General features: G+C 47.7%; 1 protein-coding gene and 1 long non-coding RNA gene across 5 annotated transcripts; both read left to right on the forward strand.

Annotated features, from left to right (window-relative positions):
- The first annotated feature begins 838 nt into the window (after positions 1–838).
- On the forward strand, positions 839–24725 carry WIPI2 (WD repeat domain, phosphoinositide interacting 2). Of its 4 annotated transcripts, none has more exons than XM_028705660.2 (13): positions 839–1164; positions 9972–10054; positions 11131–11265; positions 13347–13516; positions 14865–14961; positions 15428–15525; positions 15636–15728; positions 16921–16991; positions 17329–17436; positions 18647–18811; positions 19547–19654; positions 20761–20858; positions 22400–24725. In XM_028705660.2, exons 1-13 carry the CDS (start codon positions 1091–1093, stop codon positions 22510–22512), a joined length of 1413 nt encoding a protein of 470 aa, XP_028561493.1. In that variant the 5' UTR covers positions 839–1090; the 3' UTR covers positions 22513–24725. The 4 variants fall into 4 exon arrangements, with proteins under 4 accessions (XP_028561493.1, XP_028561492.1, XP_028561496.1 ...); XM_028705659.2 differs by having other exon boundaries at positions 840–1164; positions 20761–20891; XM_028705663.2 differs by lacking the exon at positions 11131–11265 and having other exon boundaries at positions 841–1164.
- A 556-nt stretch (positions 24726–25281) lies between these two features.
- Positions 25282–30272, forward strand: LOC144325454 (uncharacterized). The gene is made up of 2 exons (XR_013390612.1): positions 25282–28982; positions 29348–30272. It is a non-coding gene; the product is annotated as an uncharacterized LOC144325454 (long non-coding RNA).
- Positions 30273–69293: the final 39021 nt, after the last annotated feature.

A 69293-nucleotide genomic window follows, 5' to 3' on the forward strand; every position in this document is an offset into this window, starting at 1 on the left:
GCTGGGGTCGGGGGAAGCTTGGGCTTCCCCCGCGCCTGCCCCGTGCCTGGGGAGGGGAAAATTTTTTTTTTCTTTATTCTCCCCCCAAAAAATTAGGTGCGTCTTATGGGTCGGTGCGTCCTATGGGGCGAAAAATACGGTAGTCAATATAGGCACAGAGTTAAATTTTTTAACATTTTCTAATGGTGGTGTGCCTCGAGATTTTTTTCATGAAACAAGTGTGCCTTTGCCCAAAAAAGGTTGGGAAACACTGCCTTAAGGAGCCCTTGCACTATTCCACAGTTAGCCCCCACGTGAGCAGAGAGTCGACCGTGTTTGTTTGCAAATTGTATATACCGTATTTTTCCGAGTGTAAGATGCCCCCATGTATAAGACGCTCCCTACTTTTGGGGACCACAAATTTAGAAAATGACCATATGCACTATCTGTGTATAAGACTTTATTTTCTGAACCGAGAAGGGTGGGGTATAAATAAAAAATTATTATTATTATTACTTTTGTCTCTTTATTTTTTTAAAAAAGCAGTGCTTTTTAAAGAAATACCGAGTAATAAATAGTTGCTGATTTGAAATGTCCTTATTTCATTATGTGGGGCTCCCTAAGCTGACTTCTTCCTCAAACTTCTGTCTTTTTTGCCTCGTTTCGTGTGTTTCTAAAAATTCCCCTCAGGCGCCTCGAGAGAGACCTTTTCGCGCCAAAACCCAACAGTCGCGGGGAGCTGCACTGCGCGCGCGCAGAAAAAACCTCGTGCACCATACGGCGCATGCGCAAGGCACGCGCGAGCCCTCGTCCCGTCCCGTCTCGCGCCTCTCTCCGGAAATCGCGCAGGCGCACGGGCGCTACGGTGGCCGGTCGGGAAGCGCCGCCAATGGCGGCCCGCTTTCTCCGCGGCGAGGAGGGAAGTAGGCGGGTTGGCGCAGGCGCGCTGAAGGCTCCGGCCACTACCGGAGCGTAAACAAGGCGCCGCTGAGAGGGATGAGGAGGCGGCCGGAGCCGAGCGGGGCCGGGAGCCGTCGAGGCTGACAGGCCTCTTTCCGCTGCCCTCCCGCCGGCCGGGGACGGGGGGGCGCCGCCGCCGCCAGGGAGAGCCATGAACTTGGCCAGTCAGAGCGGCGAGGCCGGCGCCGGCCAACTGCTCTTCGCCAACTTCAACCAGGACAACACGTAAGGCCAGAGGGGGGAGGGGGCGTGGCCGAGAGAGAACGCGGGGGGGGGGAGCGGAAGGAGGGGGGAGACGAAGGTTCGAAAACTCGGGGGCGGGGGAGGATCCCCCACCTGGAGCCCCGGTACTGCGCGTGCGCGTGCTTGAGTGGCTATACCTGAGATCTTGCACGCATTGCTGCTATTATTATTACTATTATTATTATTAATTATTGTTTGACTTTATATACCGCCCTATACTTATAGGTTTCTGCTCGGTTCACAAAAAAGATCGCAATACAGTATATAAAATCAAAATAAAATCAATAACCCAATAACACCCCCTCCTCCCAGAAAGAGCCACATTTTAAAAAGTATAGGATGTCCGTCAGGTCAACCAAATGCCCCCCAAAGAGCCACATTTTAAAAAGGTATAGGATGTCAGTCAGGTCAACCAAATGCCCCCCAAAGAGCCACATTTTAAAAAGGTATAGGATGTCAGTCAGGTCAACCAAAGGCCTGGTGAAAAAGGAACGTTTTTGCCCGGCGCCTAAAGGTGCATGATGAAGGCGCCAGGCAGACTTCCCTGGGGAGAGCATTCCACAGACGTGGGTTGGCAGTGACAGCAGATATGTCCTATGCTTATGGTAATATGTTATATCTTGTTAATTATGCTGTTTTACATGTGCAGTGTATATTCCTTTGAAAGAGGGAGAGTTTGGAGAAGAAATGTCCCTAAATGAGGCGGGGGGCGGGAGGAAGAGAAGGCACACACACCCAGGATTTATTCGTTTCTTAGTTTATTTTTATTGCTTTCTTCCTTTTTTAAAAAATCCAAGGAGATCAAGCCAGGTGTATTATGGTTCCCACTGCCTCTCCTTTTTATCCTCCCCTGGGAAGTAGAATTGTAGGGACGCTGAGGATCATCTAGTTTAACCCGCTGCAATGCAGGTATTCGCAGGGGCTTTGTGGAGATTGAACCTGTGACCTTGGTGTTATCAGCACCAGGCTGTAACCAACTGACAAAGACAAAGGGGGGGGGACGACAGTTGGCTGGCTTCCAAGGTCACTCCCAGTGAGCTTCATGGCTGAATGAGGATTCATACCCACTCTTTCCCAGGTCCTGGTCTGATCCTGTATTTATTATTATTATTATTTATTCATTTAATCTATATCCCACCTTTTTCTCCATGGAGCTCAAGGTGGCAACATTTGTAGTTCTCCCTCTCCCCATTTAATCCCCACAACAGCCCTGTGAGGCAGTTCAGGCTGAGAGGCAGTTGACCTGGCTTCCATGGTCACACCCAGCCAGCTTCATGACTGGGGATTCGAGCCCCGGTTTCTCCCATGTCCTGGACCAGTGCTCAACCATTGCACCAGTGTTCCCATGCAGTGTTCATATTTTGAGTGAAGTAAGAATTCACATGGTATATTGGATTTTGTAATCATTGCCTTCAAAGTCAGCTGCTGCTGGTGCCATATTTACCAGCTAGCTTCCCCTGCTTGATTCTCTCCAGATGTTTTGGACTGCAAGTCCCATCGGCCAACATCTGGAGGGCACCAGGTAAAGGGGAAGGCTGATCTAGCATAATGAAGAGTTCTGGATAACTCCTTTTCTTTTCTTTTAAAGGAGGTTGCTGTGTCTTGCCTGGGAGATTCAGATTATCTTTTTTAATGTGTGTTAAAATTTTAGCCTTACAGATAAATGTGGTGGTTTGCAATGGAGGTTAATAATTTCAATGTTCATATGGTATGTTGTTAGGTTTGTGTCTTTATCTGTCGCTTATTTTTTTATACATGTTGCTGTGTTACTTTCATACAAGTATATTGCTCCTTTTGTTAACTTTTGCTTAGTAACATTCTGATGGTTGGATGCAAATAAATCTGAATCTGGCCAATTCTATGAGTGACTGGGAGTTTGCCAAGTTATTCAGATGGCCACTGTTTTATTTAGGGATCTCAGGTGGGTGAGAGATAACCACTGCCAAGCTGTTCATGCTGTTGCCAAACCTGCCTTGTTAATTGGTCACTGTAGCTATGTTGTAATTGTCCCTGTATGTCCTCTTTTCATTTCATTTCCCTCTGAACACACTTAACTACCTTTCCCAACCATGTGTTGGGGTGTGTGTGTGTGCATACTTGCCAGTTCAGGGTTACAATCAATACATCTGATAAGATGAACAAAAGTAAATAATGGGTAAAGGACCCCTGACAGTTTATGGTATATATTGGTTAGCATTGTAAAATGCCTCAAATCTCGTTTTTGTTTTTTGCTACAACAGACTTAACACGCTACCTGCCTGGAAGGTGTATGTGCTGCAGGATGCTTGTATTTTTAAATCAGGTTCTTGGCAGGGAAATATTTAACCTGCAATTCTTTCTCCATTGTGGAGGTGCTTTGATGAAGGTTAGAACCTCGAATCATCACACACACCTTTCTTCCTGAGCTTAGAGCACCTTGAGGTTTGGGAAAAGTGGGACTTACTGCTGAGTAAGCATGCACCATATCTGCATTTCTAGGCACGCTTGCTTAGAAGCAAGTTGCTGGGGATCATAAGAGGGAGACTGCTAAATCTCCAGTGTGTCTCACTGAAGAAGGCTTCGGGAAGGCGCTGGTGGAGAAAAGATCATGACTGATGGCCTGGGCAGGTGGAGAACGAGGGATTGGTGGTGAGGAAGTGGAACTCTTTCTTGATGCCTGCAGTGAGAGCAAATCCCGTAGAACCCAGTGGGTTCTAGCACTTCAGAAAGAATGAAAGGACGGGTCTGTGCCTCAAGCTTACAATATAGAGGATAACACAAGGGCCACTGTGGTGTAGTGGTTAAAGTGTTGGGCTGGGAGGGACTGGGAAGAGCCAGGTTTAAAGCCCCACTTGGCTATAGAGCTTACCAGGTGGCTTATCAAGTCAGTCACTACCTCTCAGTCTTATCTCACAAGATTGTTGTAAGGATAAAAGTGTGCGCGGGGGGAGGGGGGCAAACTGTGTATGCTGCCTTGTACTCCTTGGAGAAAAGTTGGTTCGTAAACTAATAATTCCCAGAGGAAGGGTAGGCAGAATATACCATGTTGCACTTACGCATACCTAGGTTCAGTTTAATTGCAGTATGCAAACTTCACTGGGAAAGCTTTGAGGAGGGGTTTGAAGTCCTTGGCAAGCACTTCAGGCACAGTTCTGAGTAATCCCAATTTGGATTCAGCTGCAATCCCCAAAGCACCCTTCCTTGGGCATATGAAACTGCTTTTTATACTGAGTCAGAGGTTTGATCCATTTAGCCCTGACTTGTCTACTCTTGGCAGTCTTGTGTTAGGGCCTGGGGGTGGGGTCCCAGGCTTGTTGGACTTCCTCACAAGTCCCATGAGTGTGTGGCCTAGAATATGCCCTGCGCTCTCCTGCTGCTGCACCAGGTAAGGGATGTGGGGGTGGGTGTCGCAGGGGGCAAGCCTTTTCTGTTTCAGAGCAGCCTCTCTGATCCACTCACTGAGAAACTTACAGTAAACTTCCCAGGAACGTCAGGGTTTCCTGGAACATAGTATGAAGGCCTTTGGTATGAAGAGTGCAAGAGATGCTCTGTCCCTTTCAAGGCAACCTTTGCCAATCTGGGGCCCTCCAGATGTTTTTGGACTGCAGTAGAGTTATCACACCTCTCTTGTGTGGACAGTGCTCAAACATTAGGTGCATTGAAGTCAGTGAACACCCAGTAGTTTTTCCTGGAAGACACCCACTGCCCTGATGCAATTAGCCTTCAGGGGGAAGAGAGGGCCCTAATGTTTACTCAGAAGTAAGCCCTGCTTTGTTAATGAACCTTACCCTGTAATTCTAAGCAACTGACTTTGGAGTAAGTCAGGAATGGGACAACTGTGGCTTTCCAGGTGTTGCTGGTCCACAGCTCCCATTGGCCATGCTACCTAGGGCTGATGGGAGTCTGAATGCAGCAACATCTGGAGGGCCACATCCCTGCTGTAATCAAGCTCTTATTCTTTGTATATATAAATTTGGTATAACCACCCCCAAATCAAAGACTGTGTGTGTGTGTGTGTGTGTGTGTGTGTGTGTCCGTCCCCATGTCTCCCCTTACCCTCTCCTTGTCCCCAGATTTGTGGCTTTCTGGGCCTCATGGCCTGGTGTTGGTGTGGGGGTATGGGACTTCCTATAATGGGAGCAGAAGCAAGCTGAAACACTGCAGAGTTCTTGCCTCTTGAATTCAAAGTAGGGCTCACCCTGAAGTGCATGGGAAAGAAGTCGGAGTATGTAGTCAGAGTGCGAGGGTTTTGAAATGCTTAAGAGGCGATTGATGGGGCGGTGATAAATAGGCCATTTTGCAGGGAGGAGCATCACCCGTGGGAAGTGAATAAGAGGAAATGATCAGGAGAGCTGTGCCGTTGGGCTGTTTTTGGAATGACTGCTTCCTTTGTGTACAAGGGAAGCCACACAAAATTCCTTTCCTTGATGCTGGGTGACTCGCTGAGATCGAAGTGCCCAAAGGTCCAGGAGCCTGATCCTTTCCTCAAAAGCTTGGCTCTCTTGACTCCTTCCCACCACAGCCCTTCCACAAATAGGCTTGGATAGTCTGGCCAGTGTATGAAATTCTTTAGTCAGTGTGCGTAATAGAAAACCGCTCTCCCTGTGAAAGAAAGTGATCCGAGTTCATATCCCTAGACAGAAGTAAATTCTGCGGCCCAGTACAATGATATTAAATATAGTATGATCGCACCTTGCACGCAATTAACTTGTGTGATTTCAACCTTGCGTGACTGAAAGCCAGCTGGCTGAGATCTTGCAGATAGATTGCACACATGGGTTCTGGTATATGAGTTTTTGCATAGTTGCACCATCTTAACTCCTGCACAAAACAGACTAGTACTGTAGATAAGATTAAATTACAGAAAGTGTAAGTGACAAAACTTGGGAATTTTAGCACTATGGTGTGGACTTATTTAAATAAAAGCACTGAATTTATGATAAGGCAGAGCTCTACCGCCCCTTCATTGCAGGAATGTTAAACTAGACCTTTCTGTTGTGGTACAGAGGTTTGTGGATATCATTTGCTGTAGGTTCACACTGAAATAAAAGTGTGTGGAGTGAAAGAATTGATTTCTGTGATTATTGTTGATAAATTCCCCAGCAGTGAGTACATCTTGAGCAACAATAAAAAGAAGGGTTTTGATATGAAGAACAGTGTTCTGTTTCAGGTGGATATAGGGGTTATCTTGAAAGAAATGTTGTGGTCTCTTGTTCTTACATTGTACTCTGGTCTTGTATGCAGAATGCCACAGTCCCACTTATCACATTAATAATAATATATTTGAGGCTTAGTGGGACGCGGGTGGCGCTGTGGGTTAAACCACAGAGCCTAGGACTTGCTGATCAGAAGGTCGGCGGTTTGAATCCCCGCGACGGGGTGAGCTCCCGTTGCTCGGTCCCTGCTCCTGCCAACCTAGCATTTCTAAAGCAGCTCAAAGTGCAAATAAACAAATAGGTACTGCTCCGGCGGGAAGGTAAACGGCGTTTCCGTGCACTGCTCTGGTTCTCCAGAAGCGGCTTAGTCATGCTGGCCACATGACCCAGAAGCTGTACGCCAGCTCCCTCGGCCAATAAAGCGAGATGAGCGCTGCAACTCCAGAGTTGGTCACGACTGGACCTAATAGTCAGGGGTCCCTTTACATTTACCTTTATTTGAGGCTTGTCAGATATGCTTAGTGTATGTTTTTTAAAATGAGAACCTCAATATTTACCAACCAGAGCTAGGTGCAAAGGATGTTCAGTTAGAACAGGATACTTCTGAGCACTTTCTGAGCCCAGGAATTTGTATTTAGTACCAGAACTGAACTGGACCAAACTCAGTCCTTTCACCTATAAGTCTACTCATGGTTTGCTTTCTTCAGGTCAGCAGGTGGGGAAAGTTGTTGTCGTTTAAAACATTGGGAGTCTTGCCCACCTGTGACAAATTACCCAGAGCTCTGCCAGCAGATCCTGAACCTCCTCCTCATGCGCAGAGTACCTGCTGTTGAGAGACTTGTGGAAGATGCTCAAAGGAAGTGTTTTGCAACCACAGTGTGTGTTTTGTCTTCTGACAAGTGTAGTCTTAATTATTTACAACCACATATCACAGCATGTTAGTAATCGATCTTTGGTGCTGTTTGGAAGGATAATGGCACAGGAAGAGGCTGTTTATCTTTCAAGGCAGTTCTTCCAATCAGACCTCAAAATGGGGGCTGGGTGTTGCATGAACAATTCCCCCCTCCCCCTGTTTCATTTTCTCTTCGTAGCTGCTGTTCGCGCAGGCAGCACGATGGCATTGCTAGCTCAGAGATCCTAAGGAGGGGCCGGGAGAGATGGAAAGTGGGCAGAATTATACCATGAACACCAGAATCCCTAGTCCTTTAGGATAGGGATGTCCTACTGGTCGATCGCGATCTACTGGTCGATCGTGGGGTGTCCCTGGTCGACCGAAGCTCAACAACTCTGGTCAATCCAACGGGTAGATCACTGCCAGTTTTTTATAGTGGGAGTAGATTGCAGTCTCTTGGAAGTTGGACGTGCCCGCTTTAGGAGAAGGCCATAGCAAGATGTTTGCCTCGATCTCCCTAGGCACATACTTGTAGAGGGAAGTTCACATCCCTAACAGGACAGGGAACAGGGCGTGCCAATGTGAGCTACAGACTGGGTTGAATGTGCATCCTCTTGGTCAAATAGGGAAGGGTCACAGCTGAATGGCAGAGCACCTGCTTTGCATGTGGAAGGTCCCTCGCTCAGTCCCAGTGGCATCTCCTGCAGAGTCACTGCCAGTCAGTGGAGACAGTACTGAGCGAGGCGGACCCAAAGGTCTGACATAGTGTGAAGCAGCTTTCAGTGATAGGTTCAGCCTTCTGTTTGGGAACAGGGGCAAGGCCAGGGTTCTGTCCTCCCCACCCCCCAAAAAAGAATCCCCTCAACAGTTTGCCGTGTCAACACGAGGGCTATATATGGATTGAGGCAGTTGTGCTTTTGTCACATTGTGTACACAACACCTTCTGGATTCCACCTTCCAGTCCCCCTTTTTTTGCCGCAGAAAACACTTACATTGTTATGTCTATTTGAATTACCTGTCAAAACAACATGCATTTCCAATAAGTGTTGGAAATGTAAAGAAATTGAAGGTACTTTCTATCACCTTTGGTGGACGTGCCCGAAGATTAAGGCTTTCTGGGATATGATATATAATGAAATGAAAAAGGTACTTAAATGTACTTTCCCTAAAAAATCAGAGGCCTTTCTCTTGGGCATTGTCGGCCAATTGGTGTCAAAGAAAGATAGAATTTTCTTTATGTATGCTACGACAGCAGCAAGAATACTCATCGCAAAGTACTGGAAGACACAAGATCTACCCACTCTGGAAGAGTGGCAAATGAAAGTGATGGATTATATGACACTGGCTGAGATGACTGGCAGAATCCGCGATCAGGGGAAGGAGACAGCGGAAGAAGAATGGAAGAAATTTAAAATTTATCTTAAGGACTACTATAAGCTTGATGAATGTTAGAATGTTGAGGTTATGAGAAAGAAAGGGTGACAGTGATATAAGATTAGACTGAAGGAAAGATTAAAAGGACAGAGGTTTGACAGAAATATTTAGAAGTTGCTAAAAAACTTTGGACATTGGGATGCAGAAAGGGGAGGTATGGGGGAGTCTGTGAAACAAGGTTTAGGAAAAAAAAGGTTACGAAATTATACACGTTTGTATGTCTTTTTATATGTTTGTATTGTTTTAAAAATGTTGTAAAACCAATAAAAATTTTTATATAAAACAAAACAAAACAACATGCAGCTGTTTTGTGTGACCTCCAGTGCAAGAAAATGCACAGGCACGCCAAGTTGAAGTGAGTGATTTCCCCGGCAGGTAATAAAAATGACACAGTGCTTCTCTGCTTGCTATCCCCAGCTTCTAAATGACAGGATTATCGCTGATCCACTTGGCTCTCCAAAAATCAGGCCTTTTTGCTAGGTCATCAGCACAACAGCTTGTTGTGGGGTTTGGTCATTTGATTTAGCGTCTGATACAATTGACAATGGGCAGTGCAAGTTGCACAAACCTCAGAACAACAAATGCCTTAAAAATAAAGGCTTTCACTACATGGCGCACATTACAACTAAGCATTTCAGCTTCCCCAAAGAGTTGTGTCTCTTAAGGGGAAATGAATTGTCATGTGATTTGTGTTCATGTGTCAGTTATTTGGTCTGGTCAATATCTGACTCTCTTGAGGACGTGCCTTAGCAATAACTTTGGAAAAAGCAAGCACTTAAATTTCTCCCCCTCCCCAGGCCACTCAAAGAGAAACAGTTTGCCCCACTCCGGGAATGCAGTATGCAAAGAAAGCACTATCTCACGGGTGCAAACAAATCACACAGCCATTATCAATATGCACATAGTTTTATGTTCTGCTCTTACTGCTCCTTGCAGCATGCTCTTTTTGAACCTTGGTCTGCATTTATTTCTGCAGTACGGCAAATAAAGAAAAGAATGGGGCTGCTATTTTGGTTTTGCAAGCAGCCACGTACTTGGATGATGAAATTGGTGAGCACGTGATAATCCAGGACAAACTGTGAAGTTGAACGCGCTTGTGAGAGAGCTTGGGGTGCTCTGTTGCAATCTTTGCCAACCTGGTGCCCTCTGGATAATTTGGGCATGACTCTCACCGGCCCCAGTGAGCACAGCCACTTTCACTGGGGCTGATATAGTCCAATACTTCCGGGAGGGCATCAGGTTGGTGGAGGTTGCTGCTTGGTTTTCTGTGTGAAACGGCGAGTTTGTTCCGTTCCCATGCTTCATTGACCTCATGTCTTGCTTTGCAGGTCCTTAGCTGTTGGCAGCAAATCAGGTTACAAATTCTTCTCCCTTTCTTCTGTGGATAAACTGGAGCAGATCTATGAATGCAGTAAGTGTATATTTTAATTCCCCTTCTACCCCACCCCATGCCCCCTTCCATCTTTATGTTGTGGTCACATTTTGGACTGAGCAGATAGTTTCTGGGAAGACTCCATCTTCTCCTCCAATTGACTGCCCCCTGCTCTAGTAGCCTTACTTGCCTAATTGACTTGATCCCTGGGCTTGCCTTCCTAGCTGCAAGGACAGCAGCCAGCTCCTTGACCCCAAACATCCGAGCTTGTATGTTTGGTATTTTTCTGGAGCTTCTTTCTTAAAAGGTCTGTTTGCATCTCTTATTCCAGAAGCCTCCAAAGCAAAAGAGGGAGAGAGAGATGTTTGGGCAACTTAAAATGGTAGTCTCTAGCTCCAGCACATGCAAGATTTTCAGCAGTGCGTTGCTGACTGCAGGCAGAATTCCAGTTGGTGCTGGCTGCTGGGGGCAGCTGCTGTTGCACTGCTGGCAAGCAGCGAACCTGTCCTACAGGGTTGTGGTTCATGACTTCAGTGAGAGATAATAAACCACAAGTGGTATATTGGGGTCCCTGTGGCAGCTCTGCCACTTCAAAGAAGACGATGCATCTGTGATTAATGGGGGTCAATGGTGGCTTGCTTCTGCCCCACTCTGCACCTTCATTAAAAAAAAAAAATTCAACTTGGCCTCAACATGGGTTCAGCAGATTCTTCATTCTGCATTTCCATGATCTGCAATTGGTCCATTTACATGCTGCCCTAGCCCCATGTGAACAGCTCAACATCCCTGGGTCCTAACTCTCCCTTTCCTGGCACAAATGTGTTCCTAGCTTGTGTCCATGTGGCTCAACCACCAGACCCAGCCTTTCTCTAACTGGGAGGTCTCATTTAGATTTTCACAACTCACGTCATGCTTTGCATCAAACCAGAAGAAATGTGACTTTCTTGAATTATTTGTGATATGTGTCTTGAGTTCTTCCTGGCTTGGAAGCTTTGATTCTGAATAGAGGGTGGAGGGGAGTATCTGTTCCCCTCTGTCTCCTCTTTCCACCTTTTGGGTGTTTTATGCTGTTTGCTCCCCCAATGTGTTTTTGACATTACCCCACCCATTTTCAGCACAAAGAGGATATCTGGCTGTACGGTGTGGCCTTGGCTGGAGCATTGGTATCTTCTCACATTACCAAGCATTTTATGTAGTTGTGCAGGAATACGAGATGAATCACGCTCAGCTTTTTGAACATTGGTGCAAAGGTACCCAAGTTCAAGGATAGCTTTGTAGTTTACATGGGGAAACACGTTTGCCGTTTGTACACAAATGTTTTCCCAGAGCAAGCGCAAACCGTGACAACATGTGGGCATATACATGTACCTAAGAGACATGGTTGTACCACAGCCTGCAACGTGTGTGTTGTGCAGAAAACAAACTTGCCACACAAAAGTGTGGTGCTGTCCTAAAGGACAAAACCCCTGCGTGGTGCCGTTGTTTGTGTTTCACTCTGCTGAGTAAATTGGGTGTGTTTCGCCTCATTTGATGGGCAGGCATTGATTAGGAATTGATGAGCCGCCCCGCCCCCCAACTCACACCTCTGCTTAGTGTGGGGAAATCCACCCACTAAATCACACAAGTACAGTTTGTCTTCTTTTTTTCATTTTTGCTCAGCTTTTGGAGCAGATAGTCTGAAAGGAGTGAATTGCCCTTGGTAACGGAAATGGCACTTGCTTGATAGACCCAGTAGATGAACCAGAACCCCTTCAGGCTTTAACTTCTGGCAGTTTTCCTAGTTGGCAAATGTCAACCGTTGCACCGCTTGATACAGTTAAGATTTATACTAATGGTTCTGGCCAGGAAGCCTCCGTAGCTGCTTGAAATCTGTTCCATGGCACATGCTTTTAGCAGGCTCTTTATTTACAGCTTGCTCATCTTCAGCAAGCAGAAGGTTGGGCTCCCTCCCGTTCTGTAGTCTCCCCCCACTTAGCAGCTTTGCTCTTCCTGCTGTAATATTAAGGTCTATTTACAGCCAGCCTAGCCTCGGATATGTCAATCTATTGATCCTCGGGGAAGAGCGAAGCTCTAGCCAGCTGCAGTTTAGTCAAGCACCTGCATGTTCTCACCCAGTTCAGTCTCTCTCCCTCAAACCCTGTGCCTCTTTAAATAGAAAAAATGAGGTAATTGTGACCAGACGTGCCTAAAGTTTTGGATGAGAGACCTTTAGGAGCAATCTTAACACCTTGATCCTAGGCACACTTTCTTGAGAGTATGTCCCATTTGATTTCCATGGCGTTTCTTTGTAAGTGTACACACTAGCAATCTGATACGAGCATTTTAGGGTTAGCTCTCTTGTCAGCAAATGGTTTTCAGATTTCCCTTCCCTCAGGGAGTCCTTTGCATATAGACTTTCCATCTGATCAGCCACTGTCCATGCCACAGAGGATTCTAAGGGTTTAAGTGACAGGAGGATGGATTTCGGTTCAATATTAGGAGAATCTTCTTGACGGTGAGAGTAGCTGAACAGTGGAACCAATTTCTTAAAGCAGGGGGTAGGATTCTCTTTCCTGGAGAGCCATATTCTGGGGATGCTCAAGCTTTGGAGTTCTGCATCAGGATGCGATGCCTTACAGGCCACCTGACATTTTTTTTCGGGAGAAGGGGATGACTCTGGAGGATGTAGGGCCACAGCCAGGCTTACTGGGCATCTCCATTGTGAATGGAGAGGGTGACACAGAACATGCTCTACTCCCCAGCAACTGCAAATTGCAAAGTTCTTTCAGCAAAGCTTGTCAAAAATGACTACAGTGGTACCTCGGGTTAAGTACTTAATTCGTTCCGGAGGTCCGTTCTTAACCTGAAACTGTTCTTAACCTGAAGCACGACTTTGGCTAATGGGGCCTCTCACTGCCGCTGCCACCACGCGATTTCTGTTCTCATCCTGAAGCAAAGTTCTTAACCCGAGGTACTATTTCTGGGTTAGCGGAGTCTGTAACCTGAAGCGTATGTAACCTGAAGCGTATGTAACCTGAGGTACCACTGCAAACCCTTAAAGGGTTCCAGGGAACCCTAAGGTTCACCTGAATACAGTTTTGAAACCGCAGCGTCTCCAGACACATTAAGAAGGGGATATGACTCTTAAATACTGTCTTTTGAATCGTGTTGCGTCTTTGCTTTTGCTGGTTCTGGGGTGGGAGGTGCAGGCCGATGAGGCAGGAGAACGGGGCAGGTCAGCAGCAAGAGGAGTGACTTGAAATTCTGATTTGCTGTGTGAACAGCTCCTTTGCACACCTTCATCCTTCATTTTGTCAACTTTTCCCTACACCTCTCCTTTCTACCCCTGCAGCTGACACAGAAGATGTGTGCATTGTGGAGAGGCTCTTTTCCAGTAGCTTGGTGGCCATAGTGAGCCTCAAAGCCCCCCGCAAGCTGAAAGTTTGCCACTTCAAGAAGGGGACAGAGATTTGCAACTACAGCTATTCCAATACAATCCTGGCTGTCAAGCTTAACAGGCAGGTGAGTCGTGATGCTTTTGTGTCAGGCTTTTGTTTTCCATTCATATTTAGTATTTTATTGATTTGGTTAAGCAGAGTTCAGATCCCCACTTGGTCATGAAGCTCACTGGGTGACCCTGGGCCAGTCACTTGCTCTCAGTCTACCCTACCTCGCAGGGTTGTTGTGAGGATAAAATAGGGAGGAGAACTATGTCAGGCACCTTGAACTCCTTGAAGGAAAGGCAGGGTACAAACCGCAGCAACAAGAGAAAAGAGCAACCGTAACAAAAAGAAAGAAAACAAAGAATCAGAAATGTAAAGCGTAAAGGACAAAAGGCCTCTTTATTTGTGGTCAGTCCAGTGTCTAGGAATAAGTTTGAAACTGTGGTCGCAAGTGGGTGGGTTTTGTGGCACTGGTTCTTTCTAACAGTAGAAGGGACAGTAAAACTTCTTTTTCTGGAGACACCTATGCTGCTGACAGGGGCCTCTTGCGACCTGAACGCTTCTCCTTGCACCAAACAAAGAAACAACTATATATCTCATAGAAAGCTAGCCTATAAGAGCAATATCATATGCTAGTTTTCTATGTACAGTGAAGACAGCAAAATAGGAGTTGACCCTGTTTCTGGACTCAGCTGCTGCAGGTAGGGGCTCATGCAGATGAATTTCCTCCTGTCCCTGTGACATGCTCATACCGGCCATGCGTAGTTTCGTTAAGTGATGTTTGTGGCATCAGAGGCATTGGAAGGGGGGGGGGGGGATACATTGGTAAAATTTCCCTGGAGGCAGGTTTTGCTTGCTGATAGCAACCAGGCAAGTGCCTGTTTTCCAGGCCTCCATTCTCAGACTTGAACATAGCACCACTAGCTCTAGCTTAACAGGGTGACTGGTGAGTAGTCAGTCACTTGATCCAATCCAATAAATAATTATCATGGAATTTTTGTTGGAATCTTGCTTAGTATTTTGTCCCTTGGCAAAATACTGCAAGATATTCTAATCAACCCTTATTTATTTTGAGCACAGATATTTTTGTTGTGCAGGGCGAGGTGATAATTGCACTTCCTTCTGTCCCAGAACACAAACACACATTGCCCGTAGGGCGAAGAACAGTCAGGATCTTTCTTGAATTGAGGTCAGGATCAGGTGAGGCCTCCTAATAACAGGTGATCACAATTGCCTCGCCTAAGTTGTGGGAAAGGAGGCTTTGCCTTGCGCTTCTAAATCAATATAATCCAGGCTGGCAGATTTTAAAACTGCCTTCACTAGTCACTAACTTCCTTCCCTAGGAAGCTTCACTCTGAAGGTTTTACGCTGCTTCAGGATTTTCTCTTCATTCTCTTCCCTCTCCTTTTTTTTATTTCCCTCCTCAGCGATTGATCGTGTGCTTAGAAGAGTCTCTGTACATACATAACATCCGGGACATGAAGGTGTTGCATACCATCAGGGAGACGCCCCCCAACCCCGCAGGTAAGGGAGACCATTCTCCATTTCCCACACATAATCTTTGACACAGTGAAAGCACCACCCAGCTGTAATTCTGCTAGGAGGGTAGCTCAGTCAAGAATTAAATTTGTGTTTGTATAGTCGACCCTCCTGGTTGCATATTCTTCAAGGGGCATATGACTACAGACATAAATGCGCTGGTTCTCTCGCTGTTGTCCTTCTCCTGGCAGGTGTTTGCTCCAACAGGCCTTGGGGAACTGACTTTTTAAAGGAAAAGGCTGTGTGGTTTTTAGCTTTTTGTATTTTACCTGTGCTGTTCGTGCGAACCGCCTTGAGTCCCAACCACAAGGCCACCTTAAAATGCTCCCTGTCACCCACAGGAACTCCAAACCCTGTCCTGCAAGCCTCGGTGACAGCTGCTTTCCCTTCCCAATCCCAACTGACGTGTTTGTAGCCTGAGGCAATGCCCCCCTTTTCTCTCTGTCCCTAGGCTTGTGTGCGCTGTCCATAAACAACGACAACTGCTACCTGGCCTACCCAGGCAGTGCCACTATTGGGGAAGTCCAGGTCTTTGACACCATCAATCTGGTGAGGTTCCACAAGCATCTTTCCTGCTCCTGTGCCCAAGGAGATCTTCCCTGTTTGGTGCTGGCTGCGCCTGTGCTAAGCTCTTGTGCCCCTTTTTTCTTCTTCTGCAGAGAGCTGCTAACATGATCCCTGCTCATGACAGTCCTTTGGCTGCGCTAGCTTTCGATGCGAGCGGCACAAAACTGGCCACGGCGTCAGAAAAGGTGAGGGCCTGATACACTGACTTCTGTTTTGAACGGGAACAAAGGCAGCATTTCTGTGTGGGCTTTTTGAAAGAGTGAGTTGAAGTGCCCAGAAGCCTCTTGCAGTGTTTCTGCTTGGGAATAATCCAAAATGTCAGCACAAACCTCTCACCCTCCAACTTAGGACTTGAGCCGCTGTTTCAGCTATGAACACCCTGTCATGCTAAGCTGTGCATTGGTTCTTTTTATCAGGTGGGGTTCTGCCCACCTTTTAAAGTATAGCTGTATTGTCAGGGCTTTTCCTGCAGTGGCACCATGTTATTCCTGATGAGCATTCTCACAGATCCTGGCAGGAAATCTCTCCCGTTTGCCCTGTCCCACCCCACAGCAGGTACAGTGCTGTATCTTGGAATTAAACTCTGTGATGCGGTAGTGACATTGATGACAGCCCTACACTTTCCAAGCTTGCTCATCCTCTCAAATTAAGGTTACCAGGTGTCCCCCTTTCCCGGGGACAGTCCTCAAATTTACAAATCATTCCCCTGACAAAATCCACTGAATTCTGCATGAAGGTTTTAAACCCCAGTGGACATGGCCAAGGATCTAAAAATTGCTCTTTCAACCCCAGCCATTTTGGTTCCTCCCAGTATAACCGGGGTGGGGAACCTCTGGGCTGTGAGTCAAAGGTGGCATACCAGACTTCCCCATTTTGCTTGACAGGCCATTGTGGAGAAGCCACACACCTCTGTACCTGATGTCAAAGGTGATGGTGCAGGAGGGGCGAGGCTGGGACTTCAGGGGAACACTCAGGAGCTGAAAGTGGGCTCCAGATTGTTCCTTCTCTTGGAACAAGGCAGGAGCAGGCCTTGCCCAATGAGGAGGGAACTGTTTCCATTAAATCGAAACTGCTGTTTGAATCCTTCCCAGCCCCTTCTCCCATTTCCATCTCCAACATTGGGGACAGAAAGGAGAAGCCATGGGAGGCCTCCAGAGCGCAGGGCTCATACCACCCCTTGTCACTGCGGTTTCCGTGCTTGGGAACCCCGCACAAGAGAATTTTGACAGGCAGGCAGGTTGACCTGCCTGCCAGAGTTGGCCCACAGGGTGGTGACAGCCAAAGATCTCTCTCCCAGAGCTAGATAGGTTCAGCCCCTCTGCTCTAGAACTAATTGAACATTGAAGTCTTTGTTTCTCACCTCCTTTTTCCCAACAGGGGACGGTGATCCGGGTATTTTCCATTCCAGAGGGACAGAAACTCTTTGAATTCCGAAGGGGTGTGAAGAGGTGAAGTAAAATGCTCAGTCTCAGAAGCTTGCTCTTTGCAGGAGGTCCCCCCCCCCCCCAGCAGTTGAACCTGTGTCATAGGTAGCTGTGTTTCTTCATGGTGGGGGGGGGGAGGATTCAAAATCTGCAGAAGGGCAAAACCTTTGTTTTACAGCAGGAAGCAGTGAGCAAGTTTTCGGGTGCCTCAGAATTCCCCAGCAGTTAAATGGGTGGGACCCGACGTAGGCCACTGTAGAATGTGGAGCAGTTGCCTCTGTCTAGCTGCCGCCGCCTCTTCTTCCTCCAGTTGGGATGTGGAAACTGACCGGCCGTTTTCTTTTCTGCTTATTCCCTCCAGGTGTGTGAGCATCTCCTCTTTGGCCTTCAGCATGGACGGCATGTTTCTGTCCGCATCCAGTAACACGGAGACAGTGCACATTTTCAAATTAGAAACTGTGAAAGAGAAGTAAGGAAACCTTTCTTTGCATAGCTGCCCACTTAGATCCAGGGTGGCCATAGGGTGGGTGGCAACCCAGCTCTGATCTCTCAGGCTAAGGGTTTTCAGTGTGGCTTGGGGGGGGGGGGTTGCCGCATTCCTCTCTTGTTTCGGAATATTCTCCCCAGCCACTATTCATCAGGTCCCTAAGCTTGTGTCCAACTAATGTAGGCATGTTCAAAGTCCTTTTCAGGGTGGCGCTGTGGGTTAAACCACAGAGCCTAGGGCTTGCCAATCAGAAGGCTGGCGGTTCGAATCCCCGCGATGGGGTGAGCTCCCATTGCTCGGTCCGTGCTCCTACCAACCTAGCAGTTCGAAAGCACATCAAAGTGCAAGTAGATAAATAGGTACCACTCCAGCGGAAAGGTAAACGGCATTTCCATGCACTGCTCTGGTTTGCCAGAAGTGGCTCAGTCATGCTGGCCACATGACCTGGAAGCTGTACTGAGCATGACTGAGTGGTAGGTAGGTCATAACAGTGGTAGCTTTTTAGGAGCCAGTTTAAAGCTTTAAAATTCCCAAACTTTTGACGTGTTGACTCTAGGGTAACTTGCTTTTTGCTTATATATTGTCCAGGATAGATGAACTTTTCTTCCTTGTTCAGAATCATTACTAGCTGTTGTGAGTGTCTGCAGAGTTCTATATTTGTTAGCAAAGCAGGATATAATAAACACTTTTGATAAATATTTGTCTTGGTGTAGAATCGGGGTGGAACTGGGCTGTTAAGGCAGTGTGCACACACAACAACCAGTGTTATTGTTTCTTTAAAATTTGTGCTGCTTGTTGACGTAAATATAGGATAATTGTTAAGGCCACATTGTTTCGAAGCAAAAACCCAATGCAAGCAGTGCTGTAGTAAACCATATAGTGGAGAGAGAACATTAAAGAAAATGTTTTTTAAAAAATAAATAAATCTGCCTTTGGAAATAAAGTAAAGCTAGATCCACCTTCATCTCCAGAGGCAGAACGGGGAAAGTCCCATCTTTTCTGTAGAGGCTAGTCTATTTCCCAAATGCAATGGAAGACTTGTGCTAATGTCTTGAAAGAGCAGCTGAAGCTTAGAGGAAGTTATGCTTCTGCCTGTGGCTGTAAGCCAAGACATACTCAAATTTGGCAGAATTCTTCTTGTGATATATGAAGTGGTGCAAGTGTAATTTCCACTCTCCTTCCTTTCTTGCAGACCTCAGGAGGAGCCCACAACTTGGACGGGTTACTTTGGGAAAGTCCTAATGGTCTCCACAAACTACCTGCCTGCCCAGGTGACAGAAATGTTCAACCAAGGCCGAGCTTTTGCCACCGTCCGCCTCCCTTTCTGTGGGCACAAAAACATCTGTGCGTTAGCCACGTAAGTACAGAGCACTGAGTGGGGAGGAGACTTCCCCCCACATCTTTCACAAGCTCCCTACAGGTAGAGATGGAAAGGGAGGCAACGTGACCTTCTGAACATATCTGTGTTTGTTTGTTTTTAATAATCATACTGCATTTGAATAATGCACAAAACCCAGGTTCCTTTGTGCACAATAGTAAGGCCTGTGAGGCTTAATTGATCAGCTGACAGCAAAGTCCTATGCATGTTTAAAAAGGTAAAGGGACCCTTGACCATTAGGTACAGTCTCGGACAACTCTGGGGTTGTGGTGCTCATCTTGCTTTATTGGCCGAGGGAGCCGGTATACAGCTTGACTAAGCTGCTTCTGGTAAACTAGAACAGCACACGGAAACTCCGTTTACCTTCCCGTTGGAGCAGTACCTATTTATCTACTTGCACTTTGAGGTGCTTTCGAACTGCTAGGTTGGCAGGAGCAGGGACTGAGCAATGGGAGCTCACCCCGTCGCAGGGATTCGAACCGCCGACCTTCTGATTGGCAAACCCTAAGCTCTGTGGTTTAACCCACAGCGCCACCTGCGTCCCCCTGTGCATGTTTACTCTGAAGTAACTCCCATTCGGTGCAGTTGGACTTACACTGATCTTTGTAAAGTGAACTTAGCTGCTGGGAGGAAAGCAGCAACTTTAAAAACCACACACACATAGTTAAATCTTACATAGTAAGATTTTTAAACTTGACTAGGATTTATTTGCAGAATCCAGAAGATCCCTCGGCTGCTGGTAGGAGCTGCAGATGGGTACCTGTACATGTACAACCTGGACCCCCAGGAGGGAGGCGAATGCACCCTGATGAAACAGCACAAGTAAGTCTCCTGTCCTGCTTCCTCCTTGTGAGATGCTCCCATTTTAATTTTTTTTGAGTGTTCCGTTTCAGAGCTAGGGTGAAGCATTGCCTTCATATAGGTGGCTGTGGTAGCCATGGTTAGTTCTAATGCACAGTTTGCTACCATAGTTGTTTTAATTCTGTCACATATTTTTACACCGCCGTCAGGGCAGTGTACAGCATATGTAAAACCGTAACGCAGAACAGTAGGCCCAATGCCCTACAACAATTTTTAAAAGCTAGCGCAAGGCTGAGCAAAATATACTGTCATGAGTTGGGAGGGGTCAGCCTGGATGATGCCCTGAGTCCTTTCCAGTTTTTGGGATCCTGTATCTGTGGCGGTAGAAGGCATGAGAGCAAGGTTGCCAAACCAGTCCCTTTTTCTAAGCCAGTGGTGTCCAAACTTTTTTCAAAGAGGGCCAGATTTGATGAAGTGAAGGGCAGTGAGGGCCGACCAAAGGGCCAGACTTTAGGCCCTCGAAACAGACTTTGGACATGCCTGTTCTAAGCAATGGCTTTGGCTGACCCGTTAAACATAATTTGCATAACCAAAGAATGTGCCATAGAGCAAATGGGTGGCCTTTTCACCTGCCCTCCTTCAACTGCTAGGTAGAGGAGCCATAGCCAGACTAGTGTGTGTGAGCTGAGCCAGAAGCAGGCTGGAAGCTGGACACACTGAGATCCGCTTGCTCTGTGCTGGATCCAAAGCAGTGCCTGAAGAAGGAGACAGATCTGTTGAGGCCTTAGTGCGGTGAGCCTCTCCATCTTAGGCTTAGGTTGTACAGGTTGTTAATACCTGGCGAGTATTTCAATTTTAACCTGAGGATTGTCATTTGTCCAGTTTTAGCTTTAATTTTAATTTATATGAATTAATTTTGGGTTGCATTTGAATCAATTGATTGCTTGTTTTTATGCATATTGTATTATTTATATGATGTTAGCTACTCTGAGTCCAGCTCCAGCCGGGGAGGGCGGGGTACAAATAAAAATTTATTATTATACATGTAGATGAAACCATAAAGACAACACAGTCTTTCTTTCTAAGGATTGCATTGGTCACCGTTCGCTCTCTGGTTCTTCCCATAGGCTGGATGGCAGCATGGAGCCAGGCAATGAAATCCTAGAATCTGCATCGCACGACCGGCCGCTAGTAGCACAGACGTACAGCACTGCTGTGACTAAAGGTACTTATGTGCCTTCTTCGCCTACAAGGCACGGTAAGGATGGGACCAGGGTGGCTGAGTGAGGAGCCTGCAAGGGGGGTGCCCATAAGAGGCAAGTTCCACGTGGCCTTCCCCATAGGGCATGACTCCCCTGCCTCGCCCCTTGGGAGAGGAAGACCGCCCTGGTCAAGAAGGCCGCATGAGCCACTCGGCCTGGTCCTTTCGTTGCTCTGTTCCTTGCCAGAGGCAAGAAGTCAGACATCACATCCCCCTTTATTATGAATGAAGCGTTGACAAACCTTGAATGTTATGTATAAATGGTAATCCAGTCTTTGGGGGATGGGCTGTAATTTAGTAGTAGGACAGCTGCTTTGCATGTAGAAGGTCCCAGGTTCAATCCCTGGCAACACCTCCAGGTTGGGCTGGGAAGGTCCCCCTGCCTGGAACCTCGGAGAGCAGCTGCCAGTCTGTGTGGACTACACTGGGCTAGATAGACCAACCGTCTGACTTAGTATAAGGCAGCTTCCTTCGTTGGTTTCCCCCCCCCTCTCTCTCTCTCCCTCCCTTTCTTCCTTGTATTGTTATGGTAATAAATGTATTGAAATGAAATGGGGCACAGGAATACCCAAGCCAACTGACCATTTTAAAAAGCACTCATTCCCCCCACTTGCACTTCAAAGTGCTGCTTTCTCGGGAAGCTGCCACCCCACAAGGCTTGTCAGGAACTTGGGGTTGCGCTGCACCAAGGGTACTTCAGTCCCTTTGGGTCTCTGGGTGGGGAGGAGAAGAGGCTATTGACCCCTGAAGCCACCTCTGCCCCATCCTGTGTTCTGCCTTCAGTCTCCGTCTTGGCCATACCCACCCCTAGCCAGTAAGGGGCACCTACTGTGGCCAAACTGCCTGGGTGTCACCGTGGACAGTCAAGCCTTTTTGATTACCTGGGTCTCTGGAGATTAGCACTTGAGGCTGCCATCCTAGGCATATTTGCTAGGAATTAAATTGAGTTTCCCTCTGAGCAAGCGTGCTTACAGATAGAAAGTCCACATCTGCATCTGTATTTATGTATAAATAAACTCTCATTGAGTGGTACTCCAGAAAACAAAGTTTGGTAGCAGTATCAAGTGCTGAGGCAGAATATATTCACCTATCTCTAGCCTGTAATGAGGTTGAATGGTTCAGACAACTTTTCAGTGATCTACATCAAAATTTTCCAGAAATTGTAACCATATTTGAGGATAATCAATCATGTAGAAATATGACTGAATCAGAAAAATGTAGACCTAAAACAACACTTAGATATCTGCCATGCCCGTGTGAAAGATTGCATTTGAAAAGGGTGAATGAATCTCAGGTATTGTTCCACTGAGTTTATGTTTGCAGACATTTTTACAAAGCCTTTGACTTCCCTCTCCCCCTCCTGCATGGCAAGAGATCTTGAAGTATCTGTCTTTGGGTTGATGCTGTGATAATGCAGTGTGTAACCTACTGCCCGCCTGGTTACTGTAGGCTCTCCATGTCTGTGTGTGGCTTCCAAAACCTTGCACTTTTCATTCGTCTTCCAGCCTATACCGAGGACCTGGGCGCGGTTGGTGGCGCTTGCCTGGAAGAGGACGCCAGCACCCTGCGGCTGGACGAAGACAGCGAGCACCCCCCGATGATCCTTCGGACGGACTGAACTTTGACCTGTGAACTCCACTCCTGAAGCCGAGGACGCAGGCCTGACCCCTCTGGAGGATTATTGTGTCTGTGCTGCTACGAACCTTGACCCGGGCTGAGAGCAAGAGGGAGGACGGCGGACGACTCTGAAGTCATTTTAAAACAAACACACACACAAACAATTGTAGCCGTAATGCTGATTTGATGCCATGGAGGTGGGGGGGGGTAGGGTGGGGAGGAATATATGGTTTCACTTCAGTGGCTTTTAAATCCTGCTTTACCTTTTAGCTGTGAGGATATATGCATATATATTTTTCGTCGTTGTTCCTGTTGCCAAAACCTGCTCTCTCTGTGCAGCCTTCGGCACCTCCTAGCTTTGCATGCTGCCTTGTGCCAAGCAAGCAGATCACTTCATAACGAAGAAGTTTGCCGAGTTCTGGGGTTATCTCTCTCTCTCTCTCTCTCTCTCTCTCTCTCTCTCTCTTTTAGAAGACAAATACATGTACAAAAATAACACTTGGCATCCGTGAAGGGAGGAGCAGCAAAGTTTGCTTCTGGGTGCTTTGACTTCTTCCAGTGCTCTTCAGCCTTACCATCCCCAGATGTGGGTGGACTACCTCTTCCATCGTCCACAGCCAGCTTGGCCCGATGGTCATGGATGATGGGGCTTGTAGTCCCTCCACATCTGGGTGCCCAAGGATTTGAAGGACATTGGCTTATTCTACTCGGACAAAGGTTCCAGGTAGTTTCTTGCGCATGGGCTTTCGGTTGCAACTCCTAGAAACATGCAGCGATCTCTCTCTATTTTTCTTTTCTTGGGTTCTTCCCATCACACCACCTCCCCCCTCCTGTCCAGCTTCACAGTTTATTCCCTCCTTTCTTCCCCGCCTCCTTCTCTCCTCCTTTTTCCCTGGACCATTTTGTTAATTAAAAACTCCTTCTAAATGCTGCCTTGCTTGTGGGACTGTTGTGTTCTCTTCCGCAGAGGGGATGGTGTGCCTCTGCTCTGGATCTCGCTTCTTCCTCTCTCTTTGGGGACGTGAAATGGAGAGAGTGACCAATGCAGGCTGGACATTCTTTGGGAGCAGGGGAATCTTCTCCCTTCTGTTCTGTCTTTGTCCGAAAGTAGGGTCAGTGTGTTCCAGTTTCAGAGGTGTTGGCCAGTTAACTCAGAAAGCATCCTCATCCTTCGGTCCTTCACGTCCATCTGCTCATCTTGCTTCAATCCTTGCAAAGCCTGGCATCTTCCTTCAGCTGGAGCTCCCTTCACAATCTGTCAGCCCTCCTCTCATGACTTCTCCCTCTCCCGCGCCACCTTCAGCTGGCCAATATTTGAGCTTTCCCCGAGTTCCTCCTGGGCGAAGTGACATGCAGAGCCGCTGTCGAAATCCGCCGCCCTGTTACTGGTACTCTCCATCTGCCTTCACACCCTGCACTGTGGTACCACTTCAGTCAGTCATGGCTTCCCCCCACAGAATCCAGGGAGCTATAGTTTGTTAAGGGTGCTGAGAGTTGTTAGGAAACCCCCTTACAGAGGTCCAATTCACCAATGGTTGCACCACTCTGAGAATTGCAGGTCTGCGAGGGGAGGGGGTGGTCTCCTAGGACCTTAAACCACAGCTCCCAGAGCGCTTTGAGGGAAGCCATGCCTGTTCCGAGTGGTATTGTAGCGCTTTAAATGCATGGTGTGAATGTGGCCTCACTCCGCAGCCCATAGTGGGGCTTGGGAGATGGAAACATGGGGCAACTTCTACCATGCAGCACTGGAGAAGGGAGTGCTTGTTTCTGTTTCCAGGGTTGGCCCTGTGATCCCTCATGTAGTTGTGATTCCAGTCAAGGACCCCAAACCTCCATTTGTGGCAGCGCACCTGAGCTACAGCTCATGCACCTGTGTCTCAGTTTTCATCCCAGACCTCTCAACCTCCAATTCTTTATGTAATCTCCCACCTCCCAGCCGCAGGAACAGCAGTTCCGGCGTCAGGAGGAGGGGCAGGTTTTCGTGGAACTGCAGGGACTCGCGAGGAAGTGACCAAAGCTGGGCAAAACTGCCGCCCTCTTTTACAGAGCTGTAATGTGCCTTTTTTGGTTCTTAACCTTCCAGTTTGTTTTCGATGAGCAGCAATGTGTGTGTGGGTGTGTGCGTGCAAACCCTTTGGGTGTGAACCTCTTGTTTTCCTTAGATTGTCAGCCAGCTTTCTTTTTTCTTTTTCGATTAAATTATTACTCACTCTCCCTTTTTCGTGGCGTTCTCTTCCAGGCAACGAAAGAATCGTGAAACCCAATACGATGGCACTCTCAAGGAAGGGGAAATGAGTTTGCCTCAAGGGGGAGGGGGGGAAACATGCCCGTGGGTTTCTCCCTCCAACGGGGGCTCACTTCCCTCCCAAACTGCATTCCAGGCTCAGTTCAGGCAAGAAAGAATGCTCTTTGTAAAACCGAGCGAGCACCCAGGGCATTTTGCTGCCCAGGTCTTTATCCCACCCAGCAATACTTAAGCAGAAACTAATATGAAACAATGCTTTGTAATGACCTTTTTAAATATATATATATATATATATATATATATATATATATATATATTTGCTTTCGTAGATTTTCACGGGTATAGGTATGCAGGTTTTGGTGTCCTCGGGTGTCTTCCCGTGTAAAAGTTGGGGTGTCTAGGCGACGTTTCGACGAGGTCTCTTGAGGATGACGAGTGAGACCTCGTCAAAACGTCGCCTAGACACCCCAACTTTTACACGGGAAGACACCCGAGGACACCAAAACCTACATATATATATATATATATATATATATATATATATATATATTGTGGCTTGATTAATGGGGGGTGGGGAATGCTTCAAATCTAGCAACATTTAGTAGTGTGCTTTTGTACCTCCCAGCATCTAGCAGTTTCTCGTTGTGCCACTAGATGGTAAACCTCTCCTGTTTTTTTTGGGGGGGGGGGCGGCAGAATGCAGCTATAGACATCATGCGAAGTCATGACTGCACCACAGATTATTGGGAGGAGAACCTTGTTGCTCATACAGCAGCCATGGAAAGACAGGTAGCGAGTCGGTGGCGCTATTCTGCAGAAGGATGTTTGCCAAGATCAGGGAGGAAGGCAATGCTTGTGTGAGCAGCAGGTGCAGGGTGTGGTCAAGGCCTGGGGGCTATAAGCCCCCTCTTCTGAACTCTCCATGTGACCTTTGGAGCACTTCCCAGGCCAGATGCCCCACAGGCTTTGCCTCTCGGGTGTCTTGTCTACCTGGAAAGCAGTGGCAAAGCGTGGGTTGCCAGCATCCGGGGCAAAGCAAGTATCCTTGGCACTGCTCGCTGATAGGCTGGAATAGGGGTCGGCAACCTAAGGCCCATGGGCCAGAAGTGGCCCATGGAGGCCGTTTAACCAGCCCACAAGCTGCCCCTGAACCGATCCGCCCACTCAGTGATTCCCTGCACACTACGCTAAACCGGCACAGCGTGGCGCGGGCACCCATGGGCACCAAGCACAACAGAGAGTGGGACGTGGCATTGGTTGGGAGTGGGTGTGTTTCTAAAAAGCCTGTGCAGAGTGCGCCCTAGCAACCGGTTGTCGCCCAAATCCACTCTGCAGTCTTCCCACACAAACACTGGGAGATTTTCCGTGAGGGAGAGGGTGTGCTCTTTTTTATTTATCATTCCTATCTCTTTTGAAATTTTGCACCCCTAAGAATTTTGCATCCAGCGCAACCATCCCTGTAGCCCTGCCCATGCTACCCCACTGCTGAGAAATATCCTTAGACATACAGTGTGAGACTCTTAATCTCAGAGTCTTGGGTTTGAGCCCCACGTTGGGTCAAAGTTTTCTGCCTTGCAGCCGGTTGGACCTAGATGGTTCTCCTGGTCCCTCCCAGCTTTACGGTTCTATGGTCCTAACTGATGATGCCTCTTGCTTGTCTGGGGGAGAATACACAGAGGGGAGGAGAATAGCCTCCTATAGTATAAAAGTAAGATTACCGTATTTTTCGCTCTATAAGACGCACTTTTCCCCTCCTAAAAAGTAAGGGGAACTGTGTGTGCATCTTATGGAACGAATGCAGGCTGCGCAGCTTTCGCTGAAGCCAGGAGAGCAAGAGGGATCAGTGCGCACTGATCCCTCTTGCTCTCCTGGCTTCAGGGATAGCTGCCTGAAGCCTCCTGAATGCAGCTCAGGAGGCTTTGCTTTGCTTCCGCTCCGTTTCTCCTGCCGTTTCACTGAAGGGGCGCTGCGCAGAGAGGGAGAGCTGCGCAGCGCCCCTTCAGCGAAGCAGGAGGAGAAATGGAAGGGGCTCCTCTTCTCCTCCCGCTTTGCTGGAGAGGCGCTGAACACAGAGGGAGAGAATATTTTTTTTCTTGTTCTCCTCTAAAACTAGGTGCGTCTTATGGTCAGGTTCGTCTTTTAGAGCGAAAAATACGGTAGTTTTCATTGCTCCGCCCACTTTCCCTTCTGGCTCTGCCCATGCAGAGTTGCTCAGAAGGAAATGTGCCCTGCAGGTTGAAAATAGTTCCCTACTCATGTTAAATGGGGCTACCCTTCAGACCCAGGGTCAGCGCTAGGGAATATTTTTTGGGGAGGGAGGGTTTAACAGCCAATCCCTTTCCCAGGGAATTCAAAGAACAGTCACTCTGCAAGGGGAATAGTGGCCTACTAACTTTATGCACCTGTAGAATCGTAGAATTGTAGGGTCCAAGGGAACCCCAGAGGCATCTAGTCCAACCTCCTGCAATGCAGGAATCACAGCAAACTACAGTTCCCAGGATGCTTTAGCCACCCAGAGCGACTGGGGAAACCCAGCCAGATGGGCGGGGTATAAATAATAAATTCTTATTATTTAAGAGGGGAAGCTACAGTTGCTTGAAATGTCTGGGGTGGATTTGGACAGAGGAAATGGCTAAACGTAAGCCATCGAGACGTTGGCTGTGTTGAGCATCTTGGAGCAGGATAATTCCATCTGAATCCAACCCCCTTAAAAACAAAACTGTTGTTCAGTCTGAAGGAAAACTTGCCCAAAGCAGTTGAAATATGGAAGAAAGCTGAAAAGGGCCTCTTCTCCCTCCCTCCGCCACTAAACCCACTTCTCATTTGATGTCCTCGTTGAACTCCTTGCAATCTTAATTAGGAGTAATTGAACATCAAAGGTATTAACATGGGGATTCAGGCAACGAAAGGGCCCCTTTTTGTAGATGACGAGATTGTAGGTTGTTGTTTTTTTCTACAGTAAGAGCTGACATGATTTTGAAACAAGTTAATGAACATGATGCTTTTGTGGAAGGCAGGGAATAAATTAGACCGGGGTTGGGGAAGGCAGGCGAGAAACTGCAGCATTCATTTCTGTTGACTCAATATCCATGGCGGAAAATAAACACCGTTAGCTTCAAGTCACTCTTGCTGGCGTTAAATATCCAAGAGATCAGGATGACCTTTAAATGAAGAAAATGAGAATGTTTTCAGCGGCCAAACCTTTGGCTGGATCTTTTTCAAGCCAGCGTTTGAACGCCCACCTTCTCCCCCCCCCCCCCCACTGCATCTCCTCGCCATATTTATACATTAATTATCAGTTATTACGTTTATATTCCTTTTGTGCAAGGAGCAAAGATGGATTACATGGTCCCCACCCCTTGGGTTGCCTGCATCCCACCAACGCAAAAGGATTTAACTCTGATCATTAGCTGATGAGCGTGGCTCATTGCTGGGGGAAATTAAGTGAAGTATTTTATTGGGGGGGTAGTCTAGATGGTGCCCTGAGCACCTTCCAGTTCTTGGGCTCCTGTACCCAGTGAGGATTAGAATCTAACAGAGGAGCCTATTGCTGAACATGTCGAACAAGATTCTTTGTAGGACCTTAACTGGCCACGTGAGTGTCCTCACCAGCAACCCCAAAGAATGATCTAGGTTGCAAGAGCTGCAATTGAGTGATGGGACCCTCAAAGCTAAGGGGTGGGCCTTTCCTTCCCCCTCTCACCTAGCTACTAGGTAAGGGAATAATAGCTGGCGTGAAAGCAGCCTGGAAGCTGGAGACACAGAGACCTGCTTGCTCTGTGCTGGATCCAAAACTGAGACAAATGGAGAAGCCAGATCTGTCAGAGTGTCAATACTGCGAGCCCCTCCATCGTATGCTCAGGTTGTAAGGTAAAGGGACCCCTGACCATTAGGTCCAGTCGTGCATGACTCTGGGGTTGCGGAGCTCATCTCGCTTTACTGGCCAAGGGAGCCGGCGTACAGCTTCCGGGTCATGTGGCCAGCATGACTAAGCCACTTCTGGTGAGCCAGAGCAGCGCACGGAAACGCCGTTTACCTTCCCGCCAGAGCGGTACCTATTTATCTACTTGCACTTTGAGGTGCTTTCGAACTGCTAGGTTGGCAGGAGCAGGGACTGAGCAACGGGAGCTCACCCCGTCACGGGGATTCGAGCCGCCAACCATCTGATCGGCAAGTCCTAGGCTCTGTGGTTTAACCCACAGCGCCACCCGCGTCCCTTTGCTCAGGTTGTAGTAAAGGTAAAGGTACCCCTGCCCATACGGGCCAGTCTTGACAGACTCTAGGGTTGTGCGCCCATCTCACTCTAGAGGCCGGGGGCCAGCGCTGTCCGGAGACACTTCCGGGTCACGTGGCCAGCGTGACATCGCTGCTCTGGTGAGCCAGAGCCACACACGGGAACACCGTTTACCTTCCCGCTAGTAAGCGGTCCCTATTTATCTACTTGCACCCAGAGGTGCTTTCGAACTGCTAGGTTGGCAGGCGCTGGGACCGAACAACGGGAGCGCACCCCGCCGCGGGGATTCGAACCGCCGACCTTTCGATCGGCAAGCCCTAGGCGCTGAGGCTTTTACCCACAGCGCCACCCGCTCAGGTTGTATGGATATGTAAATAAAACCATATATCCTGAAGACACCGCAGTCTCCGCTGACCGATGTTCCAAGTAAACTGAAATGAATGAATAAATGAATCTTCATTTGCGTCAGCCATCGGCCATAGCGATAATACAACAATACGATGTACAAAGAATAAAAAACAAAAAGTCAATTATGTAAAATACATTTGGGGGTTTTGAATCAATAGTCAAATATTGGGTCTTATTCTAATTGCCCCAGCTAAAAACCTTGCAACCTTTGCTGTCACCTGCTCATCTTGATCTGCCAAGAGAAAGGGCACGGTGGCAGTAGCTGGGCGACCCGGAATGGACAAAGAAAGTGTGATAATCTCATTCCTCAAGTCTTTGTAAAGAGTGCAGGCCAGAAGGACATGTGCCACCGATTCGGTACTACCATCTCCACAGGGACAAAAGCATTTTTCATGTGGAATCTCTTGGAATTGTCCCTCAAGTGCAAGCGAAACCTGGCGTGAGTGCTTGCAACCCCTGGGGTTTCTTCACTGTGCAGAGATTGGGGTGGCAGGTAACAATACAGTGGTACCTCGGGTTAAGAACTTAATTCGTTCCGGAGGTCCGTTCTTAACCTGAAACTGTTCTTAACCTGAAGCACCACTTTGGCTAATGGGCCTGCTGCTGCTGCCGTGCTGCCAGAACACAATTTCTGTTCTCATCCTGAAGCAAAGTTCTTAATCTGAGGTACTATTTCTGGGTTAACGGAGTCTGTAACCTAAAGCGTATGTAACCCGAGGTACCACTGTATCTTTCTCCCTCTGCCCCGCCCCCCCAATCCCACACTATCTTGCTTCTGTTAATTACCAGCGCACTCTGAAAGAACGAAGTTGCTCCAGGAACGGCAGAGATTCTTTTGCAAAAAGAAGTCCAGCCCTCTTGCCAGCTAATTAAGGTAAGCCTTGGATGAGGTCAGCTTTGAGCCAAGGAAAGATTAAAATTCAAATCACAAACGGGGCTGAACAAAAGTTTAAAAGCTGCAGCTCAAAAAAAGAAAGAAAAAGCAATACCAAGGGCCCTGGCGATTTCATTCCCATTATGCACCTATCTGTTTATTTTAGGGCACAACCCTATTAAGGACTATTGAGGACTTTTCAGCCCCATTGATCTTGGTAGAGATTTATAGAGCAACCCACTACATGCCCACTCAGAAGTAAATATAAAACGCAGTCTTTAAGACAGGCTTAATTCTGCTGATTGCAGTCACTAGGGGGCTTCCAGATTCAGTGTTATTTATGTATTAAAAATATATACTTCCCTTAAAAAATAAAAGCCAGGGTGCAAGAAAATACAAGGGAAAAAATACCTTAAACGGTAACCACTATGCTGCCATTGGCTCACGATCATGTGGATCAGTTCAGAATCTTTTCTGCACACTTGTGGAATAGTTAACCCAAGGGTAGGCAAACTAAGGCCCAGGGACCGGATCTGGCCCAATTGCCACCTAAATCCCACCTGTGGATGGTCTGGGTGTCAGCATGGTTTTTACATGAGTAGAATGTGTCCTTTTATTTAAAATGCATCTCTGGGTTGTTTGTGGGGCATAGGAATTCGTTTTCTTTCTTTTTCAAAATATAGTCCGTCCCCCCCACAAGGTCTGAGGGACAGTGGACCGACCCCCTGCTGAAAAAGTTTGCTGACCCCTGAGTTAACCTATGGAACTCCCTCCCCCAGGAGGAAGTGATGCCTGTCAATTTGAATGGCTTCAAAAGAGGATTGGACAAATTCCTGCAAGAAAAGGCTGTCAGTGGCTACTAGCTGTAATGGTTATGCTGTGCTTTTATGGTTGGAGGCCGCAAGGCTTCTGAAAACCAGTTCCTGGAAGCCGCAAGACCGGAAAGTGCTGGTCTTGTGTTCGAATCCTGTTTACGGGTTTCCCAACATGGCTGCCCACTGTGAGAACTGTTATGTACTGAAGTTCTCACCCTGGGCCAGCAGGGGGATACTGTAGATAGTTATGCAAATGAAGGATCGAAAGTGATGTTCAGTGATTGGATGGATACTGTAGATAGTTATGCAAATGAAGGATCGAAAGTGACGTTCAGTGATTGGATAGTTTTAGAAAGTTGCTACAGTAACGTACTGGAGCTCTATATAAGCAGGCTGACTGAGGCCTTCAGTTCAGTTCTCTTGTGGCCTCTGAATAAAGAAGAGCTGTTTGAAGAATCGCTGTGTCGTCTGATGTGTTCACCCACAACTTAACAAGAACAGGATGCTGGGCTAGACAGGCCACTGGGCTGATTTGGCAGGCTCTCCTTAAGTCCTTATGAATCTCCCTTCCTTTCTGTATCCATCCTTGGTGTTCTCTGCAGGGCCACTCAGGTGCCAACCTCTGGTTTTGCCTCAAGTGATAGATGCTGCCAAATGCCGCGGCGAGACTCCTTATGGGGTCCTTGCCGTGAGATCACATTCATCCAGTGCTTTACCAACTGCACTGGCTCCTGGTGGAGCAATTCTGGGCCTCATCAATAGGAGTATAGCATCTAGATCAAGGGAAGTAATAGTGCCACTGTATTCTGCTCTGGTCAGACCTCACCTGGAGTACTGTGTCCAGTTCTGGGCACCACAGTTCAAGAAGGACACTGACAAACTGGAACGTGTCCAGAGGAGGGCAACCAAAATGGTCAAAGGCCTGGAAATGATGCCTTATGAGGAACGGCTAAGGGAGCTGGGCATGTTTAGCCTGGAGAAGAGGAGGTTAAGGGGTGATATGATAGCCATGTTCAAATATATAAAAGGATGTCACATAGAGGAGGGAGAAAGGCTGTTTTCTGCTGCTCCAGAGAAGCGGACACGGAGCAATGGATCCAAACTACAAGAAAGAAGATTCCACCTAAACATTAGGAGGAACTTCCTGACAGTAAGAGCTGTTCGACAGTGGAATTTGCTGCCAAGGAGTGTGGTGGAGTCTCCTTCTTTGGAGGTCTTTAAGCAGAGGCTTGACAACCATATGTCAGGAGTGCTCTGATGGTGTTTCCTGCTTGGCAGGGGGTTGGACTCGATGGCCCTTGTGGTCTCTTCCAACTCTATGATTCTATGATTCTATTATTTAAATGTGATAAACAGACAGATAGACAGGATGTAAATATGATAGGGAGGGAGGCAGGCAGATATTCTCTAGGTGTGGGTTTTACTCCCACTGCTGCAGAAAGTTCTACCTGTTGAACTTCCATTTCCCGCGCAGCTGCAGAATCTGGACGGGCCCTGCCAGAATGGAAAAGGTTGGTCTGCTGTGAACTGGATGCAAAAAGGAGGGTCAGGTTTAAGGTGCTGGTTTTGACCTTTAAAGCCCTATGCGGCCTAGGAGCCACGTACCTACGGGACCGCCTCTCCTGGTATGCCCCACTTTAGGTCCACAAATGGCAACACTTTGGAGGTCCCAAGTCGCAAGGTGGTTAGACTGGTCTCAACTAGGGCCAGGGCCTTTTCAGTACTGGCCCCGACTTGGTGGAACGCTCTGTCACAGGAGACTAGGGCCCTGCGGGACTTGACATATTTCCTCAGGGTCTGCAAAACAGAGCTGTTCCGCCGGGCCTTTGGTTTGGACTCAGTCTGACCCTTATGTTTCCCTCCCCTTATGGTCTTGGTTTATCGGCTACTTTTAAAATGAGGCTGCATTTTAAATTGCATTTTAACCTGCATTTTAAATTGGGTTTTTTTCCTATTATGTTTTTACTGTAATTTTACTCGTGTTAGCCGCCCGGAGCCTAGCTTTGGCCAGGGAGGGTGGAGTATAAATAAAATTTATTATTATTATTATTATTATTATTATTATTATTATTTGCACACACAAACTTGGCAAGGCCCCCCCTCCCACCATGACAGACAAACAAAGACCGCAAGGGCTGGACAAGCAACAAAGGGGAGCAGCCCTGAGCTCTTGCCTCCCATTATTTTCTGAGAAAAACTATTTAAAATAAAAGAGGAGAGGGGAGAGAGAGAGAGATGAAGACTTTTAAAAATGCCATATTAGAAACACTCTTTCATGTGCCCCGGCTGAACAGTCATTTGCATATCAAGAGGTCCACATGGAAAGCTTGCTTTCATATACACGCCTAAATTAAAATAACTTTTGAAGCCATTGAAATATGCAAAGGGAAACGATCGCCCCCCCCCCCACCTCCTGTCATGTGTTCTTTATCTGTTCCATGTTGTTGTTTTTCTAATTGGGAAATTACTCGGGGCTTATTCTTTATTCATTTTAAGGAAAATTAAAACTTTTGTCTCATCCTACGGCACTGGTGTGTGGTTTCCCCCCCTTTCCAATTTAGAAAAAAGTCACCCTCCAAAACAGCTTGCAGAAACAAACATCGGTATCTTATTTCAAACCACAACGCAGTCATTTAGAGCAGCAGCTACGTTGGACAGCCACCCGCTTACACAGAAGTATTAGAAAATAAAGAAAAACGGTTAGTGGCATCCATTTTTAAAAATCACAAACGGGGCCCAGCATCTGCATTAAAAACAACTCAAAATAAATGAAGTTTCAAGGGCTGTTTCAGGGCAGGACCAATGGAGCCATAGGGGAGCGAGTCTCGACAATCTGGGGCTACCACAGAAAAGGCCCTGTGTTAGCTACTGATCCTACTTAACACCCACCAAACTAGCAAAGATGTGCAAAATGAAAAATAAGAACTGTTGGAAATGCACTGTAAAAGAGGGAAATTTTCTCCACATGTGGTGGTTGTGTGACAAGGTGAAGACTTTTTGGGATAGTGTGTATAACGAGTTAAAAAAGATATTTAGGTACCCTCTTTTTTAAAAACCGGAGGCATTTTTGCTAGGAATGGTTGGAGAGGACATTAAAAAGGAAGATCAGAAATTCTTCCTGTATGCCAGAACAGCTGGAAGACTATTCCTCGCACAGAGATGGAAACAACAGGATATTCCGACAATTGAAGAATGGCAACAGAAAGTATTGGAGTAAGTGGAAATAGCAAGGCTAACTGGAAGAATCCGACAGCAGGACGATGAGAAATTCCAAAAAGAATGGTCCAAATTTATGGTATACTTAGAGAAAACTGTTCAAAAATAAAGACACAGGACTGAAATAAAACTCATAACTTTTATTGTAAACATTTGCTTAGACCACAAGATGTAATGCTGTAATATAATAAGGAATGTATGTCTAAAGTATAATACAAAAATTTGTTAAGGAATTATGGACATTTATGGAATGTATATATAGTAATCATGCTTAAGTAAGCAAGGTAGAGAAGCCAGAAGAGGGGTGGAGGGAAGTTAATTCGGATAAGATATATGGTAGATTGAAAGGAGAATAATATTGTTAAGCTGTATTGTGTTTAAGATATTTGGAAAAAAATTAATAAAAATTGTTGGGGGGGGGGGTCCCACAAGGAGACCCTCTGAGGCTGATCTTGTGGGGTGCATCGTCACTGAGCTAGTCAAATACAACATTTCCTGTTTCCTAGAGTGGACACACAGGGGAATGTTGCTCCAGACCGGGAGGACTTCCTGTCATACCTGCTCTAGCGCATCCTCCCTCTCTGTGTGACCAGGTAGATGGGTGTCACCCTAGCAGACCCTACAAAAGGGCTAGTCACTCAGCCATCTTCCTCTTTGGCTCTTTTTGGTTCTTTTGCCACCTTCCTACACTCCTACAAGACCTACATTGGCTCCCAGTACGTTTCAGGACACAATTCAAAGTGTTGGTGCTGACCTTGAAAGCCCTAAACGGCCTCGGCCCAGTAGTCCTGAAGGAGCGTCTCCACCCCCATCGTTCTGCCTGGGCACTGAGGTCCAGCTCCGAGGGCCTTCTGGCAGTTCCCTCGCTACGAGAAGCCAAGTTACAGGGAACCGGGCAGAGGGCCTTCTTGGTGGTGGCTCCCGCCCTGTGGAACGCCCTCCCATCAGATGTCAAAGGAAAAAACAACTACCAGACTTTTAGAAGACATCTGAAGGCAGCCCTGTTTAGGGAAGCTTTTAATGTTTAACGGACCACTGTATTTTAATATTTTGTTGGAAGCCACCCAGAGTGGCTGGGGAAACCCAGCCAGATGGGTGGGGTATAAGTAATAAATTATTATTATTATTATTCCTCTCTTCAGACTCTTAGCCAGCAGCACATGGCTCATCCTTACAGAGGATGGAAGCTACAGGGTAGAAAGTCCGAGACCTAGCTCAGACTTCTTTTCTGTGCAAATGTAGCTGTAACAGCAAGACAAAGCCTGCCTTCAGAGCAGGGCCAGATTTAGGTTTGATGAGGCCCTAAGCCAGGCTTCCTCGGCCCTCCAGATGTTTTTGGCCTACAACTCCCATGATCCCTAGCTAGCAGGACCAGTGGTCAAGGATGATGGGAATTGTGGTCTCAAAACATCTGGAGGGACGAGGTTGAGGAAGCCTGCCCTAAGCTACTGAAGGTAATGGGGCCCTCTGTATGTCCAGCTGTCCTTTGTCAACAACAAATTGGGTGAGCTTTGCTGGGTGGAGCAAGTTGTCTTGCTTGGAGCTCTCCGAGGTCCTGAAAGGTCTTCTCTGCTGTCTCCCTGCTTGTTGTAATGATCAGGAGTCGCAATAGATATAGGACAAAATATAGATTTAAATCTCGGGGGGGGGGGGGACTTCGGAAGAGCGATTTGAAGTTCACTGTCTGTTATTCTTTGAAGGAGAATTACATGAAAATGATTTATAGATGGTATTTAACTCCAAGCAGATTTGCAAAAATGTTTAAGTCCAAATCAGGTAAGTGCTGGAGATGGAATGAGGTTGAGGGTATGTCTCATCATATGTGTTGGACTTGTAAAAGGGTAAAAGAGTACAGTGGTACCCCTCAGGTTAAGAACTTAATTCGTTCTGGAGGTCTGTTCTTAACCTGAAACGGTCCTTAACCTGAGGCATGCTTTTGCTAATGGGGCCTCCTGTTGCTGCTGCTCCGCTGCTGGTGCGCAATTTCCATTCTTATCCTGGGGCAAAGTTCTTAACCTGGAGCAACCACTTCCTGGTTAGTGGAGTTTGTAAACTGAAGCGTCTGTAACCCAAAGCATCTGTAACCTGAGGTACCACTGTATTGGGAAATGATATATAATGAATTGGGGGGGGGGTGTTTAAAAGTACCTTTCCCAAAAAACCAGTCCTTTTTGTAAATGTTTTATATATATATATATATATATATATATATATATATATATATGGAAACTCCAGGAGTCCTCTTACAGCAGGATCCCAAAAATTGAGGAGATAGACCCACTCTCCATGCCCTTCCGATTTGGATCCACTGGCAATGAAGCCTTATTAATTAACTGATTGATTATATTTATCCCTCTGAACCCCGAGGAGGCAATCCTGCCACCGGACTCAGATCACTGGACTACAGACTCCTCAGAGGATCTGGAAAGAGATGGGGAACTTTGTTCAAAGGGGTTCCTTGAAACCCCACGGACAAGGGACAAGACAGAAAAGGCACTGGCCAAATGTAGCACTCAGTGAGCGAATCTCTCATCTTAACGATGTAGCTCAGATTATTATCAAACTATTCTTGTTGCTCTGAGACACTGCTAGGGAAACTTGCTTTTTCTGCCTCGACTGCAGGACAACAGACTCTGTTCCTGACCCAGATGACACATTTTAAATTTACTAATGACTTCAAGTAATCCTGAAATGATTTGCAAATATGTGGTTTGCATAGCCAGGAGCGTCTTTTGCTCAGTTAGTTCATGCCATTTGGCTCCGAAAGTAACAAGTGGCGTCGTTTGTGCTCTTAAATGAATTCTTTTCTCTTTCATTTTTTGGAGAGAATACACGCTGCACAAAAGTGAAAAGTCAAATTTGTAATCTTATTTTATATGCATGAAGTAATTTCTGATCTTATTTTGAACCGGGCGACATGTGTTTGGATCTGCCGTTTGTGTATGCATGACGGCAAAAGCTAGCAAATAAATTGGATTTGGATGCAATTTGTATTTGACTGTCTGTGGTCTTTCATTTGTTGGCAGCGAGATGAAGCATGGCATTGTTTTTCTTCTGAATTAAAATGAGAGGCATATTTTGTGTCTACAAGAATAAGCATCCACTGGCCTTAGGGTAGCCCACCTCCTAGTGGCCAACACCCAAAGCAACATCCGCCTACCCCACTAATTGGCAAAGCAGTTTTACAAATAGTGTTTAAGTGCTTGTGTGGCTGGGCACAGGGCTATCCTTCACAATGGCTCAGTGCAAAAGATGCTATATTGTGAGGTCAGCCCCCCGCCCCGTCCCTCTTGGGACTTTGACATCCTGCCACACTGTTGGCTGCAGTTCCAAGGAAGCAGCAAAGCATATTTTTATGAGGGTTTTTTTTGGGGGGGTGGGGTTCCGTCTAGATGATAATATGGGTCCCTTCCAGGGCCTGCTTCAAATCTACTAGAAGAGGCTGCAGAACCATTTAAGCCAGTTCATTTGGCTGGCCAGTTCAAAGAAACAATTTTTATGATTTTTTTAAAATAAAAAATGTACCCATAAACTCTCAATCTACCTTCCATGCTCCAGGCCCTCAATCTCTTCACAACTGTGCACATACTTTACCTATAACGTGTGGGAATGTTCAGGGATGCAGGAGAGGATATATTGTTTGATTATAGCCTTTCCAACTTGTGTTAACAAGTTCACAATTTAGCAGAGTAACATTCCCCCTTTTAAACTCATAGTGGATGTGTTTGCTCAGGCTCGCTAAAGCCTCTATAATAACTGTTCTGGTATTTTCCCCTTATTCCCTCATAAAAGATAAGACATGACACAGTCTTTTATAGAAGTATAAAAAGAGTTTACTCACTCACATTCTGTTCACAATCAGATCCCAGAAGGCAGACTTAGCTTAGAAAAGTAACGTACACCTGGAAACTATCTCATAAGAAGACAGTCCCTTTGTCCTCTCTTGGCTGGAGGCCAGGAGAGCATCTTTGGCAGATGTTGCTTCTTTGATGCATGTTGTCAAAGAGAGAGAGAGATGGCTGCCCTGCCCTGTGCTTTTCTTGTTACCTGCACAGGTGAAGCCACGCCCACCTCTAGTCACATGCAGAAGAAGTCTGTCCCAGCCCAGAAGGAAACAGGAAGTTTACTTGCTGGCTGGACAAACACTCCTCCTCATGTGTAAACATGTTCACTCTAGGAATGTTGTACTTGACTGCTCCTGTGTTTCACATCCCACATAATGCTGCTACAAATTGCATAAAATTCCTGCTGGGTCTGTTCCTATTGAACAGGTTATATACCCCTCAGTTCCTACATTCCGGTCATGGGTTTCATCCCACAAGGTTTCAGGAATGTCTATTTGATTGTTATTTTGTATGTATTGCCTAAACACCAGCTTCCAGGTTGGGTATTTCATCACTTATCTGTAGGACGGTGTTATATTTTTGAAAGAATTTATCAGCTTAGAGGACAGACCCTTCAAATATTGAGGGGGGGGGCTAAGGGACTTCGGCCCCTAGGCGTTGGCTTGTGAGTGCGTGTGTTTGTAGTCTGCCAAGCCGTCTTCCTGTTCCAGGTTGGGGGCAGGAGGAAGAACGAAAAGCAAAATGTCTTTGGATCAATTTTGGCTCAGATCTCAGAGCATCAGCCGATGTGGCTGCAGCTGCTTCCTTGCGCCTGCTGTGCACTGTGGAAATGCAATGCGAGGGCCCTGCTGAAAACATGGAAGGGGTTGGATTTGCTTTTTCTTGAGGGGGGGGCTGGTGGCGGGAGATAAGTGTCCCCCTGCAGTGCTGTGTGGCTGAGAAGGAAGGAAAGATGGGGTCTGACCTCACCCGAATCGTCACAAACATGTTATCTTCAGAGAAGGGGTGTTTGGAGGGAAAAACCTGGCTATTTTTAGCTCTTTGCGTTTGTTCGGAGAGGGCTTTGCTCGTCTGCTGATCGCTTTCGGGTGAGATGTGGCATTTACAGCCAAGAGATGAGCTTAGGAGGACGGCACACAGGCAGTGATGGAGACCACAGGCCAGTGGAGTGTGTAATCCTCTCTTTTTGGGGGTTTTTAAATGTAAATTCTGCACCCAGAAAGTGTGACTTCCCTGCCACCTGTGTGCATTAGGCAAATTGAGCAGATTTGCATCTCTTTTGCTTATGTTGCACATATTTTCCCCTCTGCACCTGCCATTCATGGGACAGGGCCAGAAACAGGACCCCTACGCTCCATTATCCTCCGATTCAGTTTAGAGAGAGGGACAAGGCTTATAAGGCTTCGGTTTGGAACCACCAGCTTGCAGTATTGGACAGAGCAGGGAGATTTACGCTTTTGAGAAGGTGGGATTTCAACTATCTCTGTATGCAGATAGCTTGCTACTGTTTATTAGCAGACTTGAAATGGGCACACTGGAATTAATCAGATTAATGAATGGATTTGTTAGAGTTTCAGGGCATATGATTAATAGGTCAAATTCTGAATTAATGCCAGTGGACAAGTGTGCAGCACCTGTTTTGCATACGAACTGGGAATGTCATTTGTGCCCAGAAGTCATAGCCCATCTAGGGATTTTGGATCCTACAGAAATCACTCAAATGATTAAAATAATTTTTTTATCAGGTTGTGAAAGGGAATCTCCAGTGATTTGGAAAGGTGGGTCTACTCAGGCTTAGTATTTGGGGTTAAGATTAAGAAGAGCTTTAAAAATGTAGTATAATCACAAACAATTGAGAAACACTAGCCTGCAAGCACTCCAACTGGAGAACAGCCTTTACCAAAGGTGTCATGGGCTTTGAAGACACTCGAACTCAGGACGCAAGGGAGAAATGTGCTAAGAGGAAGGCACACTTGGCAAATCCACACCAGGTTCGACTCCCACCCGGAAACTGGTGCCCCCACTGTGGAAGGATGTGTGGATCCAGAATTGGCCTCCACAGTCACTTATGAACTCATTGTTAAAACCGTGTTTATGGAAGACAATCTTACTCAGCTACAAGGGATCGCAGAAGAAGAAGAAGAAGGAGGAGGAGGAGGAGGAGAAGGAGGGGAAAGTATTCAACTGCATAGGCCTGGCAGAATAGAAAAGTTTTCAGCAGGCATTCAAAAGTCGAAGCAGAAGGCACCTGCTGACTCTCCAGTGGCAGGGAGTTCTGCAGGACCTGACCGATGACAGTAAAGTCCCTGTTTCTCACTGTTGTCAAATGAGCCTCACCAATTTGGGGAAAGGCCATTGACACTCCTGCGAGTGACCTCACCTGTGCACCAAAAGGGGAGGAAAGAGGAGGGAACACATCCAAATTGGAGCAAAGTTATTCTGTATCATCCAGTACGCCAGCCTTCCCCTGAACCTAAAGCCCAAGTGGCTCCATGTAGCTCTTTGCTGAGCTCTCTGCGTGCAACATTTGTACATGACAGAGATTGGGGATAAAAAAGGAAGCATGCGGGGAGAGGAAAAACAGTTTCTCTGTTTTAAATGGCAAAATAATTACAAAGGCTCTCAAACACAGCGGAACCACACTGGGCCTTTTTGACTTCGTGAATAATATTAGCATTTTCTCAGCCCTTTGATGAATCGTCAAGTTCATTTGTTGCCTCCCTGCTTCTGAGGACAGCTGCCTGATTGGTTTTTGTCCCACTTGTGTTAATTAATTTCCTTACTAGCCGTGATGGGGTGGCATGTGCCCTCATCATGGGACAGGACGCCATTGGGCCCTTCCACGCAAGAGAACAGCGGCTGTTTTGGATGCTGTGAGATCTTGCGTGATTTCTCCCCAAAAAAGCGCTTTTGGGGGGCAAAGCACTCAAAAGCACACATTTTGGGGCACCATGTGAGATCGTAGCCCCCTTAAAACCCTTTTTTGGGGGGAAATCACAGCACAAAATCGCAGCATCCCAAATGACCACTGTTCTCTCGTGAGAAAAAATGGGATGCCCCATTTTTCCCAGGGCAGTTGCGGGGGCTGATGTTGTCACCTGCCCTGGAACCTTAGGGTGAGTCATTAATTTTATAGCAAGGATGATAAATAATAACTTTCCCCTTGCAGGGCTGTTTGGTCAAAGTCTGATTTAATTACAGAGAACCTGCAGGAAGGAAGTGGGCAGAGGAGGCCTTGAAGTTACCTTGAAGTCGGCAGGTGGTACCTGGGCAACAGAATAAGCAGGACAAACAGCTGATTGTCACCTTCTCAGTCCCGTCCCACCCCCTTATCCTTGAGATATCAATGACTTCCCTTCTTCTCTTTCCATGGTTCATTTTGCATATCATAAATCCCTGCACATTTTACAGAAACTACACCATTCAGTATTCCATTATTACATCCATCATAACCTGCTTACACTGCTGAATTTATCTGGATGCTGCCGGTGTTTTCAGCTGTACACAGTTATTTCCCATATATTCAATAAGCGTTTTCCAATCTTCTCTAAACGTATGTTCTTCTTGTTCTCTTGTTCTATATGTTAAGTCTGCAAGCTGCGCATATTCTGTGATTCTCTGTTTCTATATCCAAAGAGGGGGTTCCGTTAATGTAGAGGCAATTGAGTGGGGCCTGTCGCCACCTCACCTGGCTGGAGGCCATGTTGCTTTAGGATTCGAATTCGAACTTATATGAAAACCATTTAGAAACCTTTAAGCGTTAAATCATGCTTAGGCAAACCAAGGCCCGGGGGCCAGATCTGGCCCAATCGCCTTCTAAATCTGGCCCACAGACGGTCCGAGAATCAGTGTGTTTTAACATGAGTCGAATGTGTGCTTTTATTTAAAAGGCATCTCTGGGTTATTTGTGGGGCATAGGAATCCATTCATTTTTTCTCTCTTCCAAAATATAGTCCGGCCCCCCACAAGGTCTGAGGGACGGTGGACCAGCCCCCTGCTGAAGACGTTTGCTGACCCCTGGGTTAAATAAACACACTCCAGTGAGAGGACAGAGGTGCAGGGGAATGTGGCAAATGAAATATGTTGCTGGTACAGAGAACTGGGGGCACAGAAGTGGTTGTTTAGATCGGAGGGGCAGGGGCGTATGAAGGGGGCAGGGTGGAGGGGGTGGGCCGCCCCGGTTACCACTCGGGGGGAGTGTGACAAGATGGCCCAGCTGTAGAGCAGCCAAGGGAGCGCGCGCAGTTGTTTGGATCGGAGGGGGCTCGTGTGCCAACACCCGTCAAGTCCTCGCCTCTCGCCTGTATTAGCAGCAGTCTGCTGGCAAATGGGACCCAGCTTTCAAGGTATAATGTATCACCATGGCAGCCCTTATTGCTGCTCGAGATTAGAAGACTGATGCTCTGTTCCCCAGCGCCTCTTATCAGCAGTAGTCAGCGCCGAGTCTTCTCCCTGGGCACACCTGCCCCTTTGTAGGTGGGCACCTGTGCTTTTAAGCTTGAGCACCTGTCTGATTCAGATCTCCTGCTACTCGGCGGACGGGTCCGTGCTTTGTTTCTGCTAAATAGAGGGTGGGTACTTTTTGCAGGCAGCCGTTTCGTTTGCATTCATGGCACAAGGCGGGAGCTGCTCAGTTACAGCAGGGAAAGCCAGGCAGCGGCAGCAGCAGAACACACTGTTATTTCCCCCACACCTGTCTTCCCTCACAACACCCCTGCGAGGTGGGTAGATTAGCCTGGGAGAGACTGGCTGTCCCAAGGTCACTCGGCAAACTTCAGAGCTAAGTATATTTTTCATCTTGGTCTTCCTGGCCCTAATCCAACACGCAGACATCTGTATTATTCAACAGAATGTTTTAGCTCGAGTAGGTTTAGTTGCACTTACTGTCAGATTGTTGCATATCAAATAGATTCCACATATTTTGGGGGTAGGAAAGGGTTGCTGCTCTGCAAGAGAGAGAGATCAGAAGAGGACACCAACTTACACAACATCTGCAGGTGCTAATTCATATGTACAGTTGTACCTCAGGTTACAGATGCTTCAGGTTACATACACTTCAGGTTACAAACTCCGCTAACCCAGAAATAGTGCTTCAGGTTAAGAACTTTGCTTCAGGATGAGAACAGAAATCGTGCTCTGGCGGCGCGGCGGCTGTGGGAGGCCCCATTAGCTAAAGTGGTGCTTCAGGTTAAGAACAGTTTCAGGTTAAGAACGGACCTCCGGAACGAATTAAGTACTTAACCCGAGGTACCACTGTATAGATGCAAATGTAGAAATAATTCCTGTAGCCAAGCTATCCACTGGACTTCATGGGGCAATGTTGGTCCCCAAGCTTGTCTCTCTCCCTCTCCCTCTCCCCCCCCTCCCTCTCCCCCCCCCCTCTCTTTCTCTCTCTCTCTCCTTCAGTTGTTTGTGTCGGAATTCAAGCCTATATCAGTAGTAACTGGCAACTCTCCAGGCACCCGGCTTGATCTCCTGTTGACCTCCGTGTCTGCATTCCCCAGCAAGATCCAGGCAAGGTCGCGATAGGCGATTCTTCTCAGCGTGAGAAGAACACACACCCCTCTTTCTTGCCCCCCCGGCAGGGGAAAGAGATAGACAGAAACGTATTTACATGCCTTTATTTCTGTCTTTGCAGCGTTACAAAAAACATGACTGCTCTCTTCAAGCTCCAGCAGTCGAGATACCAACACTTCCTGTACTTCCTGTACAGGAACAAAAGGAAGAGCTCATATTACACTCTGAGCTAATTCCGGTGCTTCACACTGTGAATTGACTGTCCCTCTGTTTCCCACGGACAGTCCCAACATTCCCATCATGTTTTGTTTTTAAGCTAGCAGTTGGCAGCTGCATTGCATCCATATCGTAACAGTTTGGAAGTGGATTTGTAGGAATAATCACTGGGTGTGGAGCACACTTCCCCTCACAGATAAAGCCACAGCTGTCTGAACATCTTGCCCTCTGTCTAACCTTTTGCCATCTCAGTAGTCTGCGGTGTCCTGTCTGTGACCTTTGTCTCTGAGACCTTTGTTTCCTTCTTCATACACTGTGCAAGGGGGAAATGACGCAGTGGAAACAGACGCCAAAATAACTTTGTACCACCCCACAATCTCGGAACTGGAAGATGTGTAAAGGTTACAGCCCAAAATGTATCTGCCTGGGTTTGCATATGGTGTCAATAAAAGGAGCCTCTATAGAGCTGGCCGGCAGCTTGCTTGCAGCTCACCTGTGTGCAGCTCACATGCGTTATCAACTCCTGCCTCATGTCCTTCACTTCATGGATTGCTTAACAAATATGTGGTTTTATTAGAGATTCCTTGCATCCTTCCAGAATCCAGAGGAAAATTGTACAGGTATGTTTAGCTTGGAGAAGAGGAGCCTGAGAGTTGAGATGAGAACTATCTTCAACGATCTGAAGATGGAGCAAGCTTGTTCCCTCCTGCTCCAGTGGGTTTGCCCTGAACCAGTTAAATCCAGTGGAATTTCAGTGGAATCAAATGAAAAGAAAGGAGATTCGAAATAAACATCAGGGAGAAGTTTCTGTCGGTAAGAGCTTTTTGTCAGTGGAACAGACTTTCTTGGAAGGTATCAGCCTCTCCTCCACCGGAAGTGTTTAAGCAGAGATTGGATGGCCATCTGCCATGGATTCCTTAGCTGTGATTCCTGCATGGCAGGGGGTTAGATTAGATTATTCTTTGGGGTCCCTTCCAACTCTACAATTCTATGATTCTATATCTGGAAGTGTGTTTTTAAAAATGCCTTACACATTAAGTATATACACAGTCATATGGACGCGGGTGGCGCTGTGGGTAAAAGCCTCAGCGCCTAGGGCTTGCCGATCAAAAGGTCGGCGGTTCGAATCCCCGCGGCGGGGTGTGCTCCCGTTGCTCGGTCCCAGTGCCTGCCAACCTAGCAGTTCGAAAGCACCCCCGGGTGCAAGTAGATAAATAGGGACCGCTTACCAGCGGGAAGGTAAATGGCGTTCCGTGTGCTGTGCTGGCTCGCCAGATCCAGCTTGTCACGCTGGCCACGTGACCCGGAAGTGTCTTTGGACAGCGCTGGCCCCCGGCCTCTTGAGTGAGATGGGCGCACAACCCTAGAGTCTGTCAAGACTGGCCCGTACGGGCAGGGGTACCTTTACCTTTAGTCATATGGAGGGTGGGGGGAGAGCCAACTTTTGCAAACAATACAGGCGGAAGAGAAGTTTTAAACTAAGATGAATGACCAAAATTATATATTTAAAGGTAACTGTTTTTTGGTCCTGCAGATAACTGAGAAATGCAGAGAAGACTGAGAAGTTTTGTTTTGTTTTGTTTTGATTTGATTTTACATATACATACACATCAAATAATCAGAATATTGAAAAAGAAAAAGGAAGAAAAAGAATATCGGCAATGAAAAAGGAAAAATAAAAATAAATGAAAAACAGCCTCAAAAACAAGCATTTTCAAATGCAAATCTTTGTAGAGTGCAAGCCGTCTTTTTGCAACTTCTGGCTTGACTCCTTGATTCCTAAGATGACTTCCCGCTACCCATGAACATTACTTGATAATTCCTTTTCCTAAATATCTGTATTCAGTTGGTAAGTCTGTGGAGAAACATTCTGGTTGTCAGTGGGGTTTTAATCTACTCTGAGCCAAGTGATGGTCTGGGAACTTCCATTTTTCATATATTTTATAAAAACATCCCATTCTCTCCTTATTCTCTCCTTCAAATGATTTCTTATTGAGTCTGTAAGTTTAGCCAATTCTAGGTACATTGGTACCTCAGGTTACATACACTTCAGGTTACAGACTCCGCTAACCCAGAAATAGTGCTTCAGGTTAAGAACTTTGCTTTGGGATGAGAACAGAAATTGTGCGGCGGCAGCAGGAGGCTCCATTAGCTAAAGTGGTGCTTTAGGTTAAGAACAGTTTCAGGTTAAGAACGGACCTCCGGAACAAATTAAGTACTTAACCCGAGGTACCACTGTATTCACTTAGTTTTAACAGCCCTTCTTCCTTTGCTGGTATTATAGACTGAGAAGTTTTGAACTCTTTTTGTTTTCCCTGTGATGGTCCAGGCTGGCAAAGCCAGGATCCTAAAGACCCTCATATATTCCGCAAGCTGCTCCTTCTGCATCTCTTCCACCTAAATCTCTGTGTGTGTGTGTGTGTGTGTGTGTGTGTGTGTGTGTGTGTGTGTTTGTGTTTGTCTGCACGCACACCCACACCACTGTGTACATTCTCAATGAATGTGTTATTCAATTAGGAATTTGAACACGCGATCAGATGATGACTTAAGAGGATTTTTCCTAAATTGGGGTTTTAATAGACTGGTGCATTCCGGCACACATTCTCTTAACGGGTTTATTCCTTTTATCAGATTGCGTCTCCCTCCTTCTCAGCTAAGCTCCTTTTAATGCATTTGGGGTCCCCCCCCTTCTTCTTTATATTGTCAAGGCCTTCGTTCCTCCAGGCCTCTTCCCTCCCTCACTTGAGATTATGCAAATCCTTGGTAATGCAGTTTAACGGGGCTGAGTTTGTCATGGAGGGCTGAGTCCTGAACGCTGCAGAAAGGAGGCTTCCACAAACGTCTTCCCTGATTAGCAATGGCAGAGAAAAGGGCGGCCTTCTGAGAGGGAGAAGGAGAGAGACCTCTGGCTCGGACCTGACAGCCTTTGCTAGAAATCCTGTTGAGATGGAGTTCCTGAGGATGAGATATCTGTGGGTGCCCTCCCTCCCTCCCCAAAAATCTCCGCTGCCTCCACTCCTACCAGCTTGTCACCGGCTTTCTTTTTGACATAACGACATAATGCCAGCAAAGTTCTCCGACACCGTAATCTTACAGATTTATCAAGGAATTTGAATGGAGGGTTTGGAGCCAGCCTTGTCCGAGTCGATTTCTTGGTTGGTCAGTCAGCTGTCAGGGCAGGAGAAAAGCTCCACGCTGAGTGTGCCTTGACGGCCTGAAAGAATGTCTTCGGAGACAGGGCCCTCTCTCCCCCCAAGGGAAAATGGTGAGCCCCAAAGAGGGGCCTGGGCAAAATGGAGGTATTTATTTAATCCCTACAATTTCTACACCACTCGATTGCAAAACCTCAAACAAAAAACCCCAAAGGATAAAACAATGAAATGGAGAAAAACTTACAAGACTTTTTAAAATATACAAAAAGTTAAAATATTAAAATGGGTTGAAACTTGCACTGGCTTTCTAAGCACCTTGGTGAAGCTTACATAATCAAGAATGCTTTTATGACTATTGTTTTTTATTTATTCAATTATATCCCGCTCTTTATCAAAAGATCCCAGGGAGGTATGCAACGTTAAGAACACACCTTATGGAGCATAATAACAAAAACATAATAATATCTAGAGAGAAAGAGACATTGCACATTATTTTGTAATCCAAGGAAATCTTTAATAAAAACTATTTCAAAAGTAAAAATTAAATAACCATAACAGTCCCATCCCCCAGCTTTAACAGGCCATAGATTAGGCAGGTAAAAGGGATACAGTGAAGGGCCGTGCTTGATATCAATAGGCAGGGAGTTCCGGAGTGTAGGTGCTGCCACACTAGACAATCGAATGCTTACAAACATGGGGTGGGTATCATGTGGCACATTGCAGTCAAGAACACTCACTTTGTGGTCTGGGGCGGGCCCCATACTCCACCTCAGCACATAAGGCTCCAAGGAGGCCTCGGAACATTGCTGCTGCCGCTCTGCCGGTGAGTCTTGGGGAGGACCGCTCCCCCCTGAAGCTCATTCTCCATCTTGGGCCTGGGGGCGGGCCCCATACTCCACCTCAGCACATAAGGCTCCAAGGAGGCCTCGGAACATTGCTGCTGCCGCTCTGCCGGTGAGTCTTGGGGAGGACTGCTCCCCCCTGAAGCCCATTCTCCATCTTGGGCCTGGGGACGGGCCCCATACTCCACCTCAGCACATAAGGCTCCAAGGAGGCCTCGGAACATTGCTGCTGCCGCTCTGCCGGTGAGTCTTGGGGAGGACCGCTCCCCCCTGAAGCCCATTCTCCATCTTGGGCCTGGGGACGGGCCCCATACTCCACCTCAGCACATAAGGCTCCAAGGAGGCCTCGGAACATTGCTGCTGCCGCTCTGCCGTGAACATTGTGGTGGGCCCACACCCACCACCGCCACAACTTTGGGGACACTGGTGCTGCTGCAGCAAATTTTTTAAAATGTTTTTATATATTTTAAAGTGTTGTAAAGGTGTTTTTACTTTTTATTGTGTTGTACCACCATAAACGGTGGTTTTATCCATGTATTTTTATTTTGTTTTGTTTTATTTTGGGTTGGGGTGGGCTGGTTGTTGAGTGGGGTGGGGATTGGTTTTGTTCTGGTGTAATTGTTTCTGTTTGTTTGCTTTTATATTTTGTAAATGGAGGCGAATATGAGGCTTGGGATTCCTACTGTGGAGGGGCGAGGGAGGTATGGCGGTGGGGGCAGATGTTATAGGCGAAGGGGATCGAGATACGGATATGCTCGTACCCCTTCCAATCTGCGCCCCATCCCGAGATACGAGGGTAGGGTGAGCAAGGATTACTCACCTCCGTCACTGGTGTTGTGCAATGCCAGGTCTATAGGCAACAAAACCGCCACCCTGCGAGATTTCTTCATCTCTCAGGGGGTCGACCTGGCTTGTGTGACGGAGACCTGGGTGCGCGAAGGGGATACTGTTACCTTACGAGAGATGGCGCCCCCGGGTTTCTCCGTCCTCCACCAGTCGCGGACTGTGGGCCGGGGGGGAGGGGTGGCATTATTAATCCGGGAAGATTGTTCTTTCAGGGCTCTACCATCGCCATCGATCCCCGGCATTGAATGTGTTGGCCTAGTGTGGGGCTCCGAGGTGAGCTTGGCTGTCTGGCTGGTGTACCGGCCACCTAGCGCACCAGCAGCCACCCTGTCAGGCCTGCTGGAGGCGGTGGCCGGCTGGGCCTTGGAGTTCCCTAACCTATTGGTATTGGGGGACTTCAACATCCATGCTGATGCCACTCCCTCCTCACAAGCTCTGGACCTGGTGTCTTCCATGGCGACACTAGGGCTCTCCCAGTTTGTTTCGGGCCCCACACATCAAGCAGGCCACACGCTGGATTTGATCTTTGGCGTCGGTATAGATGTGATCATGTTTCCTTCGATGAAGGTGCCATGGTCTGATCACTACGCTCTGAAAGCCAGGATTGACGTTCCACCCCCACCCTGCTTGGGTGGCGAGCCGATTTGGGCTCGCCCGCCAAGGCTGATGGACCCTGATAGATTCCGTCAAGCCTTGCGGGACCTTGCTCCCCCTGGCGACTCATTGACTGAGCTTGTTGAGGGCTGGAATACCCAGCTCCTGGCAGCCATCAATGAGATCGCACCTAAGCGCCCTCTGCGACCCCGCAGAAACCGGGCTCCCTGGTTTACCGAGGAGCTCCGGAAAATGAAGCGGGACCTCAGACGGCTAGAGCGAGTATGGCGGGGTGCCCGTGACGGAGCTTCAAGAACATCCTATAGAGTTTTTATGAAAACCTATGAGATGGCAGTGAAGGCCGCTAAGAAGTCCTACTTCTCGGCCTCCATTGCATCCGCTAGCTCTCGCCCGGCGCAATTATTTAGTATAATTCGGTCTTTAACGTCCCTCGAAGGACAGCCAAATTTAAATAACAATTGGACACACAGCTGTGAGGCATTTGCGAGCTTTTTTGCGGAGAAGGTCCTGTTGCTCCGCCATGACCTCCCCGCCAATTTCGATACAATAAAGGAACTGGAGGCCCCTCGACTGTCCTCGGGTCCAGTATTGGACCACTTTGACCGGATATCCCCAGCCGATGTGGACAGACTCCTCCGAGCTGGAAAGCCCACCACTTGTCCTCTCGACCCGTGCCCGTCCTGGCTGATTAGAGCGTGTCCAGACGAGGTGCGGGCCCCCCTGGGGGATATCATCAATTTGTCCCTTGGCACCGGGACATTCCCAGGGGAACTGAAGGAGGCAGTGGTGCGCCCGCTTTTAAAGAAAACATCATCAGATCCCTTAGATCTATCCAATTACCGCCCGGTTTCGAATCTTCCATTCCTGGGTAAGGTGATTGAGAGAGCGGTTGCGGAACAGCTTGGTAGGTTTCTGGATGAAACATCGGCTCTGGATCCATTCCAGTCCGGCTTCCGCGCTGGTCATGGGACCGAGACGGCTCTGGTCGCCTTAACAGATGATCTCCGTAGGCAGCTGGATCAAGGCGGGTCGGGGCTGCTGATTCTTCTAGACCTGTCAGCAGCCTTCGACATGGTCGATCACGAACTCCTGGACCACCGCCTTGCCGACGTGGGGATCCAGGGCACAGCCCTTCAATGGCTGCGCTCGTTTCTCTCTGGTCGGGGACAGAGGGTGGCGCTTGGGGGGGAATTGTCATCCCGCCACTCCTTGGTGTGTGGAGTGCCTCAGGGTGCGATTCTCTCCCCGATGCTTTTTAACATCTTTATGCGCCCCCTTGCCCAGCTTGTCCGGAGTTTTGGGCTGGGCTGCCATCAGTATGCTGATGACACCCAACTCTATCTGTTGATGGATGGCCATCCTGACTCGGCCCCAGACACACTGATCAGATGCTTGGAAGCTGTGGCTGGATGGTTACGTGGGAGCCGGTTGAAGTTAAATCCTTCGAAGACAGAGGTCCTCTGGCTGGGACGGGACGATATGAGATTGAGGGGGCAACTCCCTTCTCTTGCGGGGGTGCAATTAGTGCCAGCACCGTCCGTTAAGAGTTTGGGTGTAATCTTCGATACCTCCCTCTCCATGGAGGCGCAGATTGCAGCTATAACAAAGGCGGCATTTTTTCATCTCCGCCAAGCTAAGCAGTTGGCTCCTTACCTCTCTCGCCCTGACCTAGCCACTGTGATCCACGCGACGGTCACCTCCAGACTGGATTATTGTAACTCGCTCTACGTGGGGCTGCCCTTGAGACTGACCCAGAAACTCCAGCGGGTGCAGAATGCCGCAGCGAGACTCCTTACGGGGTCTTCGCTGCGAGATCACATTCATCCGGTGCTATACCAGCTGCACTGGCTCCCGGTGGAGTACAGGATCAGGTTTAAGGTGCTGGTTTTAACCTTTAAAGCCCTATACGGCCTAGGACCCTCGTACCTACGGGACCGCCTCTCCTGGTATGCCCCACAGAGGAACTTACGGTCTTCAAATAAAAACATCTTGAAGGTCCCAGGCCACAGAGAGGTTAGGCTGGCCTCAACTAGAGCCAGAGCTTTTTCGACTGCGGCTCCAACCTGGTGGAATGCCCTGTCGCAAGAGACAAGGGCCCTGCAGGACTTGACATCTTTTCGCAGGGCCTGTAAGACAGAGCTGTTCCACCAGGCCTTTGGTCAGGGCGCAGCCTGACTCCCTCCTTTGGCAATCTCTACAAAGCTTTAGTCTATGGTTGCCATCAATTTGTATTTTAATTAATTTTTAGAATGTATTTATAATGTTGTACTGTTTTAGTGTTGTTAGCCGCCCTGAGCCCGGCTTCGGCTGGGGAGGGCGGGATATAAATAAAATTTATTATTATTATTATTATTATTATTCATGAAGCACAGTCCCACAGCTAAACCCGGCCTTCCTCATGATCAGCTGGATAGCTCAGTTGGTTAGCGTGTGGTGCTGATAACGCCACGGTTGCAGGTTTGATCCCCATAAGGGATAGCTGAATATTCCTGCATTGCAGGGGGCATGGACTAAATGATGCTTAGGGTCCCTTCCAGCTCTAGATTTCTATTATCCTACCTATTGTATGTTTTGACATATTACAAAACAGGCATCCCAGAATATAAAAAAGCCGCAGGAATTATGACGGCATGGAAACCTTATGGTCAAAACTCTCAGATCCGTAGTGTGGATGAATAATTTGTGAATTTCTCTCTCCGCAGACTATTATAACGTGCTGCTGAGATTAAATTGGTCTGTGGGCAGCTGTTTTCTTTGGCCCAGTTTTACGAAACGTGGAGATCCTGCCTTCCTGTTAGGCTTCAGCTCTGCCAGAGAGATCTGAGATCTGATAGTCAGTGTCTATCCCATATGCAGATCTGATACAGGCAGGGAGTTTGGGAAACCTGGTTTGTGTGGTGGAACAGCAGCATCTGTGCCTGTTGGTTCCCCGAAGCTAAATGAATGCATAATGGTTATGAGTAGCGAAACAGAGCAAGACACAGTCAGAGAGAGAGAGATGGAAATTAGCAGCAATAAGACAAGAGGACAAAAATATCTGGGTTTTTAAAGACAAAGTTATAAATGAGCCGAGTGGCCATTGAAGCAAGGAGAGAAACATAAAAGCTCCTTCAGAGAATCATGCATTTGGACTCTTGTATCTCCGCCTAATAAGCTCCTCTCTGCACACAGCAATTAAACGGGGAGGTGTAATATACCACAGTTTCCCAGTTTTCCCAAACTGGGAAACTCTGGTTAGCAGCTTCAGAACAAGCCAGAATCTTAGACCAACTTCAAGCCTTTAAGGTTTAAGATCTTAGCCTTGTTCCAAAGCTGAGAACCATAGTTTTCTGGTTTCGATGGAATGGGGAAACTATGGTTCATTCAGTATTGCCCAGTTTGATTCCCTTGTGGAAAGGGAAGTGTGCATGCGTTAGCAAAGGCTCGGACATATAATGCCATATTCTTATCTGTTTGGGGACAAATGTGGCTACGTGCTTGGAGCTGTCAGTATTACATTTGTTTAGGTTTGTTTATTTCATAAGAATGATACACAGCTTGACGGTTAAAAAACAACAGCTCAATGCAGTTTACAAAGAGAAAAAAACAATAAAATTATCAGTAAAAGCAGCTCTTTAAAATATCCGAAAGATGCAATCAGCAATAAACGATTGAACAGATTTAAACATATGTCAACTTCTATAGATCTGGGTAGGTAAGGATGTTTTTAACAGGCCCAAAAAACAGTACCGTGAAGGCTGATATCAAGAGGCAGAGAGTTCCAGAGTGTAAATGCTGCCACATGAAAAGACCGATTTCTCACAAATGCGCAACGGGTATCATGTGACAATTGTAACCGCACCAGTTTGGCTGATCGAAGTGGTCGAGAAGTCATATATGGATGCTTTAGTTGTGATTCCTGCATTGCAAGGGTTTGGACTTGATCACCTTTGGGGATCTCTCCCAGCCCTAGAATTCTGTGGTACCTGGAGGCATGGCCAAAGTCAGTTTCAGGGGCCTAATCCGGCCCACCGGTCGGTTTAATGCAGCCCCTGTGGCAATTTATTTCCTGGGGTAAAATCCTAAAGCCCGGCTTTGGCTGGGGAGGGTGGGATATAAATAAAATTTTATTACTATTATTATTTTTAAAAATCCTCAACAGCTTCAATCCTAAAAAAAAAAAGGTTGGCCCTTTGTCGGCCCTCAAAGCCCTTCACTTCATCAAATTTGGCCCTCTTTGAAAAAAGTTTGGACACCACTGCATGGGGTCAGGCGATATTGCAGGTTACATTCTCACGTGCGGCAGATCTGTATGAAGGTTCAGACACAAGGGAGGCCAGCGGCTCATTCCTGGCACACAGGTGCCAATGTTAAGAGGGGGTCCCGGGCGACCCCCAGGGATTTCAGTGGGCACCGGGGGCAGGAAGAGCTGGGTACGGGTTTTGATGTACGTTGGGCCCAAACCGCTGAGCAAGAGAGGCTTTGTCAGACCTGGTTTCCAGACTCTTCCGAACTGGAAGCGAGCGAGTTGCGTTTTGTCAAATCCTGCGGCTCGTTTGTGTTCCTTGCAAGCCTCGGTGGTTCATGAATAACAGAGCACCGCTGCGCACAAGCTGCTTCTTCTCCGTCTTAGGCTCCGCTCTCGAAAAGGGGCTTTGTTGCAAAACCTCTTTCCCTTTTTTTCTGCCTTCCTGCTCTCGCTTGCTCTCCTGAGCTGCCCTGGAGGAAGCTGCGCCCCTGGAGATGCGTCTGAAGGCGCAGGGTGTTTATTTAAAGAAGCAGAATCTTCCGAGCCAGGATGGCTGGGCTGTAGCTGGGGGAGCCCATTACAGGAGGTGAACCCATGTGGAAGACGAAGCAAAGGCGAGGCTTTCCGTGGGGAGAGCGCTGGCCTTTTCCCCCCTTTGAGGGAGCCGTGCTAGGCTGTCAGTTGAAAAAGAGAGAGAGAAAAAGGCAGGAAGGAGAAAGATTTTTGGTTTGTTTGCTGTTTTGCATTGCTTAATTGAGAAATATCCAGCGATAGCACATTTTAAAATGGTGTCCCCCATCCTTGGCCAATTGTCCTTGCTCTCCAGGTGAGGTTGGAATTTGTTGTTGTTTAGTCGTTTAGTCGTGACCCCCTGGACCAGAGCACATCAGACACTCCTGTCTTCTACTGCCTCCCGCAGTTTGGTCAAACTCATGCTGGTAGCTTCTCCTTGTGCCCTCCATCTTTCCCAACATCAGGGTCTTTTCCAAGGAGTCTTCTCTTCTCATGAGGTGGCCAAAGTATTGGGGCCTCAGCTTCAGGATCTGTCCTTCCAGTGAGCACTCAGGGCCGATTTCCTTCAGAATGGATAGGTTTGATCTTCTTGCAGTCCATGGGACTCTCAAGAGTCTCCTCCAACACCAGAATTCAAAAGCATCCATTCTCCGGTGCTGATCAATGTGGCAATGGGACAGAGCAGACTTATGAATTCAAGCAACATTCACAGGGACAGGGAATTGGCTGATTCCATCTTTAACACCCTGAAATCGAGGTGAAAAGCGAGGTGTGTGTCGTCAGGCTCTCACAGCATAACTGTTCCTCTTAATCATTAAATCCAAACGACAAACCTTTAAGGTTCGTTGTTAACATGACTACACCCCAATCTGACATTTGCGGGGAATCAAACCTTTCCGCTCTGCTCTGCAACCCATTAAAGGCCAAGGCACATAATTTGAGTTGCACACCTCCCACCCCACAATGATATCTCCCACCCTGCTTATCGCCACCCAGGGCGAGAAGCTCCCTCCTTCTGCTCCGAAATCATTCGCTGACATCATCTCAGCTCTGAGATCCTGTGAAATGAACAAACATTTGGTCTGAAGGGGAACAGAACATGTTGCTATAAATGGGAAGCAGCTTCTGTGAAGGGAGGCGGAGGAGGCCAAACAGTTGCTCTTTCATGTTCGGGGAAAGTCAGATGGAGGCATGAAAAGAAAGTTTCCAAAAGCGCCAAGAGAACGGAATGGATCGTTGGGAACGTAGAAAGCTCGCTTATCCTGAGCTGGACCATTGGTCCATCTCAGGGGTGTAGGAAGGGGTGGGGGGTGCAGTCTGCCCCAGGTGTCATCCTGGAGGGGGGACGGGACAAAATGGAACACCGCCAGGAGGGGCGGTGGCACTGTCAGTGTTTGAAAAAGAAAAGGTTCTGACCTCCTTTTTACTCCTTTGCCTAGTCCTCAGACCTTAGTTGGCACGAAAGAATCTTTGAGAAAGAGTATTCTTGCAGAGTATTGCTGCTTTTATACTTAAAAAGTCTTATTCTCCAACCACGACCGACAGCTTTTATACACACCAGATGCAACCAGCTTTCTACCATTCAACCAACCCACACCCAACACTAACATTGACCACCCTATATATACAGGTAAAGGTAAAAGTAAAGGGACCCCTGACCATTAGGTCCAGTCGTGGCTGACTCTGGGGTTGTGGTGCTCATCTCGCTTTATTGGCTGAGGGAGCCGGCGTACAGCTTCTGGGTCATGTGGCCAGCATGACTAAGCCGCTTCTGGCGAACCAGAGCAGCGCACGGAAACACTGTTTACCTTCCCGCCAGAGCGGTACCTATTTATCTACTTGCACTTTGACGTGCTTTTGAACTGCTAGGTTGGCAGGAGCAGGGACCGAGCAACGGGAGCTCACTCCATCGCAGGGATTCGAACTGCCGACCTTCTGATCAGCAAGTCCTAGACTCTGTGGTTTCACCCACAGCACCACCCGCGTCCCTCATATATACAGGTACAATTTGATGAAAGGTTGCATGAGTCATTGTAGGCTGCTGACTCCTGCTGACTTAGTTCTTTTGGCATTGAAGAAACAGCGGCCAATTTTTAGCCATGACAGGCACTTACTGCAGGGCCTGGCCTGCAGCACGCCCAAGCCACACGTCTCTCCTGGGAGTGACACAGTGGCTCGGGGTCCCGCGCTGTTCGAAATGGCAGCGTGTGGCTTGCGTCCACCAGGCGGACTCCGCACGGATAGCTCCACTGCCCCCATGGCTAGATCACCCCACCCCCACCACTCCGGGTGCCAGAGCAGCTAGCTATGCCCCTGGTCCATCTGACTCAATATTGTCTGCACTGGCTGTCAGTGGCCCTCTAAGATTTCAAGCACAGAGTCTTTCTCAACCCTACCTAGAGATGCCATGGGGAATTGCAAGGCGGGTGTTCTACCATTGAGCTATGGCCCTTCCCTAATGGAGGGGGGGGAGTGCAATGCCACCCCACCATCTTCCAGTAGAGTTAAAAATGTTTAGGAGATCAATGAGCTGGCATCAGGACCATCAAGAAGTCAGGTATATATGGGCTATGTTCCTGTTTGCTCTGCCCACCAACCCCTCTGCCTTCCTCCCCACACATTAACCCCCCCCAGAGCTTCCCCTTCCTGCCCGATGCAACTGCACGAAGCTCACTTTCCACCCTCCTGACCTCATTCCTTCATGCAAATCCAGGAGTGTGATGCAGCACCAAAAGTCCTCCGATACTGCCAGTGTGATGACAGCATTACGTTTCTATGTATATAGGCAGAGATAGATAAAATAGATAGATAGAGCAGGTCACCTGCTGAATGGGTAGAGGGCAAGGCGCAGGGATGACTCGGTTGCTATTCCAGAGTATTCATCTTCCAGATGGGCCTTGGGAAGAAATTTGGTTTGGTTCAAAATCATTTGCACTCCCCAGAACAATCTGGAAACTGAAACACAGCTTTAAACAGGCACCAATCCAAAAGTCACAATGCAGGTTCTCCAACCAAATAATGTGTACAAAATGTGTGTTAAAATGCGTTGATGAGGGGAAAGTGTGGATGAAAATGCATCTATTCATGAAAATAGCATTCAGAAGGCTTTATGTTAGGGAAAATTGCACATTAAAATGTGTCTATCAGGATAAATGCACACTGAAGTGCTGATGAAGTTTTGCGAGGGCTACATAAATAAATAAACTAAAGTGGAAATTTTTGAAATTGCATCCCAGTACAGCTTTCATCGGCCGCGGGTGGCGCTGTGGGTAAAACCTCAGTGCCTAGGGCTTGCCAATCGCATGGTCGGTGGTTCAAATCCCCGCGGCGGGGTGAGCTCCCGTCTTTCGGTCCCAGCTCCTGCCCACCTAGCAGTTCGAAAGCACCCTTAGGTGCAAGTAGATAAATAGGTACCGCTTTATAGCGGGAAGGTAAACAGCGTTTCCGTGTGCTGCGCTGGTGCCGGCTCGCCAGAGCAGCTTCGTCACGCTGGCCACGTGACCCGGAAGTGTCTCCGGACAGCGCTGGCCCCCGACCTCTTAAGTGAGATGGGCGCACAACCCTAGAGTCGGACACGACTGGCCCGTACGGGCAGGGGTACCTTTTACAGCTTTCATCACTCTTTTGTTGACTATGAGGGCCTCTCCATTTCTTTTACGGGATTCTTGCCCACAGTAGTAGATATGATGGTCATCCAAACTGAATTCGCCCATTCCCGTCCATTTTAGTTCACTGATGCCCAGGATGTCAATATTTATCCTTGCCATCTCATTTTTGACCACATCCAACTTACCCAGGTTCATGGTTCTTACATTCCAGGTTCCTATGCAATTTTTTCTTTACAGCATTGGACTTTCCTTTCGCTTCCAGGCATATCCGAAACTGAATGACCTTTCGGCTTTGGCCCAGCCACTTCATCAGCTCTGAATCTACTTGTCCTCCGCTCTTCCTCAGTAGCATGTTGGACGCCTTCCGACCTGAGGGGCTCATCTTCCAGCGTCATAACTTTTATATGCCTGTTGTCTTTGTCCATGGAGTTTTCTTGGCAGGGATACTGAAGTGGCTTGCCAGTTCCTGCTCCAGGTGGATCACGTTTAGTCAAAACTCTCCACTATGACCTGTCCATCTGGAAAAGACCCTGATGTTGGGAAAGATGGAGGGCACAAGGAGAAGGGGACGACAGAGGACGAGATGGTTGGACAGTGTTCTCGAAGCTACCAGCATGAGTTTGACCAAACTGCGGGAGGCAGACTAAACAGCTAAACAACAGAGTCGGATACGACTAAACAGCTAAACAACAACAACAAAGTGGAAATTTGGGGAACTGAGTTTAAGGCTGGGGAGAAAATAGAAATGGATAGGAAAAAAAGTTGGCAGGTTTGTCCATCTCTCCTGACAGAAGTCTCAGGGGCCAATTTGCATCTCAGCTTAATGTGGAAAAGGCACCCCTTGTGCTTCCTGTCGCTCCCCATCATCCATACAGTGTTCACAGAAACAGCTGCTGTCCCAGACCTTCGCTTTGCTAAATCCAGAGTTTCTCTATCCTTGGAAAATCCGAAAAGGATGTTTGCTCCACTTCAAAAGTGCTCGTACCAGCTTTCTGTGGATTTCTTTCTTTCTTTCTTTCTTTCTTTCTTTCTTTCTTTCTTTCTCTCTCTCTCTCTCTCTCTCTCTCTCTCTCTCTCTCTCTCTCTCTCTGGTAGTGTGGCTATTTTTTTAATGTGGAGCAGAGGCAAAGTTTGCTTGAAACAGCAAATGCTGGGAAATGTAGAGGATGGACAGCAAAGCTCTGGATTAAAATCACATCCAAATATAAGCCACTCAGGTATGGATCTCCAGGGCTCAAATCAAATACGGAAAATATGGATTTTGTGGGCAAGTTTGGATGGGCCCTAGGTTTGCACCCCAACTGGGTCAATTACCTATTGGAAACCCTTTCACATGCAAAATGAGCAGCCTTCGGCAGGTGAATCTTGGTTAGAGAGCAGACTTGTTGCAATTGCACAGAGAAAGGGATGCTTGCAGTGTGAGACAAACAATAAAGTAATTTATTGTAGGAAGTGCATTAACTTGGGTAGAAAAGTTGGTAGTTCTAGTGTAACCAACTAGTTTGGAGAAGAAGGAGGCAGCCATACTTGGTCCTTTGCTCTCTCAGGCAATCTCTCCAAGGTGGCCTCTCATCTTGGGGTCGAAGAGAGAAGTGGCAGGAGGAGGAAAATGTGCAACCTGAGAACCTTTGGCCTGATACCAAAGAGTTAGGGAAGTCAGCTCAAGAGGTACCAGGGGTAGTCTGGGAATCTGGAGACCCCTAATTCTGTTTAATAGGATGTCCCTATTTTCACTGGAGAAACGTTGGAGGATAGGTGTATTATTGACTCATGCAAACTCCTCTTCTGCAAGCTGAGTTTCACCCAGACTTCCAGCGCATCATGTTACCTGACGCAACAGCAGCAGGGCTATCCCTGGGTTAAGCCATGTGGGGCTATTGCTTGCCCAGCTGCACAAGCCGTCCGTTGAGGAAAGCTGCAATAAATAAAGTTGCTCTTTTGCACAAGCTTATTGTGTGCTTGTGGGGGTTGTGCGCACACAGTGATCTCTCGCAGACACACGCTACTCAGAATTTCCTCCGCGCCGTAATTGGGTTGCTCCAGATTGCAAACCGATCTGTCAAAACCCTGTTCCCTGAGATGTTGCCGAGAGGAGTTGGGTCGGACTTCAGAAAGGTGCATTTGACAGAGAAAAGCAGGCAGGAGCCCCAAATGAGGGTGCCCGCTACAGCTCCCGTAGCTGATGCATGCGGCGGTGGGAAGAACGGCTTTCGGAATAATAAGGAAGTTGTCATGGTATCACCAGGGCTGCAAATTCCTCGTAGTTCAGAAGCAGCTTTTTGATCCCGGTGGATATAAGATGGAAAGAACAGAAAGTGACGGGGATTATTTTAACAAACCTGTCTGTGCTGCATGTCAGAGAGGGATGAGACTTTAAACCAGAAACCTCGATGGAGCGCAGAGAGAACAAAAACGTATGGTAACATCAGTGCTGTTGTGCCAAGGGAAGAGACAGCGATGTCTAGGCTTCTGTAAAAAGGGTCATCTTAATGGACTACATTAAAAGATGCTTGTTTAAATTAGCATCAGTGACTGGTGGCTACTGACTGGTGAAGGGACGCGGGTGGTGCTGTGGTCTAAACCACTGAGCCTCTTGGGCAAGGGTCAGCAAACTTTTTCAGCTGGTCCACTGTCCCTCAGACCTTGTAGGGGGGCCAGACTATTTTTTTTTGGGGGGGGGGAATGAACGAATTCCTATGCCCCACAAATAACCCGGAGATGCATTTTAAATAAAAGCACACATTCTAATGTAAAAACACATTGATTCCTGGACTGTCCGCAGGCCGGATTGAGAAGGTGTTTGGGCCGCATTCGCCCCCGGGCCTTAGTTTGCCTACTCATGCTCTTGGGCATGCCGATCAGAAGGTTGGTGGTTTGAATCCCTGTGACGGGGTGAGCTCCCGTTGCTCTGTCCCAGCTCCTGCCAACCTAGCAGTTCGAAAGCACACCAGTGCGAGTAGATAAATAGGTACCACTGCAGCAGGAAGGTAAATGCCGTTTCCGTGTGCTCTGGCTTCCGTCATGGTGTCCCGGTGCGCCAGAAGTGGTTTAGTCCTGCTGGCCACATGACTTGGAAAGCTGTCTGTGGACAAACACTGGCTCCCTTGACCTGAAAGCGAGATGAGCACTGCACCCCATAGTTGCCTTTGACTGGACTTAACTGTCCACTCCAGTTTTTACCGCTTGGTGAAGACCCCCTCACCTCTTAACATAAGAATGTGAGAAGAGGCTGCTGGGCCAGGCCAATGGCCCAGCAAGTTCAGCATCCTGTTATCCCAGTGGCCACTCAAATGCCTGAGTGTATTATATGTAAATAAAGTCGATTAGCCAAAATGCTGAGCTACTGAGTTCTGTTACACAAACTGCAAATACTCTGCAGAATCGTAAGTGTGCTGATGCCTTTTGGTATCAGCTGCTGTGATGTTCAGGCTGAAGAAAGCTTTTCAAGTTCCCAAATGACTGACCAGCAGGGTGAGAACATGCCGGTCGGGCATGTGTCTCTACTAGGGTCCTACATGAGAGTAGGACGATCCTAACAGTCTCCACCATTCAGCCCAGACACTGAGGTCCAGCACTGAGGGCCTTCTGGCAGTTCCCTCACTGTGAGAAGCAAAGTTACAGGGAACCAGGCAGAGGGCCTTCTTGGTGGTGGCACCCGCTCTGTGAAACGCCCTCTTGTCAGATGTCAAGGAAATAAACAACTACCAGACTTTTAGAAGACATCTGAAGGCAGCCCTGTTTAGGGAAGCTTTTAATATCTGAAGGAGTATTGTATTTTAATATTTTGTTGGAAGGCGCCCGGAGTGGCTGGGGAACCCCAGCCAGATGGGCGGGGTATAAATAAATTATTATTATTATTATTATTATTATTATTATTATTATTATTAGCCTGAGGCTGACTCAGATTATCGGTCTCTGCAGCTGCAGGTGGCTAAGTTGTGGGGCTCCAGGGGTTGCTGGACTGCAGCTGGGTAACTTTGCCATGCAGAGGTAGGCTGGGACAGAGAATGATGGACATTCATTTGTGGGAGGCAAAACCCATCGCAGCACTACCAGGGTCCCTGCAACGATGGCACCCTCAGACATTTGCACAGAGCCTCCCTGGCCTCTGACCTGGGTGTCGACCATCACAAAACAGAACTCTCGCCTAACCCTCTAGGCCTTGCCTTTGCAGAATAACCCGCCCAGCAATGAGCCCGGCGCTGCCAACACTGAAGCGCTTGCCCCGGTTGACCCCATCAATATTTACAAGGCTCTAGAAATGACAGCCTCGGCTGGGCTGTTAATGGAATGTGCCTTCAGCCAGACCAATTTATTTAAAAGCAAAAAGGAGGATGCTGCCAACTTAAAAAAAAAAAAAATGCAGAGGGGAAAATGGAAGAAGACTGATAAGGACTCGGTTTCTGTCCCTGTGAAGTGTGCTGGAGTGGAGGGCAGGATTTCTCTTCCTCCAGGTCAAGGGAAGTCAGAGCACCACTCTAATCTGCCCTGGTCAAACCACACTTGGAATACTGTGTCCACTTCTGGGCACCACAATTTAAGGAGGATGTTGAGAAGATGGAAGGTGTGCAGAAGAGGGCAACCAAGATGATCCAGGGTCTGGAAACCAAACCTGATGAGGAATGGTTGAAGGAGTAGCCTGGATGTTTAGACTGGAAAAGAGACTGAGAGGAGATATGAGAGCCATCTTCAAATATCTCAAGGGCTGTCCCAAGGAATAGGGAGTAAGCTTGTTTTCTGCTCCTCTGGAGTGTAGAACTTGAACCCATGGCTTCAAGTTATGAGAAAGAAGATTGCAACTAAGCATCAGGAAGAACTTTCCAGCAGTGAAGGCTGTTCAACAGTGGAACAGATGACTTTGAAAGGTGGCGCATTCTCCTTCCCTGGAGGTTTTAAAGGTTGGGTGGCCATCTGCTTTACTTTAGATCCCTGCATGGCAGGGGGTTGGACTAGATGACCCTTGGGGTTCCCTTCCAACTCTAGGGTTGCCATATTTCTAAAAGTAAAAATCCGGAGCAAAAATAATAATAATGTTTTTGAGCTATTTTTAAGGGAAATCGCAAAAAATGACACTGCCGACACATCCAGATTTCCACCCGGACACTGCTTCTGACTGCAGTATTCTGGATACGTCTGGGAAATTCCGGATGTATGGCAAGACTTTCCAACTCAACAATTCCACAATTCTATGATTTTTTTGTGCCTGGCTGCTTTCTTGCTCACATTGGTAAAAAAAAAAGAAGAAAAGTACAGTGGTACCTCAGGCTACAGATGCTTCAGGTTACAGACTCTGCTAACTCAGAAATAGTACCTTGGGTTAAGAACTTTGCTTCAGGATGAGAACAGAAGTCGTGCGGCGGCAGCAGGAGGCCCCATTAGCTAAAGTGGTGCTTCAGGTTAAGAACAGTTTCAGGTTAAGAATGGACCTCCAGAATGAATTAAGTTCTTAACCTGAGTTACCACTGTATGTGAAGGCTATGGGAATTCTGCCTCTATTTCAATTTGGACTAAATGCGGCAATGAGTGTTATTTTTTCATGTAACTTCTCTCGTTTGTATAGTTGTGTTGACTCTCCTGTTCTTAATGTAATTGTTCCAAAAGTAAAGAGGAGGAAGAAGAAGAAGAAGAAGAAGAAGAAGAAGAAGAAGAAGAAGAAGAAGATATCTGAAAGCCTTACACCAAGCTAGCACTCGGTGTCAGGCAAAGTACTTTTGTCTGTCTATATTTTTGCCGAACACCAAGCGAACGAGCGCAGACCCTCAGCGCATTGGAGGGGAGCACATAAGGACCCCCCTCTGTCGCTGGCGGCCTAGGCCTCCCCTAGCAACCGCTCCCCCTAGCAACGGCCTGGGCCTCCTCGCCACCTCGGACCTGGCAGCGTCATCTGTGTCTGTGCTGTCCCTGTGACCTTGCGCGGGAGAAGTGCCATCGCCAAGGCAGGAAGCATCTGGGTTATGCAACCAGGCCTTCCTCACATGTCCCTGACGGAGACATGTGCCAGGATAGTGGCGAAGGCATCACCATGGCAACTGCATCTTGCCCCTCCGAACCATCTCCTCTCTGCTTTTTTCATGGGTGTGTGTGTGTGTGTGTGTGTGTGTTGCAGGTCTTTGTCCTGGGCAGAGGCCGATGTAAACGAGGCTAATAGATCTTAACTTAATAAGCGTAGGGATAAATCAGGTTTTATCGCCGCACAGCAACCCAGATGGCACAGTGGCGCTGGGGTTTGAGGCTGCGCAGTCCGTCAGAGCCGGGCATGACTTATTTACAAGGGAATTCGCAAAGTACAGTGTGCCATCCTCCAGGGAGCGAAATGAATGTTTTGTACCATCTCCCGTCATTTGCATTTGAAGAAGAAACCTGAGGTTGTGTATTGCGGTTCAGGATACAACCGGTTCTGGCTTGGCCAGAAAGATGCAGCACAGACACTCATAGCACGCTATTTGTTCACTTGCTTGCTTGGAAGCATGGAAGGAGGGCAGCCCAGATAGAAAATGTAATCACTTTCCAAGCAATTAGCTAAAATATGGCGGGGGGGGGGGGGACACACCACTCTAAGCAATAGAGGCCCGCAGTGAAACCTTGTGTTTTACTTAAACGATAGCCTACAGTTGGTGAGAACAACTTGCGAAGCACTAAGTGCATCTCATGAGGCGGAGAGTTCCGCAGTCGCAACAGAGTCAGCACCCAGAGTTTTATTGCAGGATATTTGGCAACATATTCTTGATGCGTTGACGGTGGATTTAGTTACAGGATTTCAGCAGGGAGTTATGAAAAGTGCCATGGTTGAAAATGAACCAGCGTGGGCCCTGCAAACATCCTTTTCATGGCGCATTCCTGGCTGTTTGTGCTCATGATGGTGGTGGGGCGGCCACTGCTTTCAACGCTGTTTGTACCCGCAAACGTTTTGGGGAGGTCACATTGCTCCATTTGCAACCCGTGCTGAGAGGTGTGAGGAGACCCCTGTTCCCCTCACAGAGCTACAATTTCCAGAGTTGCCTGCGAAGAGGGCTTGGCTGTTAAACTACACTGGAATTGTGAGGGAAATAGGGGTCTCCAAACAACTCTTGGCACCCTTGACAAACTACGGTTCCAATAATAATAATAACACAAATTTACTATTTGTACCCCGCCCATCTGGCTGGGTTTCCCCAGCCACTCTGGGCGGCTTCCATAGAGACAAAAAATGCACTAAAATGTCACACATTAAAAACTTCCCTGAACAGGGCTGCCTTAAGATGTCTTCTGAATGTCAGGTAGTTGTTTATCGCTTTGACATCTGATGGGAGGGTGTTCCACAGGGCGGGTGCCACTACTGAGAAGGCCCTCTGCCTGGTTCCCTGTAACTTGGCTTCTTGCAGGGAGGGAACCACCAGAAGGCCCTCAGTATCCGGGCAGAATGATGGGGGTTGAGATGCTCCCTCAGGGAGCCTTATCTGAGGACCCAGTTGGCTGAAGACCCACCTAGCTTCTGTCAAATCTTATCCAAACCCACCCCCTGTAACTTGGCTTCTCGCAATGAGGGAACCGCCAGAAGGCCCTCAGCGCTGGACCTCAGCAACCGGGCAGAACAATGGAGGTGGAGACGCTCCTTCAGGTATACTGAACCCATGGCTGTTTAAAGTGACATGATGCTGTTTTAAATGTACAGCGGTACCTCAAGTTAAGTACTTAATTCGTTCCGGAGGTCCTGAAACTGTTCTTAACCTGAAGCACCACTTTAGCTAATGGAGCCTCCTGCTGCCGCCGCACTGCTGGAGCACAATTTCTGTTCTCATCCTGAAGCAAAGTTCTTAACCTGAAACACTATTTCTGGGTTAGACGAGTCTGTAACCTGAAGTGTATGTAACCTGAGGTACCACTGTATAGCCTGGATGGATAGTGTGGACGGGGTCTCAGTGTGATTTAACCGGCAGTATATTGCACTACAACTGTGGGGAACCAGGGTTTGAATCGCTTCTCAGCTATGACCTTGGGAGCCACTCGCTGCCTCTTAGGCTAACCTACCTCACAGGGCTGATATAATTATTTATCCATCCATCCATCTATCTATCTATCTATCTATCTATCTATCTATCTATCTATCTATCTATCCATCTATCATCTATCTATCTATATCTATCTATCTATCTATCTATCATCTATCTATCTATCTATCTATCTATCTATCTATCTATCTATCTATCTATCTATATCTATCTATCTATATCTATCATCATCTATCTATCTATCATCTATCTATCTATCTATCTATCTATCTATCTATCTATCTATCATCTATCTATCTATCTATCATCATCTATCTATCATCTATCTATCATCTATCTATCTATCATCTATCTATCTATCTATCTATCTATCATCTATCTATCTATCATCTATCTATCTATCTATCTATCTATCTATCTATCTATCTAATCTATCATCTATCTATCTATCTATCTAATCTATCATCTATCTATCTATACATACATACATACATACATACATACATACATACATACATACCGTATTTTTCGCCCTATAAGACGCACTTTTCCCCCTCCAAAAATGAAGGGGGAATGTGTGTGCGTCCTATGGGGCGAATGCAGGCTTTTGCTGAAGCCTGGAGAGCGAGGGGGGTCAGGAAGCTATCCGTGGGAGAGCTGCGCGGCTTGCGGAGAGCTGCCTGCACCCCGAAGCCTAGGGCGCGCTAAGCTCAGCACACCGCAGGCTTTGGGCTTCGCGTAGCTCTCTGCTAGCCGTGGGAGAGCTGTGCGAAGTCTTTTCTGGGGGCTTCCCCCGCCCCAGCCCCACACCTGGGGGGGAAAATAAAATATTTTTTCTTTATTCCCCCCCCAAAAAACTAGGTGCATCCTATGGGCCGGTGCATCCTATGGGGCGAAAAATACGGTACATACATACATACCCCACCCATCTGGCTGGGCTTCTCCAGCCACTCTGGGTGGCTTCCAGCAGAATATTAAAACACAGCAATTCATCCAAAGCTTCCCTAAACATGAGGATAGGGTGGGGAGGGGAAGCGCTAGGTGCACCAGCTTGAGAGAAAGGTGAGACAGAAACGCGAGAAAATAATAACAACATTGAAAACGCCAGCTACCCCCTGCCTGCCCCCTAAATGGCAGTACCTTGTGTCACCCTCGCTGGCACAGGAAGGCAGCTGCGCTGATCAGTTCCATAATTAATTTCCCAGCCTGCTATTTTGCAGCCTCAACAGCTTCTGTTTGTTACACCACAGTTGTGCCTGTTGCCCAACTGGCCCCGTGCCACAGGGGCAGGGGAAATGCCAGCAGAGCCAGGAGTAGGATAAATGGCTGGCACTCTCGCTCACAAGCCGGGCAACTGCTGGTCGGCCTGTGCAGTCCGCTAGTCCCTAATTGGCTTAATTTTTTATCCTGGCAGGCAGCATTTCTCTCCGCCTCTCTCTCGTGGATGTGAGTGGGTGTGCGGTTAATGGGAAGGAGAGAGATCTGCGTCTGAACCCCACTGGGGCCGTCGCTTAGGAGAGGGCAATCTTCCAGCGGTCTGGCTTTGGACAAAAGTCACTAAGCAGCCTCTGCTCTGGCTTTAGGTCTCTCTGTTCTTTCCCATCCAGAAATCATGGAATCATAGACTGGTAGTTGGAAGGGACCCCAAGGGATTCGGTCAGCCAACCAGCTACAAATCCACCTGTTTCCTCATCCAGACCACATTTTTCCAGCTTCTCTGCAAAGATTTCAAGGGGGACTTGATCAAAGCCTCCCTCAAATCAAGATACACTACGTCCACAGCATTCCCCTGATCCACCAAGCTTGTCATTCCATCCAAAGAAGAAATGAGACTTGTTTTTCAGAAACCCATGCTGGGTCTGAGTTATCACAGCACCCTTTTCTAAGTGCTTTCAGACAGACCATTCAATTATCTGTTTCAGGACTTTTCCTGGTGTTGACGTCATGGTGGCCGGTCGGTAGAATAGAGATCATGTATTCTGGGCAAATACAGCATCCTTCGCCAACTCTATTCCTCTAGATATAGGGGACATTACGATGGGCCCCAAAACTGGAATCAACACGGCTCCAGGATCCGGGCCGGGGGGGGGGGGAGTCCGCAGACAAGTAGAATGGTCACTGCCGGCATTTTACTATTTTAAGGCCTGAAAAGGTTTGGGCTCAGGTTATTTGAATAACCACCAACAGCAGCTGTATGAGGTTGGCAAGTGCTGGTGGCAAGCAGAGCCTTCTCGGTGGTGACCCCCTATTTGTGGAATTCCTTCCCGGGTCTGGTGTTAGCCACCCTGAGCCTGGTCTTGGCTGGGGAGGGCATGGTATAAATAAAATTTATTATTATTATTATTAGTTGGCAGGAGCTGGGACAGAGCAACGGGAGCTCACCCCGTGGCGGGGATTCGAACCACCGACCTTCCGATCAGCAAGCTCAAGAGGCTCAGTGGTTTAGACCAGATCCAGACCAGACATCAAATAGAGGACTGTCCTGTGCAACGTAGGTTCCCTGGCTACCCTGGTTAGAGAAGAAGGAAGCAAACATAGTGTTACATTTGCAGACAGAAAAGCTCTGTTCTGAGTCTGTTCCGTACTGTACGGAGCCTTGCTCACTCCCATTTAGGGTCCAACAAAGATTAACATTAATGCAATGAAATTGCGGCCCGTTGCACATTCCCCCCCCAAATAAATTAACAAAGGTCTCCTTGGACATATAAAGCGGCCTAGCTTGCTGCCCAGGTTTCTCTGCAAAAGGGAATAGCAGGTGCTCTGTTTCCCTAATTTCTTTTGGCATCAAAGCCAATACTGCGCCCCCACAGGACCAGCAAGCTGATAGATGGAGGGCGGCATTTATTGACTGCCTGAAGATTGCAATTCATAAACCAGCCCCTCATGTTTGCAGCCAGCGCTTGCAAGAAGGAGGCAAGGAGGGAGGCTGCTCTTTGCGTCGTTCACCCACATTGCTCTTCTGCTTTCGCCTCAGGTCCCCCTCCTCACCCCATCCCCGCCAAAGGCAGCCATTTTCTCCACAAGACCAGCTTCGCCTCCTAAATACAGGCCCAGCTTTGATGCAGCCTGAGGCTGGCAAGGGCTGTCCGAGGAGGGCAACTTCTCAGTTGTCTCTCTCTATGCTGTGGGGAGACCTCTTGGGTTTGACCTCAATGCACATAGGGACGCTTTTTCTCTCCACTTCTGTAAGCTTTTTGGGGAGCTTTGCTCCAGGCGCTTGAATTCATGAGGTAAAATCTAGAGGAGTTTAGGGTGGGGCCTTGTCTGTGATAGAGCCTTCCTGGAGATGGACCAAGTCCATTTTTCAAGTGATGAAGATAAGCATCTTAAAGATGCTTGAGGATTATTATTAGAGTTAGGTGGGATTGTGCTTTCCTGGTACACTCATTTGGACATTTCTAATGGAAATTTGGCTACCTCATGAGAAGAGAAGACTCCCTGGAAAAGACCCTGATGTTGGGAAAGATGGAGGGCACAAGGAGAAGGGGACGACAGAGGACGAGATGGTGGGACAGTGTCATAGAAGCTACAAACATGAGTCTGACCCAACTGCGGGGAGCCAGTGGAAGACAGGAGTGCCTGGCGTGCTCTGGTCCAGGGGGTCATGAAGAGGCGGACAC

The sequence above is a fragment of the Podarcis muralis genome, chromosome 14, assembly GCF_964188315.1.
Source record: "Podarcis muralis chromosome 14, rPodMur119.hap1.1, whole genome shotgun sequence".
Taxonomy (NCBI): Eukaryota; Metazoa; Chordata; class Lepidosauria; order Squamata; family Lacertidae; genus Podarcis; species Podarcis muralis.

Coding starts and splice junctions, on each gene's coding strand:
- WIPI2 (XM_028705659.2), top strand. CDS start 1,091: ATGAACTTGGCCAGTCAGAGCGGCGAGGCCGGCGCCGGCCAACTGCTC. Junction 14,962..15,427: donor GACGCCCCCCAACCCCGCAG/GTAAGGGAGACC, acceptor CTCTGTCCCTAG/GCTTGTGTGCGCTGTCCATA. Junction 20,892..22,399: donor TTCTTCGCCTACAAGGCACG/GTAAGGATGGGA, acceptor TTCGTCTTCCAG/CCTATACCGAGGACCTGGGC.